We start from the raw sequence: 72,089 nt of genomic DNA, 5'->3' as shown, positions 1-72,089 counted from the left end.
GCATTCGTAATAAGGTGGATGAATTGAAAGTGCAGATTGTTATTAATGATTATGATATAGTTGGGATCACAGAGACATGGCTCCAGGGTGACCAGGGATGGGAGCTCAACGTTCGGGGATATTCAATATTCAGGAGGGATAGACACGAAGGAAGGGGAGGTGGGGTGACGTTGCTGGTTAAAAAAGAGATTAACGCAATAGAAAGGAAGGACATAAGCCGGGAAGATGTGGAATCGATATGGGTAGAGCTGCGTAACACTAAGGGGCAGAAGACGCTGGTGGGAGTTGTGTACAGGCCACCTAACAGTAGTAGTGAGGTCGGAGATGGTATTAAACAGGAAATTAGAAATGTGTGCAATAAAGGAACAGCAGTTATAATGGGTGACTTCAATCTACATGTAGACTGGGTGAACCAAATTGGTAAAGGTGCTGAGGAAGAGGATTTCTTGGAATGTATGCGGGATGGTTTTTTGAACCAACATGTCGAGGAACCGACTAGAGAGCAGGCTATTCTGGACTGGGTTTTGAGCAATGAGGAAGGGTTAATTAGCGATCTTGTCGTGAGAGGCCCCTTGGGTAAGAGTGACCATAATATGGTGGAATTCTTCATTAACATGGAGAGTGACGTAGTTAATTCAGAAACAAAGGTTCTGAACTTAAAGAGGGGTAACTTTGAAGGTATGAGACATGAATTAGCTAAGATAGACTGGCAAATGACACTTCAAGGATTGACGGTGGATATGCAATGGCAGGCATTTAAAGGTTGCATGGATGAACTACAACAATTGTTCATCCCAGTTTGGCAAAAGAATAAATCAAGGAAGGTAGTGCACCCGTGGCTGACAAGAGAAATTAGGGATAGTATCAATTCCAAAGAAGTAGCATACAAATTAGCCAGAGAAAGTGGCTCACCTGAGGACTGGGAGAAATTCAGAGTTCAGCAGAGGAGGACAAAGGGCTTAATTAGGAAGGGGAAAAAAGATTATGAGAGAAAACTGGCAGAGAACATAAAAACGGACTGTAAAAGCTTTTATAGATATGTAAAAAGGAAAAGACTGATAAAGACAAATGTAGGTCCCCTGCAAACAGAAACAGGTGAATTGATTATGGGGAGCAAGGACATGGCAGACCAATTGAATAATTACTTTGGTTCTGTCTTCACTAAGGAGGACATAAATAATCTTCCAGAAATAGTAAGGGACAGAGGGTCCAGTGAGATGGAGGAACTGAGCGAAATACATGTTAGTAGGGAAGTGGTGTTAGGTAAATTGAAGGGATTGAAGGCAGATAAATCCCCAGGGCCAGATGGTCTGCATCCCAGAGTGCTTAAGGAAGTGGCCCAAGAAATAGTGGATGCATTAGTGATAATTTTTCAAAACTCGTTAGATTCTGGACTAGTTCCTGAGGATTGGAGGGTGGCTAATGTAACCCCACTTTTTAAAAAAGGAGGGAGAGAGAAACCGGGGAATTATAGGCCGGTTAGCCTAACGTCGGTGGTGGGGAAACTGCTGGAGTCAGTTATCAAGGATGTGATAACAGCACATTTGGAAAGCGGTGAAATGATCGGACAAAGTCAGCATGGATTTGTGAAAGGAAAATCATGTCTGACGAATCTCATAGAATTTTTTGAGGATGTAACTAGTAGAGTGGATAGGGGAGAACCAGTGGATGTGGTATATTTGGATTTTCAAAAGGCTTTTGACAAGGTCCCACATAGGAGATTAGTGTGCAAACTTAAAGCACACGGTATTGGGGGTAAGGTATTGGTGTGGGTGGAGAATTGGTTAGCAGACAGGAAGCAAAGAGTGGGAATAAACGGGACCTTTTCAGAATGGCAGGCGGTGACTAGTGGGGTACCGCAAGGCTCAGTGCTGGGACCCCAGTTGTTTACAATATATATTAATGACTTGGATGAGGGAATTAAATGCAGCATCTCCAAGTTTGCGGATGACACGAAGCTGGGTGGCAGTGTTAGCAGTGAGGAGGATGCTAAGAGGATGCAGGGTGACTTGGATAGGTTGGGTGAGTGGGCAAACTCATGGCAGATGCAATTTAATGTGGATAAATGTGAAGTTATCCACTTTGGTGGCAAAAATAGGAAAACAGATTATTATCTGAATGGTGGCCGATTAGGAAAAGGGGAGGTGCAACGAGACCTGGGTGTCATTATACACCAGTCATTGAAAGTGGGCATGCAGGTACAGCAGGCGGTGAAAAAGGCGAACGGTATGCTGGCATTTATAGCGAGAGGATTCGAGTACAGGAGCAGGGAGGTACTACTGCAGTTGTACAAGGCCTTGGTGAGACCACACCTGGAGTATTGTGTGCAGTTTTGGTCCCCTAATCTGAGGAAAGACATCTTTGCCATAGAGGGAGTACAAAGAAGGTTCACCAGATTGATTCCTGGGATGGCAGGTCTTTCATATGAAGAAAGACTGGATGAACTGGGCTTGTACTCGTTGGAATTTAGAAGATTGAGGGGGGATCTGATTGAAACGTATAAGATCCTAAAGGGATTGGACAGGCTAGATGCGGGAAGATTGTTCCCGATGTTGGGGAGGTCTAGAACGAGGGGTCACAGTTTGAGGATAGAGGGGAAGCCTTTTAGGACCGAGGTTAGGAAAAACTTCTTCACACAGAGAGTGGTGAATCTGTGGAATTCTCTGCCACAGCAAACTGTTGAGGCCAGTTCATTAGCTATGTTTAAAAGGAAGTTAGATATGGCCCTTGTGGCTACAGGGGTCAGGGGGTATGGAGGGAAGGCTGGGTTCTGAGTTGGATGATCAGCCATGATCATAATAAATGGCGGTGCAGGCTCGAAGGGCCGAATGGCCTACTCCTGCACCTATTTTCTATGTTTCTATGTTTCTATGTTTCTATTACTGCTCAGACCAAGCACTGGAATAGGTGTAGGATCAAGACAGATAACAAGGGACAGCCATCCACCAGTGTTTTAGTTGCTCAGTCCAAGTCAGCCAATGTTCGTCTGTAACTTCACTGGTGGGCAGACCATGCCTTGTGGAATGATACTTACAGGGAAGCAATATGGGACACAGGTTCACAGATGAGCAATGGAAAACTAGGCACTTACCTGGAGTTAAACCAAGGGACGGTTCAGAAGCAGTAGAGACACCCAAGGCAATACAGCTGGTGGCAGCTAATGGTGCAATAACCCCATATGTAGGGTGGGTTGAGGTCACTTTCAAGTTGGCTTCACCTGGTGCGAAAGAATTGATCGTACTGGTTCTGCTTCTGAAAGGCAAACCCCTATCTCATCCCATCACTGGATTCAACATGATTGAACAGGTTATAAAGGAAAGTGACAAAAGAAGTCTTAAAGACAAGAAGGGAAGACCTTTATATGAAACAATAAGAGCTGCATTCCCTTGCCTTAAGAGAAGCAAAATCAAGGCATTAATCAATCTGATTAGCATTGAGAATTGAGTGAGTATTGAATAAAGGTAACAAAGGAGAGAGTTAACATACCAAAAACACACAACAAAGCAAGTTCAATGCTATGTCCATCAGGGGTGGCACTAAGGTGGTGCTCGCTGGTGCTATAGCCCCAGCAGAAACTGCAATAGCACCAGCATAGCACCACCAAGAAATTAACTGAAATTTCACATACAAATTGCAGCTGCTTTGCTTTCTCCGTATAGTTTTGAATACAGCTTGTTTCTCCAGTTGATCTAGTGAAACAGTGCCCCCAATTACCATAGCACCCACGCAGCAATAATGTTACAAACTCTGTCAGATCCATTGACCTCGTTCGTTGTCAATGTCTTGCCATTGCTGTCCTCAGATCAGTTAAGCTGATCTAAGATCATTTAAGGTGGTGATGTCACTCGCGCGACAGATTGATAGTATACATCCAGGTGCAGATCCATGGTCTCGCGAGACTGACAGATGCCACACACACACACACACACACACACACACACACACGCAGTGTGCTTTTACAAGCTAGCGTGGGCCTGGTATGTGCATTATTTTGGCAGCGTGAAAAATTGATCGATTTTTAGTGAGAAAACGACCTCATCCAGAGGAATCAGTGGTGTCTCAGCCTGAGCCTGTCTTAATTGAAAGTGACATGCAGAAAGAAGTAAGTGGGGCTGAGGACGACAGCAGTTCATCGAAGGAGTGTGAGGGTGAAGTAGAGGAACAAGAAATGGAGCAGGATTCGGAAGAGTGCGTGGATGAAGCTGCTCTTAGTACTGGTGGGAATACTGTCAGTAATGTTAGCCAGCAGCCTGAGGAAGGAACCTGTCGGCCAGCATTGAGAAAGTACCCTTCACTGCTTGCAACAGTTCGGCAATCAGCAAAGGAATTTTATTCGTGGCTGGTTTGACTGACTGGAATATTCGATCACGAAAGATACTACGTTCTGCTTCGCATGCAGGCATTTATATGTGGAGGACATGGGTTCCATTCTGAGTCTACCTTCACTGTTGCTGGTTACCACAACTGGCGGAAAGCTACAACAGCTTTCAAAATCCACCATGTAAGTGCAGCTCATAAGTTTGCTATGGAGGCATGGGCCGAATTCAGATTGAGAAAACAAGATGGTTCAAGATTGGGAAATATGCTTGACAAAGGACATGCAAAGATTGTCCAAGAAAAGCGTGAGTATATGAGAGCAGTGGTTGAGTCTCTAGAAAGGACAGACAGTGAATGACACAGTGGAATTTCTAGCTCCAATGAGACCCTACCGCAATACATTTATAGATTTATACAAACTAATCTGCATATCACTGACTCTACCTGTGACTTCTGCCTCAAGTCCTTATGTTTCCTGCAAATCCTAAACTATTACATTTACTGCTATTAAGCCCATTGGTTTTGCTTTAGGCTTCCAAGCGGTGATTCTGTTGATTTTTGTTTTAAATTCAGTATCCGAATTAATTGAGGTATTGCATGGTCAGAGTACGATATGTCCAACTCCTGGTAAAGCCTTGCATCTGTTGTTTGCCTTTTTTGACTTTAATAACGGTGTATCTTTTGGCATTTTCTGTCTATGTCATGCGAATAGCAGTGGCCATTGTGAGTTAGTGTTGTGTTTTTCAGTTGAAAAGCAGGCATTTGACGCTGATTGCGGGATTGGTGCTCTGTTGGTTTGCTTGTTTATGCTCTGTGTAGCCCAGGTCATCTCCAATGCTGTTGACACTGTCACAGTTCACTTCTATATTATATTTATCAATTGCCGTTGCTTGTGAATCAACAGAGGCATTTATAGTAGGCACATAATGCCTGAAACTGTCTTCTGAATTCCACGCGTCTGGCCTTGCGAATACATATTACCATAGGGTACCCCCTCAGCACCATCACTGAATAATTCAGCCCTACTATAGCACCAGCAAGAAAAAATCTCTGGTGCCACTACTGATGTTCATTTGTGAGGGAAGACAAAATCATACTCTTTGAGAAGTGAAACCACAGTAGGCAGAAGGCCTTGAACTGTGTGGAACACTCATAACACTCCAGAGGGGTGCATGTCCATACATTGCTATTGATGTGCACAACAGAACAGACCATGACATCGTACTTGCTGAGAAGACGGTGCTCGGGATGTTAAAACCAGTTACGTCCATGTTCCCTGTCACTGTGCAAGAAGGTGTCGTATGCGACCCAACCACTCAGCACCAAATAGAGGATGATATGAGTGAACTCGACTCTAATTTATCAGATCTTTCAGTCGATGTGAGCCACCTAAATATAGAACAGCAGCAGATCATGAAGCAGATGCTACGAGAAGAATGTCACTCTTTTTCAAAATCAGACAATGACATCGAATGTATCAAAGGATTGCAGCTGAGCATCTCTCTCAAAGATGATGAACCAGTTACCCACTCTTATATTTCAGTTCCAAAACCCCTCTACAAAGAAGTGAAGAAATACTTGCATGACTTAATCGTCCAAGGGTGGATCGAGAAATTTAACTTGCCTTACACCTCGCCAATCGTGTGAGTCAGAAAGAAAGATTGACTGTAGGGACCTAAACAGGAAAAGTATTCCTGACCACCAGCTCATTCCATGAGTACAAGACATTATGGACAGCTTAAGGAGTAGTGCTTAGTTCTTGTTACTTGACCAGGGGAAAGCATACTACCAAGGATTCAAGATGAAGGAAGGCAGGCCACTAACAGCCTTCATATGATTAGGTTCGAATTCCCTTAGGACTCATGAATGAACCCACCAATGTTTCATGGAGGAGTGCCTTGAGGGATTAAGAGAAAAAGTCTGTGTACCATACCTGGATGACACGCTGGTGTTCACTAAGACCTTCGATGAGCATGTTGATGCGATGAGAGGAGTGCTACGGCAAATGCAGGCACATGGAGTGAATCTTAAACCCAGCACGTGTGAGTTCTTTCAGGCTAAGGTTTGCTACCTGGGGAGAACTTTCAGCAGAGGAAAATTGGATGGATCCTGCTGGCACAGTGGCAGTAACAGCACTGGAAGAGAAGGGGCCAGGCACAGTGGGAGAGCTGAGGAAGGTTCTGGGTCTATTAAGGTACTATCGGCAGTACATTAAAAATTTCTCTAGAATTGTGAACCCGCGCCCCCCCCCCCCCCATGATCTGGTAAAAAGCAGAGATGATAGTGACCAAAATCAGCTTAGTAGCGGTAGCATCAGAAAGACAAATAAGAAGAGGAACTGTGTGCCTTCTTGAAAACCAATCACTTGGACAGAGATGCATCCAAGTATCCAAGACATCTTCAAGATCTACCATCCAATTTCTAAATGGAAATTGAACCTGTGAACACTACCCCACTTTTATTATTTCTGTTTCTGCACTATTTTTAATTTAACTATTTAATACATGTATATACACTTACTTATTTATATTTATTTATTTGATTTGTTTATATATATTTTTCCTATATTATCATGTATTGCATTGTACAGCTGCTATTAAGTTAACAAATTTCACAACACATGCCGGTATTAAACCTAATTCTGAATTAAGAAACTTTGGAGAAGTTGATTGACTGCCTAGTAGAGCCACCTGTGCTGGGATTCCCAGACTCTGTACAACCATTCGTTCTCCACTTGTTGCCTCCATTCAGGGGCTGGAAGCAGTCCTGTATCAAAAGCAAGATGGCAAACTGAGAGTCATAGCCCATGGTTCACGAACATTGGTGAATGCAGAAAAAACTACCACCTACACAGTGGGAAATTGGAATCCCTTATCTTGAAGTGGGCAGTTGCTGAAAATTTTTAGGGATTGTGTGTACTATCCCCCAACATTCGCAGTTTACAGTGACAACTAGCCCCTCACGTATGTTCTGTCTTCAGTAAAGTTGGATGCAACTGGATATGGATTGGTTGGGGAACTTTCCGATTTCTACTTCATTATCTGTTATCACCTGGGAAAAGAAAATGTTGATGCTGACTCTTTGTCTCTAATACTGGTAACCATGGAAATGCCTGAGAGTGGGAGTGCAGAGAAATGTGATCCAATTCAGTGGGAGCCACAGTCCAGGACATTGAAGTGCAGCAAAGTGCAAACATACCCTGGTCCATGGCAGTGACTGTACAGTTAGATGCAGTAGAAGTCAATTTGGTGATCACGTCAGTTCCACCACTGTCCGGAAGACAGTTCCAGCAAGACAGGAAGAGGATGGAGATATCAAAATGGTAATTGACTTTGTATGCTCATGTTCGAAGACTACTTTTTAATAAATAAGCGAGCCAGGTGCTTTCTGCGAGAACGGGATAAATGAGTGTTGGATGAGGATGGCATCCTTCATTGGAAGACTACCCAACGAACACAACTGGTGCTACCTGAGAAGTTCCAATGTGCAGTCCTGAGAGAGCTACATGATAAAATGGGGCACCAAGGCATTAGAACCATAGAACCATAGAACCATAGAAACTACAGCACAGAAACAGGCCCTTTGGCCCTTCTTGGCTGTGCCGAACGATTTTCTGCCTAGTCTCACTGACCTGCACACGGACCATATCCCTCCATACACCTCCCATCCATGTATCTGTCCAAGTTATTCTTAAATGTTAAAAAAGAACCCGCATTTACCACCTCGTCTGGCAGCTCATTCCATACTCCCACCACTCTCTGTGTGAAGAAGCCCCCACTAATGTTCCCTTTAAACTTTTCCCCCCTCACCCTTAACCCATGTCCTCTGGTTTTTTTTCTCCCCTTGCCTCAGTGGAAAAAGCCTGCTTGCATTCACTCTATCTATACCCATCATAATTTTATATACCTCTATCAAATCTCCCCTCATTCTTCTACGCTCCAGAGAATAAAGTCCTAACCTATTCAACCTTTCTCAGTAACTGAGTTTCTCAAGTCCCAGCAACATCCTTGTAAACCTTCTCTGCACTCTTTCAACCTTATTTATATCCTTCCTGTAATTTGGTGAATTTGGTGACCAAAACTGAACACAATACTCCAGATTCGGCCTCACCAATGCTTTATACAACCTCATCATAACATTCCAGCTCTTATACTCAATACTTCGATTAATAAAGGCCAATGTACCAAAAGCTCTCTTTACAACCCGATCTACCTGTGACGACACTTTTAGGGAATTTTGTATCTGTATTCCCAGGTCCCTCTGTTCCACTGCACTCCTCAGTGCCTTACCATTAACCCTGTATGTTCTACGTTGGTTTGTCCTTCCAATGTGCAATACCTCACACTTGTCAGTATTAAACTCCATCTGCCATTTTTCCGCCCATTTTTCCAGCCGGTCCAACTCTCTCTTCAGGCTCTGAAAACCTTCCTCACTGATTTGATCGCATTGATAGCACAACAGCTCTGGTAAGAGAGTGAGTTTTCTGGCCTCACATGCAGAGGGACTTTGAGCACCATTTTGTTAATGACCTGGATGTGGGGGTAGAAGGGTAGTTTGGCAAGATTGCAGATGCCACAAAGGTTGGTGGTGTTGTAGATAGTGTAGAGGATTGTCGAAGATTGAAGAGAGACATTGATAGGATGCAGAAATGGGCTGAGCAGTGGCAGATGGAGTTCAACCTGGAGCAGTGTGAGGTGGTACACTTTGGAAGGATAAACTCCAAGGCAGAGTACAAAGTAAATGGCAGGATACTTGGTAGTGTGGAGGAGCAGAGAGATCTCGGGGTACATGTCCATAGATCCCTGAAAATTGCCTCACAGGTGGATAGGGTAGTTAAGAAAGCTTATGGGGTGTTAGCTTTCAGAAGTCGAGGGATAGAGTTTAAGAGTCGCGATGTAATGATGCCGCTCTATAAAACTCTGGTTAGGCCACACTTGGTGTACTGTGTCCAATAGATAGAGTGGATAGCCAGCGCCTCTTCCCCAGGGCACCACTGCTCAATACAAGAGGACGTGGCTTTAAGATAAGGGGTGGGAAGTTCAAGGGGGATATTAGAGGAAGGTTTTTTACTCAGAGAGTGGTTGGTGTATGGAATGCACTGCCTGAGTCAGTGGTGGAGGCAGATACACTAGTGAAGTTTAAGAGATGACTAGACAGGTATATGGAGGAATTTATGGTGGGGGGTTATATGGGATGCAGGGTTTGAGGGTCGACACAACATTGTGGGCCGAAGGGTCTGTACTGTGCTGTACTATTCTATAAGAGTCTGTACCTGTCTCAAGCAAAAGAAGCCATGTTGGGAAACAATGGCACCACTCAAGAGCATTGTGACAATGCAACTATTTGCACATGTGTCAGTTGACTTTCTTCGCTATACCAGTGCAAGGATGGATACAAATACATTCTGGTGATGGTTGACCATTTTACACCATTTGGTCAGGTATACACCATAACCTCGAAGTCGGGAAAAACTGTTGCTGACCATCTTTTCGATGACTTTGCCCTGAAGTTTGGGTTCCCATCACAAATACACCATGACCAAAGGGCCAAATTTAAAAACCAACTCTTCACACAACTGAGAAAACATAGCAGTGCAACTGGATCAAGAACTACACCGTACCACCTCCAGGGAAATGGACGAGAACTACACCGTACCACCTCCAGGGAAATGGACGAGAACTACACCGTACCACCCCCAGGGAAATGGATGAGAACTACACCGTAGGGAAATGGACGAGAACTACACCATAACACTCCCAGGGAAATGGACGAGAACTACACTGTACCACCCCCAGGGAAATGGACGAGAACTGCAGTGTAACACCCCCAGGGAAATGGACGAGAACTACAGTGTAACGCTCCCAGTGAAATGGACGAGAACTACACCATAACGCCCCCAGGGAAATGGACGAGAACTACACCATAACACCCCCAGGGAAATGGACAAGAACTACACCGTACCACCCCCAGGGAAATGGACAAGAACTACACCGTACCACCCCCAGGGAAATGGACGAGAACTACACCATAACACCCCCAGGGAAATGGACGAGAACTACACAGGGGAAATGGATGAGAACTACACCGTACCACCCCCCAGGGAAATGGACAAGAACTACACTGTACCACCCCCAGGGAAATGGACGAGAACTACAGTGTAACACTCCCAGGGAAATGGACGAGAACTACACCATAACACTCCCAGGGAAATTGACAAAAACTATATCATAATGCCCCCAGGGAAATGGACGAGAACTACAGTGTAACACTCCCAGGGAAATGGACAAGAACTACGCCGTACCACCCCCAGGGAAATGGATAAATTAAGAGGTTCTGCAAATGTTGAAAACACTAACAGAAAGACAAATGAAAATTGGAAAGAGTCATGGTTTATATTTATAACTGTCAAGGTCAGAAGTAACACCCAGTTCCACCTTCTCTTTGATAGATCACTGAGGTTGCCAATAGATACATTCTTCGGCCAGAACACTGACAAAAGCCCTGCAACCTACAATGAATACTTGGAAAGGTGGAAAAGAGGCGTGCAAGTAGCTCATTAGATTGCCAAGGAGTACATGCAAAAGGTCTCAGGGAGAAATAAGAGAAACTATGACAACAGAGTGAGATTTACAGAGTTACGACCTGGGAATCATGTCCTTGTAAAGAATCCGACGCTCCGCAGAGGCCTGGGAAAGCTTCAGAGTTATTGGGAGGACTATATCTGTGCTGTTGTATGGAAAGTTAGGGAGGATGTGCCAATCTATGAAGTAAAACCCGAACAAGGAAAGGGAAAATCCAAAGTACTACATCACAATCTTCCCATGCCATGTGAACATCTGTCTTTGGATGTTGAACCACGAGGATACCACAACAAAGCAAGGTATCTGCCGAAATGGAGCAGCAGGGCTCATCCACCTAAAGAAAGTGGAGAGAGTGAGCCAGCCAGCGACGGTGAGGATGAATATTACTACCAAGCTGAATATTTCCAACCTCATAGTAACAAGGACAGCAATAATTTTGAAGTAGAGCCTATACAACCTGCTGAGCAGCAAATGAGGGTTGAGGATTCACAATACTTCCCGCAACAGACGGGAAACATTCCAAATGTTAAAAGGCCTGAACAAATTAGATATGGCAAAGTTATTTCCCATGGTAGGGGAATCTATGACAAGAGGGCACGACTTCAGGATTGAAGGACGTTCATTTAGAACTGAGATGCGGAGAAATTATTTTAGTCAGAGGGTGGTAAATCTATGGAATTTGTTGCCACGAGTGGCTGTGGAGGCCAAGTCATTAGGTGTATTTAAGGCAGAGATAGACAGGCTCTTGATTAGCCAGGGCATCAAAGGGTGTGGGGTGAAGGCAGGGGAGTGGGAATGACTGGAAGAATTGGATCAGCTATGATTGAATGACTCAATGGGCTGAATGGCCTACTTCTGTTCCTATATTTTATGGTCTTATGGAATGTTTTGTGCAAGGAAAGTAATGTAGGGACTGTTGATTGAGAGGACGTTCTATGCCCTAAACTAGTGAATCATACCATAAAGCAACCAGCAAGATGGCATAAGGAAATGCTCATGGACTGCTGTTACACCCTCTTGTGATTGACAGGTATGCTCCAGGTACTCAAATACTGTTGCTGTCAAAGAGCACTTTAGAGAGAAAACTGTATAAACCTTTTTCTCATTGGAGCCCAGAAATACCCTGGTAATCACAAACCCTTGTTAGAAACCAGGACGTGGCAGCCATGGTCCATTTAAGTGCACTTGTGATTGTCATCTGCTTTCATCGTCAAGCAATTTTTAGCATTGAATGACTGTGATTCATAGCTAAATATAGGGGAAGAAGTGCCTGTAAACAACTTCTCTGTCCAAGTTTCTACAGTGTGATAGCCTTGAGATTGAAATAAGAAAAGTAACACCGGAAGATGTCAGGACAACATCTAAATTTGAGGGGGAGAGGATGGAAAGGTTAAAATCTGTTCAATTTAGTTATAAATGATTGTTCTAATAATTTTAAAAAGAGTTAAAATCATTTATTTAATGTGAATATCAATTCATGATGAGAAAAAAGGGATATTACTTTTAAAACATGCAGATGTGTTTAGTTGAAAATTCTGAGAATCTGTGTGCAAGGTATTCTTCTATAGCATTGCCATTGACTTGTAAAGTCTTGCATTCAATCTCCAGTACACGACTGATTGCTCATGCCTGCCAGAGTGCCTGGTGTTGAAGGGTGAGGGGGTGGTTATACTGTATTCCTCATTCACCATAAAGGTACTGACAAGCAAACAGAACAGTGTGTATGTTTCATTCATTTCTCCCTCTTTCAGGTAGGCAAAGAAATACAGAAGATAATTGGAATTTTAAGTGAATTAGCACATTTTTGTTCTCAGAAAAATGTTGTGGAGTACTTTTCTCCAAAATTTTGCATAATTCATATATGTTTGCTTGAAGCCGTGTGAAAAATGCTGTTTTCACCCACATGGCTTGAACGATTGAGGTGTTAAAGCTGCATGGAGACAGCGCCATAAGCACTCAGTGTAACTGTTTGGATGCGAAGAATTGCTGTTAACGGGAGATAATAGTTCATTGGAGTATTTTCATATCTTATGTTACATTTTTTGATAATTTGGAATCAAAGTGATATATCGCCGTGGAATAACAGAAATTATAGTTAAACCAAAAAGGCCTGAATATCAAATGAGTGACATTATAAACAGGAAAAGAATTGAACCTGATTTAATGCATATCTCATTGCCTATTGTTATAGTTAACTGGGTGTGTTGTAATTTATTTTCATTTACCATAAAATTACAGAAGAGTAAACAATACAGTGTGTATGTTTCATTCATACCTCTCTTTTTAGGGGTACTATACAAGCAGGCTTTTTGCACTGAGGTTAGGTGAGACTTGAACTAGGGGTCATAGGTGAAGGATGAAAGGTGAAATATCTTAGGGGCACCTGAGGAAGAACTTCACTCACAGGGTGGTACTAGTGTTGAACAAGCTGTCAGTGGAAGTAGTGAATGCAGGTTCAAATGCAACTCTTGAGAGAAGTTTAGGTAAGTACATGGATGGGAGGGTTATGGAGGACTTTGGTTCGAGTGTGGGTTAGTGGAAATAGGCAAAATAACAGCTTACCATGGACTAGATGGACCAAAGGGTATGTTTTGGTGCTGTAATGCTCTAAGACTCTATAACTTATATTTGAATCTGTCCATGTGCCAAACTACCTAACCTCATTTAGAACAAAGATGCTAAAATTTGCTTAGCATCTCATTGTCAGTTTATCAGTAGCTATGCACATTTGACTGTTTTAATTATAATGGGCCCTTGTATTTTTTTATTTTTTCTTTATTAACTGTTTGATTAAATGACATTCATAAACACACCTTTATTATAATTGTATCAGTGTACAATCTGTTATTTCTTGCTGACAGGTAATTGCTAGTGGACAGCATTTACACAGCATTCACTCAGATTGGGGTGCAAGTGGTCAAAACATCCTGGCTCTCACGCTCTGCTAGGACCCACGTCATATCGACCCTAGATGTACTGGGTTCGAGTAAGGTGGTTTTCTCACTGCTAAGGCCATTGGATTGTTAGCAAGGGGCTAACCAGCTGTGTTTCTTGAGGCGCCCAGCATTGCACTTCAGGAACCCTCAGCCCTGTTGACACTGAGGCCTATTCCCATCTTTCTGATTTGGCCAAGCTTGCTGGAGGGAAGGGAACTGAAACAAAGCCATTAGCGTTTTACAGTGAACTTTTGATGGTCTGATAATTCCTTCTCTCAGATAGACTGGGATTACATTGGTTGTGGATTTCCTGCTGGAAAAACAGTACTGCTGACTCCTTCCAAATACTTGGATGCCTAGCTAAATGTGGCAACATACTCTAGACTGGAAGCTTGAAATGTACATATAGTTGCCAAGCCTTGCCAATATTGCTCCCTAGAATGATATTAGAGGGGCAGTGGTGCAGCTGGATCAGTCACTGCCTCTGACTCCTGGAGTCAAGTTCAATCAGAACCGCTGTTACTGTAGAGTTTGCATGTTCTCCTTGTGACCACCTGGGTTTCCTCCAGGTGCTGCAGCTTCTTCCCATATTGTAAAGATATGAGAGTTGTGCATTGAACATAGAACAGCAAAGCATAGGTACAACACTTAGAATGGTACAGCCCTTCAGTCAACTATAACTACACAGTCTGTGATGCCAATCTAATCTAATCCCATCTGCCTGCACATGGTCCATAACCCTCTGTACACTGCCTGTTCACGTGTCTCTGTAAATGCCTCTTAAACATTGCTATCGTTTCTGCTTTCCCCACCTTCCCTGACTGCACGTTTCGGGTACCTGTGTGTAAAAGAAAATCTTTATACTTCATACTTCATTGTCGCCAAACAATTGGTACTAGAACATACAATCATCACAGCGATATTTGATTCCGCGCTTCACACTCCCTGGATTACAAATATTAAATATTAAAAATAGTTAAAATTAGCAAATATTAAAAATTTAAATTATAAATCATAAATAGAAAGTAGAAAAATGGGAAGTAAGGTAGTGCAAAAAAACTGAGAGTCAGGTCCGGATATTTGGAGGGTACGGCCCAGATCCGGGTCAGGATCCGTTCAGCAGTCTTATCACAGTTGGAAAGAAGCTGTTCCCAAATCTGGCCAAACGAGACTTCAAGCTCCTGAACTTTCTCCTGGAGGGAAGCGGGGCAAAAATTGTGTTGGCTGGGTGGGTCATGTCCTTGATTATCCTGGCAGCACTGCTCCAACAGCGTGCGGTGTAAAGTGAGTCCACGGACGGAAGATTGGTTTGTGTGATGTGCTGTGATGTGCTGCGCCGTGTTCACGATCTTACCCCACAAATCTCTTGTAAAGCTACACTCCGAATTTATACTTATGCCTTCTAATATTCAACCTTTTCACTCTACCCTGTCTACGCCTCTCATAATGCCCCTTTTATCCTCTGCCCCTCATCCTCTGCTATCCCGGAGAAACAATACAAAGTTAACCAACTTCTCCTTGTAGCTAACACACTCCTATCCAGGCAAGATCCTTGTGACAAACAAGAGAAAATCTGCAGATGCTGGAAATCCAAGCCACACATACAAAATCGAGGAACTCAACAGGCCAGACAGCATCTATAGAAAAGAGTACAGTCAACGTTTCAGGCCAACGGGTCTTGGCTTAAAATGCCGACTGTACTCTTTTCCAGAGATGCTGCCTGGCCTGCTAAGATCCTGAAGAACCTCTGCTGCACCCTCTTCAAAGCCTCTGCATCCTTCCTGCAAGGCAGTGACTAGAACTGCATCAAATTTGGCCTAACCAATGTTTCATACAGCTACAACATGCCTTCCCAACTTTTATACTCAGTACCCTGACCGATGAAGCCGTACGCCTTCTTTACTGACCTGTCTGTCTGGGTTTCTATTTTTGGGGATCTATGGACTTGCATCTTTAATTCTTAGGGTGCTGCAATTTATTGTCCTCTTGCAGTGGATCTCCCAAAATGCAATATCTCACACTTATCCAGGATGAGCCCCATGTGCCATTGTCCACCCATGTTTCCAACAGATCTACATACTACCATATCCTTCCTCACTATCCACAACTCTACCCATTTTTGTCTCATCTGCAGACTTATTAATCAGTAAGTGGTAGGTTAATTCACCGCTTTAAATTGTTCATGCAGGGAATTAAAGTGGAAATGGAGAGAATAAAATAGGTGAGGGTAACATTGGTGTAGATGGATGTACTTGCTGGGGCAAAAGGCTTGTTTTGTGTTATATGATTCTATGAGATATTATACACCATAGATCTTTCCATCCACAAAGTCTCCCAAATGACTGCTTGGTCTCCTGGAAACTTCTAAGGCAGGACAGAGACTGAAACTGCGATTCAGAACAAATATTTCTCAACAGCTTTAAGCTTAGACTGGACCTTTAGTTAAATTGAATTGAATTTATTTAAATCTTACATCCACCCCACAATGTGAGGGAGTAAAGATCTTCAGTGTTCCAACCACATGAAATAAAAACAGCTGAGCTTTTCAACTTTCACAAATATAAGCTTGAATGCTATGAATATTCATAATTGTAGATAATCACCAGAACTTCTCATCTCACAGATCGACCTCCTGTCATAAATGGTGATACTTTAACTAAATGTTCCCAAGTGCTAACTTATTTGGAATACAACAGTGACACCAAATGGCTGCTTAAAAGATTTCCCTGACAAGATGGAGCTGAAAAACTCAGAAGTTTGGAAACATTGACTGAAACTAAGGACAATTATTTATTTGGAGGTAATTCTCTGAAAGATGTTCAAGATGGCGCCAATAAGTGGTGAATCTTTGACTGCAGCTCAGATGGGAATTACTAATTATTCCTGTTGAGGACTACTACAACTGAAATCCACAGTCACAGCCATGGGTAATTCAGTAGGCAACATCACTGTAAGATGTTTAAAAAGTCTATTGATACTCAAATCTAGTGATATTGGACAGCAGACTCGGGTTGCAAGTGCAGTTCCCCTTGAAGAAACAGAAGCAGGGACGGTGCGCCGGTCTACAGGTACAATTGAAATCCAAAGGCATTAGACTCCCCCTTCTGACTATCCTGCTAGCAAATGTACAGTCTCTGGAAAACAAAATCGAAGACCTCAGAATAAGGTTGCAGTACCAAAGGAACATCACGGACTGCTTCACAGAAACCTGCCTCACTTCCACCATTTTCAGTGCAGCGCTGCAGCCTCATGGCTTCACCATTCACCATAAAGACAGGAACGCTGAGTCTTCTCAAAGTTGAGAAGGTGGAGCATGTTTTATGATTATCATGATGCACAGGTGTGGCAGTCTGTCTCAATCTTGCTCACCCGACCTGGAATACTTAGTGATCAAATGCCCATTTTACCTGCCTAGGGAGATTCCTGCCATTATCCTGGTAGCGCTGTACATTCAACCTCAGGCCAATATAAGGCAGGCACTGGAAGAGCAAAGCACCATAATCAGCAGTCACAATGACTTCTCTATCATTCTGGGGGATTTCAATCAGGTCAGTGTTACAAGAATCACTCCTTGTAATAACGATCAGAGAGGCACAGAAAGGACCGTATTTACTGACCTTTATTGTCTAAGTTCACAAGTACATGAATTGATACACTAAATATATTGTATGCACACCAACTAAGTTTTCCTGACTTTCCATGAACAGTCAAAGAATAGAAAAGATATTACCAGTTAAAAGGGAGTTTCCACTGCTGGCCACATGTTCCTCGTAGTGCCATTTGGAATCTCTGTTTCTTTAGGGCACCTCACATCTGCCATAGTTGTTTTCAAACCCAGTTACCGCCACCAGCACACTTGAAATGTCAGCTTTTAATATTCATTCCTTATCAATTCAAATATTGGACTCCAGCGTCATTGGATGTAGGTCATGTGTCTGACGTGGAACACCTTTTTATTGGCTCTGTTCCAGGTCAACATCCATTTATTGTCCTCTTCCCAGTAAGTAACAATTGGTGGATATTTGTTCCCAATCACCTTGAACCATACAGACCAGACACAGACCAACATTCACAAACCTGCATGCTGTATCCAACTAAAGGACAATACACAAACAACTCCTTATTTGGAAATGATCCCTAGTTCAGCAGATTACCTGAGGCATCATTGTGTCAACTTTAAAACACTGACTCACAAAATGGCAGCCTCCATCTCATCCCTCATGGCAAGAAAAAAGGCAATTGGTCCATTTGCTTCCACTGTCCTTGATTCATAGAAACATAGAAACATAAAAAACCTACAGCACAATAAAGGCCCTTCAGCCCACAAAGTTGTGCCAAACATGAAATTACTAGTCTTACCCATAGCCCTCTATTTTTCTAAGCTGCATGTACCTATCCAGAAGTCTCTTAAAAGACCCTATCATATCCACCTCCACATCATTGCCGGCAGCCCATTCCACACACTCACCACTCTCTGCATAAAAAACGTATCCCTGACATCTTCTCTGTATCTACTCCCAAGCGCCTTAAACCTGTGCCCTCTTGTGGCAGTCATTTCAGCCCTGGGAAAAAGCCTCAGACTATCCACAAGATCAATGCCTCTCAACATCTTATACACCTCTATCAGGTCACCTCTCATCCTCCGTTGCTCCAAGGAGAAAAGGCCAAATCCACTCAACCTGTCTTCATAAGGCATGCTCCCCAATCCAGGCAACATCCTTGTAAATCTGCTCTGCACCCTTTCTATGACTTCCACATCCTTCCTGTAGTGAGGCGACCAGAACTGAGCACAGTACTCCAAGTCGGGTCTGACCAGGGTCCTATATAGCTGCAACATTACCTCTCGAATGCACTGATTTGGAGACTGTAGTTCTTCCTGGGCAACTCCAGCTTGAAGAATTCTCTGAACGACTACCACCAACATATCACCAATGGAACTAAAGGAGCCAAGAACACTGACCATGCGATCCCTTGCACCCACTTTGGAAAGTCCAATCATCTGGCTGTAAAGAACCTATAAGATCAAGGGAGGAAGAGGAGCACTTACAGGACTGCTTTAAGTCAGTAATTGGACAGTATTCAGGGACTCATCTACAAATCTGAATGAGATGCCACTGTTGTCACTGACTTCATCAAGACCTATGCAGATGAATGTGTGCCTTCGAGAACATACTGGACATACCCAAAGCATAAGTCATGGCTGAACCAGGTGATTTACAGTTTGCTGAGGGCTAGACCTATGTCATTCAAGACTGGTGATCCAGCAATATACAAGGAGTCCAGGTACAACTTGCGGAAAGCTGCTTTATGAGATTTAAAAAAGACAATTTCGATTGAAGTTAGAGGTGGAATCAGATGCACGTCAGTTCTGGCAGGGTTTGCAGACCATTACTTCCCACAAGGCAAGACCTAACATCCTAACAATGAGTAGCTGTGATGCTCAACACCTTCCATGCACACTTTGAAAGGGAGAATTAAACTACAGTTGTGCAAATCCCTGCAGCCATGGGTGATCCTGTGATCTCTGTCTCAGAGGCTGACGTCAGAACATCTTTCAAGACCCCATCTCAAGCCGTCAAGCATTGATGGTGTACCTGGTAGGTCATTGGAAACCCATGCTAACCAACTGGTGGGAGTATTCAAGGACATCTTCAATCTCTCACTGCTACTGTTAGAGGCTCTCTCTACTTCAAAAGGGCGACTATCATCCCAGTGCCCAAGAAGAGCAAGGTGAGCACAGTTGCCCTCACATCTACTGTGATGAAGTGCTTTGGGAGGTTGGTCATGGCCAGAATCGACTCCTAACTACCTGGACCTGCTGCACTTTGTCTATCATTACAATAGGTCTACAGTGGATTCAACCTCACTGGCTCTCCACTTGGTCTTTGATCACCCGGACAATAGTTATACTTAAGTCAAGCTGCAGTTTATTGATTACAGCTCAGCATTCAATGCAATCAAAACCTCAGTTCTAATCAACAAACTCCTTCCTCACTGGGAGACCACAAGTGATTGTTGTTGAAATAATCATGTACTCAACATCAGTAAAACCAAGGAATTGATTGTGGACATCAGGAAGGGGAAGTAGAGGGAACACACACCAGTCCTCATTGAGGGTTCTGCAATGGGAAGGCTCGGTAGTTTGAAATTCCTGGGTATCAACATCTCTGAAGAGCTATTCTGGGTAAAAGAAGGCATGGCAGCTGCTGTATTTCATCTGGAGTTTGAGGAGACTGGGTATGTCACAAAAAAAAAATCTCTTGCAAATTTCTACAGGTACTATGGAGAATACTTGAACTGGTTGCATCACTAGTTGATGCCTCAAGGCAGTGGCATCCATCATTAAAGAGCCCCATTACTCAGGACATGCCCTTGTCCCATTGCTACCATCAAGGAGGTACAGGAGCCTGAAGACACACACTCAAAATTGTATGAGCAGCTTCCCCTCCGCCATCATATTTATAAATGGACAATGAACCCACATACACTAACTTACTATTTGTTTTCTTTTTTTTTTGCTTTCTTTTTGCATTGCTTACTTAATATATATGACCAGCAAATTTTGGCCTAATTAAGCAGCTATCTTAATTAGCCAAAGTTTCATGGAAATAGTTAAAAAGGTATCAAAAGACAAACTACCAGTTAACTGAGTAACAGATTATGCATTTAAATGAAATGCAGAACAAATTAGAACACTGTCAATACCACTACAGTACGATGGAACTGTATATTAGTTCCTAATTATTATTAATGGAGGAACTCATCCAGTGTACCTGTACGCTGTTGTAGTCTTTTGATTGTCTGTAAATGGAAAAAAATCTGCACAGATACCTAGTGTAGATAATGGGCTGCCTTCATACAATGTTGTTGACTATTGCATCCTCCAGATTTTAACTTTCAAGCTGATTGTTGATACCTTCAAACTCTTTGTAGTTTCTTACTTGGTGAAGTGTGAAATTATTTCATTGTCACTCCCAGCCATCTCTGGTTTCTAGAAACCTGAGTGCTTGAAACTGCAGTGAGCAACACAGTTCTGAATTGTCTTACTGCCTATTTCTTGCCAAATACCAGTGAGAAAAAGGACTGCTTTTTGAACAAGTGCACACAACCATTTATTTAAAACAGTTTGCTCGATGTATGGTGTAATGCCTAATGGCCACATGTGCCTGACGTTAATTAGAAACTGTCCAGTAGGTTTCATGCCCCTGAAAAGCAGCAGAATATCCCAAATAAATGAAGGAAATCCAGCTATTTTCTTGATTAATTTTTGTTCTTTAAGAGTTGTCACAAATAACCAGCTGCCCCTATTAACGGATTGCCCAATTAACTGGAACATACTATATATAGTATATATCTTATTGTAATTTATAGCTCTTTTTTATTACTATTGTAATGCACTGCTGCTCCAAAACAACAAATTTCACAACATATGCCTGTGACCTGATCTACCTCTATCATCCCCCTATGCTTCCCTCTAATCACTTCAAAAGTATACCCTCTTGTATTAAGCATTGCCACCCTAGGAAAAAGGTGCTGGCTGCCCACACTACTTTTCATAATCTTTTACATTTATATCAAGTTACGTCTCATCCTCCTTCACTCCAAAGGAAAAACCCCTGAACTCACTCAACCTTTCCTCATAAGGCATACTCTCTAGTCCAGGCAGCGTCCTGGTAAATCTCCTTGGCACTCACTCTGAATCTTCCACATCCTTCCTATAATGAGGTGACCAGAACTGAATACAATACTCCAAGTGTGGCTTAGCTGCAGCATTACCTCATGGCTTTTGAACCCACCATATACCTTCTTAATCATGCTAGCAACTTTGAGGGATCTATAGACTTACACCCTAAGATCCTTGTGTTCCTCCATACTGCTATCAATCCTGCCATTAACTTTGTACACTGCTAAACTGTATCACTTCACATCTTTCCCAGATTAAACTCCATCTGCCACTTTGCCACCAAGCTCTGCATCCTGTCAGTGTATTGTTGTAACCAACAACCTTCTACTCTATCCACACCACTGACCTTTGTGTCATCTGTAAACTTTCTAACCCATTCTTCCACTTCCTTATATGTTAATTATAAAAATCACAAAGAGCAGCGATCCTGATGCCTGCAGTCTATTCGTCACAGACCAGCAGGCGGACCCTTTGATTTTCTACCACCCTCTGCCTTCTGTGGTCATGTCTCCTAGATCTCATTATGTTCTCACTGAGCCTACCACAGGCAAGGCAGTTTTTTTAAAAAGATATATATAAAGAGATGGAATATAACCATATAACAATGTAACAATTACAGCACAGAAACAGGCCATCTCGGCCCTTCTGGTCCATGCCGAATGCTTACTCTCACCTAGTCCCACTGACCTGCACTCAGCCCATAACCCTCCATTTCTTTCCTGTCCATAAAGCTATCCAATTTAACTTTAAATTGCAATATCCACCCTGCCTCAACCACTTCTGCTGGAAGCTCGTTCCACACAGCTACCACTCTCTGAGTAAAGAAGTTCCCCCTCATGTTACCCCTAAACTTTTGCCCTTTAACTCTCAACTCATGTCCTCTTGTTTGAATCTCCCCCATTCTCAATGGGAAAAGCATATCCACGTCAACTCTATCAATCCCCCTCATAATTTTAAATACCTCTACCAAGTCCCCCCTCAACTTTCTGCGCTCCAAAGAATAAAGACCCAACTCGTTCAACCTTTCTCTGTAACTTAAGTGATGAAACCCAGGTAACAGTCTAGTAAATCTCCTCTGTACTCTCTCTATTTTGTTGATATCTTTCCTATAATTCGGTAACCAGAACTGTATACAATACTCCAAATTTGGCCTCACCAATGCATTGTACAATTTCAACATTACATCCCAACTCCTATACTCAATGCTCTGATTTATAAAGGCCAGCATACCAAAAGCTTTCTTCACTACCCTATCCACATGAGATTCCACCTTCAGGGAATTATGCACCATTATTGCGAGATCCCTCTGTTCTACTGCATTCTTCAATGCCCTACCATTTACCATGTATGTCCTGTTTTGATTAGTCCTACCAAAATGTAGCACCTCACATTTATCAGCATTAAACTCCATCTGCCATCTTTCAGCCCACTCTTCTAACTGGCCTAAATCTCTCTGCAAGCTTTGAAAACCTACTTCATTATCCAGAACGCCACCTATCTTAGTATCATCTGCATACTTACTAATCCAATTTACCACCCATCATCCAGATCATTAATATATATGACAAACAACATTGGACCCAGTACAGATCCCTGAAGCACACCACTAGTCACCAGCCTCCAATTTGACAAACAGTTATCCACCACTACGCTCTGGCATCTCCCATCCAGCCACTGCTGAACCCATTTTACTACTTCAATATTAATACTTAACGATTGAACCTTCCTAACTAACCTTCCGTGTGGAACCTTGTCAAAGGCCTTACTGAAGTCCATATAGACAACATTCACCGCTTTATCCTCGTCAACTTTCCTAGTAAACGTTTCAAAAAATTCAATAAAGTTTGTCAAACATGACCTTCCACACACAAATCCATGTTGACTGTTCCTAATCAGACCCTGTCTATCCAGATAATGATATTCCATCTCTAAGAATAGTTTCCATCAATTTACCCACCACTGATGTCAAACTCACAGGTCGATAATTGCTAGGTTTACTCTTAGAACCCTTTTTAAACAATGGAACAACATGAGCAATTTGCCAATCCTCCAGCACCATCCGCGTTTCTAATGACATTTGAAATATTTCTGTCAGAGCCCCTGCTATTTCCACCCTAACTTCCCTCAAGGTCCTGGGGAATATCCTCTCAGGACCCGGAGAACTATCCACTTTTATATTCCTTAAAAGCACCAGTACTTCCTCTTCTTTAATCATTATAGTTTCCATAACTTCCCTACCTGTTTCCCTTATCTTATACAATTCAGTATCTTTCTCTTTAGTGAATACCGAAGAATAGAAATTGTTCAAAATCTCCCCCATCTCTTTTGGCTCCACACATAGCTGTCCACTCAGATTCTCTAAGGGACCAATTTTATCCCTCACTATCCTTTCGCTATTAATATAACTGTAGAAACCCTTTGGATTTATTTTCACCTTACTTGCCAAAGCAACCTCATGTCTTCTTTTAGCTTTTCTAATTTCTTTCTTAAGATTCTTTTTACATTCTTTATATTCCTCGAGCAGCTCACTTACTCCATGCTGCCTATATTTATTGTAGATATCTCTCTTTTTTCCGAATCAAGTTTCCTATATCCCTTGAAATCCATGGCTCTCTCAAACTTTTAACCTTTCCTTTCAACCTAACAGGAACCATTCTGTACCCTCAAAATTTCACCTTTAAATGACTTCCATTTCTCTATTACATCCTTCCCATAAAACAAATTGTCCCAATCCACTCCTTCCAAATCCTTTCACATCACCTTAGCCTCTCTCCAATCAAAAATCTCAACCATGGGTCCAGACCTATCCTTCTCCATAATTATATTGAAACTAATAGCATTGTGATCACTGGACCCGAAGTGCTCCCCAACACAAACCTCCGTCACCCGACCTACTCATTCCCTAACAGGAAATCCAACACTGCCATCGGAATATGCTGTCAGAACTGATAAAAGCAAATTGGAGAGCATAGATTTCATGTCAGAGGGGCACATTCCTAGAATATCATCTATGTCACTATTTTCCATATTGCAACTTCATATTTCCCATTGAATCTCATGATAGCATTGGAAATATGTTTCTGCAAAATGGTTTTCTTTTAACTCTGAATAAAACAGCTGCTGGTTCATCACAGGCTTTCACTTAGCACATTTGCTTTGGAAACTGCTAAGGCAATCTCTTAAATGAGTCCTGGTGAAGGGTCTTGGCCTGAAACATCAACTGTATTCTTTTCCATAGATGCTGCCTGGCCTGCTGCGTTCCTCCAGTATTTTGTGTGCGTTGCTTGGATTTCCAGCATCTGCAGATTTTCGTGAAGGCAATCATTTAAATGGACAGCAGCTGTGTTTGGAGAGATAAACCACTACAGATGCTTTCACCATCCATCCTTCAGTGTGAATGGAGCTATTACCCTATTTGATATGAATTTAAATGTGTAAGCTGATTTAATGATGTAACTCACAATGGACAAGTGGCTGTCTAGGTTTACAACTCGGTGACTGGGCAAATAATATGGAAAATTCTGGGGAAAAGATCTGACAACAAACAGAACCTTCTGAAAGAAAGAAAATAGTTTATTATCAGTGCATGTGTAAGGAAATGTTAAAATGACAAAATTTGATTGTTTTGTATTTAATTCAATCCCTCACAGCCACTCCCCCACCACCTCAAAATTCCTTAAGTGAATTTTATTCCATATCTTCGATTTTTGGGTTTTGATTTGTGAATTCTGTGAGGCCAAATTTCTCTAACCAAACAACCACAATGCAGAGACGGGATTAGCTCTAAGGAGAAGTTGGAGAAGGTTGGATTATTTTCTCCGGAGTGGCAACTGAGGGATAACCTAATAAAATTATGACAGGAATAGAATGAAAATGCCAAGTAGAGGGCATAGGTTTAAGGTGAGAGATAAACTTTAAAGGGGATAGAAACGTAGAAAACCTACAGCACAATATAGGCTCTTCCGCCCACAATGCTGGGCCAAACATGTAACTTTAGAAATTACCTAGGGTTACCTATAGCCCTCTATTTTTCTAAGCTCCATCTACCTATTCAAGAATCTCTTAAAAGACCCTATTGTATCCACCTCCACCACCGTCGCTGGCAGTGTATTCCATGCATTCACCACTCTCTGAGTAAAAAAAACTTACCCATGACATCTCCTCTGTAGCTCTCCACACAATCAATGCCTCTAATCATCTTATACACCTCTACCAGGTCACCACTCATCCTCCGTCACTCCAAGGAGAAAAGGCCAAGTTCAATCAAACTATTCTCATAAGGCATGCTCCCCAATCCAGGCAACATCCTTGTAAATCTCCTCTGCATCTTTTCTATTGTTTCCACATCCTTCCTGTAGTGAAATGACCAAAACTAAGTACAGTACTCCAAGTGGGGGCTGTAACATTACCTCTCAGCCTTGAACTCAATCCCACGGTTGATAAAGGCCAATATGCTTTCTTAACCAGAGTCAACCTGCGCAGCAGCTTTGAGTGTCCAATGGACTCAGACCCCAAAATCCCTGATCCTCCACACTGCCAAGAGTCTTACCATTAATAATATATTCTGCCATCATATTTGACCTACCAAAATGAATCACCTCACATATATCTGGGTTGAACTCCACCTGCCACTTCTCAGCCCAGTTTTGCATCCTATCGCTGTCTCGCAGTAACCTCTGACAGCCATCCACACTACCCATAACACCCCCAACCTTTGTGTCATCAGCATATTTACTAACCATTCCCTCCACTTCTTCATCCAGGTCATTTATAAAAATCACGAAGCGTAGGGGTCCCAGAACAGATCCCTGAGACACACCACTGGTTACCAACCTCTATGCAAAATATGACACATCTACAACCACTCTTTGCCTTCTGTGGGCAAGCTAACTCTGGATCCACAAAGCAAGGTCCCCATGGAACCTATGCCTCCTTGCCTTCTCAATAAGCCCAGCATAGGGACCTTATCAAATGCCTTGCTGAAATCCATATACACTACATCTACTGCTCTACCTTCATCAGTGTGTTTAGACACATCCTCAAAAAATTCAATCAGGCTTGTAAGGCACAACCTGCCTTTGACAAAGCTATGCTGACAATTCCTAATCATATTATGCCTCTCCAAATGTTCATAAATCCTGCCTCTCAGGATCTTCTCCATTAACTTACCAACCACTGAAGTAAGACTCACTGGTCTATAATTTCCTGGACTATCTCTACTCCCTTTCTTGAATAAGGGAACAACATCTGCAACCCTCCAATCCTCCGGAACCTCTCTTGTCCCCATTGGTGATGCAAAGATGTACAAGGCAAGGTTTTTAAAAAAAAAATTAGTGCACTGCTGGGACAACTGGTAGAAGCAGCTATGATTGTTAAGAAGCAATGAGAGAGGCACATGCATACACAGGGTGTAGAGGGATACATACCATGTGCAGGCAGTTAGAAAGTTACAGTGAGCCAGAGGGGCAGTTCTGCTATGCTTGCACAACATTAAAACATCTGTGAATCCACACTCAGTGGCCACTTTGTTAGGTACACCTGCTCCTTAATAAATATCTGGTCAGCCAATCATGTGGCAGCAACTCAATGCATTGAAGCAGGTAGACATGGTCAAGAGGTTCAGTTCTTGTTCAGACCAAACATCAGAATGGGGAAGAAATGTGATTTAAGTGACTTTGACAGTAGAATGATTGAAAATCTTCTTGGATTTTCAAGCGCAGCAGCCTCTGTAGTTTACAGAATAGTGCAAAAAAAAAAAAATCCAGTAATGGCAGTTCTGTGGGCAAAAATGCCTTGTTAATGAGGTCAGTGGATAATGGCCAGAATGGTTCAAGCTGACAAGAATAAATAAAGTCACTTGATTTGCCAAGTGTTTCCAGATCTGTATGATCCTTTTATTGCATATTTTGCCATTCTACATACAAAACTCAACACTCTTCCATTTTACTACTCCTAAAAAAAAGGTCACATTTCAAAAGGTAGAGGAAGCAAGTTTTCTATAAATGAAAAACCTGCTATCAAATATTATTTGGTGAATTTAACCAGCACACTAAAGTTGGGATCCAGTGCATGTTCCGTAGGCTTTTCAACATCAACAGTGATCCCCTCCACCTGGCTTCACCCATCACCTTATAAGCTTGTGCTCCTCCTATTCTACCACCTGCTTAATTCTGGCTTCTTCCCCTTTCAAGTCTTGATGAAGGATCTCGACCCAAAATGTCAATTATCGATTCCTCGCCATAGATGCTGCCAGATGTGCTGAGTTCTTTCATATCCCTTTTGCCAATCACCTGTCCAGCTCTTGGCTCCATCCCTCCCCCTCCTGTCTTCTCCTATCATTTTGGATCTCCCCCTCTCCCTCCCACTTTCAAATCTCTTACTAACTCTTCCTTCAGTTAGTCCTGACGAAGGGTCTCGGCCTGAAACGTCGACTGTACCTCTTCCTAGAGATGCTGCCTGGCCTGCTGCGTTCACCAGCAACTTTGATGTGTGTTGCTGAGTTCTTTTGTGTGTCTTGCTCTGGATATCCAGCATCTGAAAGTTCTTGTGTTTAGTCTGCTTAAGTTGCCAGTTTCAATACTTCTACAAGTTCCCACCCCAGAGCAAACAGTATGCTCCTACTCCAGTAGTAAATCATGGGCTTCAAGCTTGTTTTTCAGTGATTCGGTCGATCTCTTCATAGGTGTGGGAATGGAAATGGAACACTATTCAACTGATCTTATCTCCATCCATCCCACCCCAAACTTTGAAATGGCAAATGAAACTTTTTCTTCAGACACTGACCTTGTTAGGCTATGAGACACACAAACTAAAAAATAGCTCTAGGCAAATGGTTGACTTTGTTCAGGAAACAACCTGGTAAACGTTAAGCACCAGCTCCATTCCTGAGTCTTCTAGCAAAAGTTTTATCTTTGCAAAGTCACCCATAATCTAAAAATCATTGAACCTGTAAGAACTAAAGAGGCTGTAAGGTACAATCTCAGAAATGAAGAACCTATTGGTTAAAAACAACTCACTCACAGCATATATATTCAAATATCTAGGACTATCCAGAGAATAATGAATTCATTATCTCCCACCTCCTTGCTTAAGATTCAATTTGAGACACTGGATTATAAATTGTTTTATTGAATTGACTTGTTTCTGCTGAAAATCTACTGTCGAGAGGTAAATAAAAAATTTCATTAGCCAACCAATGTGTGACCCATTTCCTCATCTTTCCAGTTATCTTCCTTTAAAACTCTACTTTTGACCAAATTTCTGGAAATTTTATTGCATTTTATGTGAAATCTATAAATCAATTTGGAGCATACCATGGCAAAGTGACATGAGTAATCTAGAGATAACATACCGGAAAAAAAAACAAATACTTAATAGCAGAATGCATTAGGGTATAAATCGAGCAGAGGAACAGATTTCTTGAGATTGCTTTTGTAAAAGTGAGATATATGAGGAAATAGTTTAATGGAACTAACATGCTGTAAAAAGAGACAGAAGTGTATTCAATTCAACCAGCACAAAGCAGAGAAATAAACACTGGTGGAAAACTTGAATCTCACACAAAATGCTGGAGAAACTCAGCAAGTCAGGCAGCATCTACAGAGGGGAATAAACAGATGACATTTCAGGCCAAGACCCTTCATCAGGACTGAAAAGGGTGCAGAAGCAAGAATGAGATGGGGGAGGGGAATGAGTACAAGCTACTAGGTAATAGGTGAGGACAGAGGGGAATGTAGAAAGAAGCTGAGATGGGCTAGGTGGAAGAGGCAAGGAGCTGAATGAGGAGGAATTTAACAGCAGTGAACAGTCACCTCAACTGAAAGGACTAATTGGGGCTCTGTATTGTGGTGAGGGAGCTGGTATATGGCTAGATGCAGCACTTGTCAAACTTGCAGAGGTAAGTGCCAGGAAGGAGATCAATGGGAAGGACAAGTGGACAAGGGAAACATACAGAACAAACCTTACGGTAAGCAAAAGGCATGGGAAGGGAAGTTGTGCTTAACTGTAGGATCCCGTTGGAGATTGCTGAAGTTTTGGTGAATGATGTGCAGGATATGGAAGCTTGTTGAGTGATAAGAACAAGGGGAACCCCATTACTGTTGTGGCAAAAGGGAGAATGGGGCAAGGGCAGATGTGCAAGAAATAGATGAGATGCAGGTGAGGTCAGTATAGATGGCAATGAAGTGGAAGGGGAACCCTGTTCTTTGGCCGGGGGGGGGGGGGGAGAAGAGAGAAAATAATACATTTCAGACATTGAAATGGGCAGCCTCATCCTGAGGACAGATGGAGGATTTGAGAGGACTGGTTGGGAAGAGGTAGTCAAGATAACTGAAAATTAGTGAGTTTGCAAGAGGTCGATGGATAGCCTTGTCCCTAGAGATGGAGACAGACTGATTGATAAAAAGCAGAGACATGCCAAAGATGGACTAAGTAAAGTTGAGGGCAGGGTGGATGTTGGAGGCAAAGTTTGTGAAATTGACGAGCTCAGTATGGGTGCAGGACATAGCAGATAACTGTTCCACACAGCTGATGAAAAAACAGGTATAACTAGCCTCCATGATGAGTGCCCATGGCTGTATCTTTGGTTTGAAGAAAGTGGGTGGATCCAAAAGATAAATTTTTTGAGGGTATGAACCAGTTCCACCAGACTGAGGGTGGTGGTGAAAGGTTAGGTTTGCTACCCAGAAAGAAGTGGAGAGCCTTAAGGCCTTTTGGACCAGGGAAATGAAAGTGACTTAAAGGGTGGATGCAAATAGGAAGAGACTGAACCAAGAGGGAGAAAATGGAGTTAGTATATGTAGACACAATTTCAATGGGGCAGCAGGCAGAAACAATAGGCCTACAGGGAGTCAGATTTGTGGATCCTGAAATACATCTTGCAAAGCAGAAATATGCCCGCAGAAAAAATGAAAACATCAAATACACAAATCAATGAAATGAGACAATTTGATCTTTTAACTTTTAATTATACATGAAACAGCAATTCAAAATTTGTGAACGAGAAAGTGACCGATGGTGCATGGGAAGATAAAGTATAACTTGTGGGTTATCAGCGCAGGCATAAAACAGTAATTACTTTTATTTTAAATAAAATAGAACAATAAGCATTTCATTGAGATGCATATAAAGGTATGGGAATATTATTGGCTATGAGAAAGAATAGAATTTTAAAGTTTATGATTGCATTATTCTATTTCTTGGATAACTATCTGAATAACAAAAGTTCAGTTTTACAAAGCCATTCCAAAATAACCTTTACTAAACAGGTTATATTAGCGGTGTATTAGAATGAGAGTTCCCTTTAGGACTTCGAATTTCATAACTTGACACTTCTACAATGTCAGAGATAAAAATTGAACTTCCTCAATCAAAGACTTGTGCTATTGCATTTATGCAATATTTTCACTTCCTTTAATACATACGCTGTTGTACATATTCTTTTAATCCATCTCTAATTTTAAGTGTTCTTCTTTCACTAACCCAGAATTAAAAGAAATTAAACACATGACTTTCTGATCGTGTACATTCAATTAATTTTGAAATATGGGAAGAAACCGTATTATTAAACTTCCCATCTGTACTGATAGTTCCGTTGTAAAGGTCTGCACAAGATTATGATTTCATACAACATACTGAACCAGAGACAAAAATGCATGCAAGGTTTGTGGATATTAAGGCTACAGATCTAATCTTAAAATTTTCTCAATGAATGGAGTTAGGAATTTACATATAATATCATACTTTTACCCATTATAGGTGCCGAATGTTATTTGGGAAAACATATAAACAGCATACAAAGATTAAATCAAAGGAAAATTAAGAGCAATTTAGAAAGTAAGTCAGAAGACCAAGAAATGGCTTCAAAAGTCTGCGAAGCTTAGCATTTTTGCATTCTTATTTCTCCAATTACTGCACCAACTTATGTCAGTATAATAGTTGGATTTCAAGAAAAAAAATTACATTTGAATCATGGAACTCCATGATATAAATGCATAGAAGTTATACATATCGATGCTAATTCACACTCAAATGTCTTCATACTAGTTAATTTAATTCCAACATATGCAAAAATGAAGCGATGAAATCATATGTGATAATGACTTTGTGTACACAATGCAGTTTTAAACTACTTGGGCACTGCAAACTCTTAAGTATGCACCCCTGACAAAGCCATAGATTTTAAATGACCCAGGACATTATACATGACAACTATAGGATCACATTGGAGACTGCCAAATTTAAATACATTGAAAATAATGCACTAAAATAAATTAAATAGCCTTCAAGGGATGAACAGTGATTTAAGTACTGTGCTTATAAAAAGTCCATTTTGTTTCTATTAGGCTATTGGTACCTACTGAAAATACACATTATAAATTAAGGCAATTACATCACTGAGACCGAATATATGTGGTATATGTAAACAGGAGACAATGGGCTCAGTATCTCCTAAATCAGTTCATTCCCTGTAAAGTAGTACTCAGAAAAATGAAAATGTGAAACCACATTGCAAATTAACTCATGCCATAACACTCACTAAAGAAGTAATGGATTTATTTAGCTAATGAATCATTTAGAGGAAAAAAATCACTTCCATGATAGTTTCCTGCCAGAAGGGCATATATTCAAAGCAAGGAAGTTGTATTTAAAAGATATTACATAAGTCTAAAATTTAAAAATCAAACTGAGGTACATTTACTTAGGACAGTTTCATCAATGGTCGTATCAAACATCTAGTATCTCCTCAGACAAATGTACTTTTCTGAAGCCTATGTAATACAAAGTACAAGAAAAAAAATCATTGCATTCAAATGGTTGCACATACACTTTTAAAAATATTTCAAAACCATGAATAATTTGGGTAAGAATCTTGCATAACTTATGGTTTGTTTCACATTTGGCAAAATATTAATTGAATTTATTTGCTTTATTGTCTACAATAATTTTCACATAGGCATATCGGACTTATCTGATTGAACTAAAAATTACACAATATCCAAATTGTTTCAAAAGAGTTAGAATTAACTTAAAAATCCTACAACAGAAAATATTCTGAAGAGCCAAGCATTTTGAAATCTCAGATCATTGACCAACCTACACTCATTGTTAGTATTAGACGAATTCAAATCAAAAGTTATTGGTTTCTCACTTTCACTCAATTTCTGTAATTCATCTAAGAGGGTGAGCTCAGAAAGACAGGAATTACTGATAAAAGCTTAGGATGGCAGAAAGTGCTTGACAAAGTTATAGCGCTCAAATGTGTTTTGTGAGACAAGTGTACAAGGGCAAATGCATTAACGAGAACCAACACAGAAAGCCAATTTTGTGTTCAAGTGTTCTGTAGAGGTTGCCTTGAGCAATAAAGTTCCAATAATCATGTTCCTTGAAGATACTAGGCATTTCCAAGGTTTGTATCATTAGTGTTGTAAATGTGGTGGAGCTTCTCCATTCAGTTCCTACTTGCTTCTGTTCCGCTCCTGCAAACATCAGGAAAACATTCATGTCATAAAGATAAATATCTAGTAAGTAGCAACTTCAAACAGGTTACATCTGTAACTGTATTAGATACAATGTGTGAGGAATAGGATTCACAGCAACATGAGTTGTCATCAATGTGTACTTAACATTTGTCCTTCTAACTGACCTACTACCTTATTGATTAATTACTTTTTGCATATTGAAATTGGCAGGAAGATGAAAGAAAACAAGCATTTAAAGTACTCCCCAAGTATTTTGCACAACTGGGTAAGATCCATGTTCATCAGAAAATTGATGGCAAAAAAAAACTTCTAAGGAATTCAATATTTGCAAGTAAAGGGGAGGGGGTCAGGAGGAAGAGCAAGAATTTTTAAACAATCTGAGATTTTAGGCAATTTTGTTTCAGCTCCCATAAGAGTGTCATAAGTGGGAAAATTCTTATAACAATATGAAGAAAAAGAGTAAAGCAAAGCAAATAGTCATACAGTAATTGATTTCTTGCTCACAAGTTAAATAGCTGATCCCAAGAAAAGTAATTGTAAGATTAAGCTCAATCACCAAGTTACTTAAGAATTACTTTTTAAATCATGCACTTAAAGCAGTACTTTACTGAAAAGCATTAAAAAAAAGTTTGAAGTTGTGGGACATTCAAGCTCATCTTGCTGTTAACAACTCCTGGCCATTCGAATTTAAGTATCCAGTGTGATATGGGGGCTGACCCTATTGGTTCTGCAAGTCAGGTAGCAAGATCTCAGTGGTGATTACAATTTGGGTGCAGTGTTCAGAAAAATTGAGGTAGGGTTTCAACTCAATGCATCACCCATTCTTTTGCTGCTCCACCTGCTGAGTTCATTTGGTTTTTCGAAGAATTTGCGATAGCTTGGAATATTTCAAAGCTGGAGGTACAGGGGGTATATCTGCAGAGCCAGTGTTCTGTTCTGGGTGTCAAATCTGGGATTTCTGGGAGGCTACCAACGTCCCCAATGGCCACATTAGTACCAGGTGCATTGAGATGCAGCTCCTTAGAGACCGTGTTAGGGAACTGGAGCTGCAGCTCGATAACCTTTGGCTTGTTAGGGAAAGTGAAGAGGTGACAGAGAGGAGCTACAGGGAGGTAGTCACCCAAGGCTAGAGGAGACTGATAAATGGGTGACTGTCAGGAGAGAAAAGGGAAAACGTCAGATAGTGGAGAGCACCCCTGTGGTTGTCCCCCTCAACAATAAGTACTCCATTTTGAGTACAGTTTGTGGGGGGGGGGGGGAGAGAAAGGTGTACCTGGGGGAAGCAACAGACACCGTGCCTCTAGTACTGAGGGTGGCCCTCTGGTTCAGAAGAGTCGGGAACTGAAGAGGATGGCAGAAGTAATAAGGGACTCTATAGTTAGGGAGACAGATAAACAGGTGTATGCGGTTGAGTGGGATCTGGAATCAGCCATTATGGATAGGTGGAGAAGACTCGCTAGGCTGAATGGCCTAATTCTGCTCCTACACCCTATGGAGAGAGAGCATTTTCTATCACCGTCAATTACTTCAAAGGATGTTAAATGATTCAAACAGATTTTTGAAAACTATTAAGGTTGAAATTTATTAAAAATATTTTAAATTAATTAGAAACAAAAATTTTGGTATTATCATTAAGCCATGTATAAAAATTGAAAAATACTTACCTTCCACTTTGTCCTCTAAGCAGCAAGCCTGGAATGTACACTGAAATTAATGTTATATCAGATTTTACACAGGTATGATGTAGCATATGATCTGAGTAGGAATTCCCAGGTGAAAAATTTCAGTTCTTTACTAGACTACACTGGGAGTCATGTCAGATGTTTGACAACAAATCAAGGCAACAATCTTACTGAAATGTCAATGGCTGGAAGTTGATTTGCCTTGTTATAATAAAGGAATATATTTAAATATCTACTGAAGAGGCTGCCAATACAGCATAATACTTTTCAGTTTAATAAAAACTGAGTAGAATCTGTGGCAGGCAGGTTGGGGTCCAGGGGAGGGGGTTGCTGAAGGAATTGCCCACACTATTGAGATGCTACTGAGTGGAGAGGGAAATGAATCAGTATAAAGAGGAAGAGGGGTTAGTACAAATTTGGTGGACCAAGGAGGAGTGAAGGATAATGGGCAAATGGAGCCAAGTAGGGAAGAATGGGTGTAGTTGCGATACAGAGGCAAATGGAAGCAGTTATTATCAACTAGAATGGAGCCAGGTGGGGAAAGGGGTGGGTGAAGCTGGTGTGATGGCGGCCACTATTAAAGGAAGGGTGAAGAGCAAGAGAAACCAGATGGTAGCGAGGATGCAGTGGGTGAAATGCGTGCATTGTAGGTGAATGGAACCAGGAGCAGCACAGGTAGCCATGGAAAAGCAAACAAAAATGGGAGTACTAGAGATGATGTCAGATGTGCAATGGGGAAAATAATGGAAACACAGGAGGATACGGGTTAGCCAAAATTGGAGAAATCAATTTTACCACTGGGCCATAGACTTGCCAGGCAGAATACAAGCTTTGTACCATTAGATGTTGTGTGGGTAGGTCTCACTGTGGCAGTGAAGGCGGCCAAGGACTTATAGAGTAGTGTGGCACTGGTAAGGGGAAGATATGATAAGATCAGAGGGGATGGTTGGGGGTGGTGGGGGGAAGGGAGGGGAGTGAAGAAATGGTAGAATCCTGGCAGGAATTGGAACTAGAGTGAGGAGTGGGGTCAGATTTCAGGCAAGCAGGAAAACAAGTGGAAAAGTATGGTGGAGGATACAAGATACAAAGCCTGAAGGCGGCGAGGGCCATGGTAAGAATGGCTGCGGGGTAAGAAGAAAAAAAACTTTGGGAGCTCAGGATTAGGTGGGAGAACCCGTGGTATTAGTCCAATTCCATAAGCCTGAAATTAGACAGGAGTCCTCTTTCCCCATACCCCTCTGCAACTCCCATCATCTATTTTCATTCCTTTTCCTCCAGCTGCCTATTACCCACAAATTTCTCCCATGAGATCAACTTTCACCATCTGATTCTAACCGTCCTTTACCTCTCCCCTTATGATTTCCACTATCAAGTTCCTTACTTATCCCTACTTATTGATTTTCCAGTGTTACGTACCCCGTAACTGGGTTGCCAAACCAGCAGAAATGGATCACTCAGTTGGAGTCTGGATTACTAGAACTAAGAAAGTTTTATTAAAGAAACAAGCAACACAGTACTCTAATCAAAAGGATAATGAATGCAACAGTTCAGCAATGATAAACATGCATGTACACAGAATTCAGATAACAGGATCAATCAAGCTCTATCGTTGTCTAGGGGTAAATGACCAGTTTCAAAGTGACGCAAAGTTCAGTTCAGTTCGCAGTAATCGCTGCCGTGGGAGATGGACAGTGTGGGGGAAGGAGAGAGAGAGCAAAAACGAATGAATATTCAAGGCTTCCACACAGACCTTCGCAGTCAGCTTTCGGGCGAGTCCTTTGTGATGTCACCTGAGGTCACCAACCGTGACCCCTCCGTTTCCAGATACGATCGTTTCCCTGCGGTGAACCTGGCACCCAGGCAAGGGTGGACACACACCAGGTTCCCGCCGATCGTGCCTTTCCACCCTGTGCGTTTATGGCCCGGTACTTCCCACCGACTTGAGAGACGCACCACTTCCAGGGGTCTTGTTACCTCGGGTGTCGTGTGTGTCCTGCCTTAGCGAACCTGTCCCTTTTTATCCCCCTACTGGGGTATCGCCTGTCCATCAATTCAAATAGTTCAGGGTTCAAAGGGGGAGCCGATCTTGACAGCTCTCCTTCCTTCATTAACATCTCCAAATGCTGCTCCATTGTTTTCCTTATCTCTCTCTCTCTCTCCTGAAGACAGGTGGCAGACCAACTGCTGATTCCACTGGTGCCAGCCCAGGCTAGCTACATCTTAATCTATGTGTATTCTTGTCACACTTCCCCCCTTTAAGGATTTTTACCGGGGGTAAAAATTACAAACATGAATATATTATTTGATACACACAAATATACATCTTTATCAGCTATTTGGGTAATACAGTGAGTTTGAAGTTGTCAACAGCTTGACAGACAGTCAGCAATCACATTTCCTGTTCCTTTTATATGTGTTATTAATAATCCCTTAGACCAGGCTCCAACTTAGCAAACTTCATAGTGGCCAAAAACACTGATGAATTGCGATCAATGTAAACCTCTCATTGGGTTTCGTCCCGGACCACAATAACAAGGGTCGTCCCATTCTGACTTAGTTTTCTCTCTCAAGGGCTTAGTAGGAGGGGGAGGGGTAGTAACCGCAGAGTTATTGCAAAACTTCCTACAGTACCCCACCATCTCCAATAGCCTTCTGAGGGCCCTCTTGTCTGTCGGGGTTGGGATGTCAGAGATAACCCGCACCTTAGCCTGCATCGCTGCCAGCTGCCCCTGTGTCACCACAATTCCCAGGTAAGTGACCTTCCTGTGGCCGAACTCATTTTTTTCAAGGTTCACTATCAAGCTGGCTTCAGACAGCCGTATTACATCGCCAATACACACCTCTGTGTTCATCAGCCCTTTTGTCACTGACTTACTCATTCTATAGGAATGTTGCTCGCTAGGCTAACCTGTTGTAACAAGCACCACCCAACGTCCCAGTTCTTCGCATTGCCTAGGGACAATCAAACACACATGTGCGAGTCGTTTAATTACTTCTCCTAAAGAGTCGCTTTGTTTGGGGATTAAGGGAGAGACCTTATCAGCAGAGCTGGCCAAAACAATAGCCATCTAGTCGATACCATACTCATCTTTTCAAAATGGTTTTTTTCACTTATCAGGGGCACCCTAGCTTCATTGATTTCCGCGCTAACACCAACTAGGTTTGTTAGCATATCAAAAGCCTGTGACCGTCTCAGTTCGCGTCGGCCATAATCAATAACATCCTTCCTCCTGGGCACCCGGTAAACCTCTTTCATGATTCCACCAACTGTTTCCTCCAGCACCGCAAAATGTCCACCGGGGGGTACCTTGTGGGCCAGGTTAAAAACCTCATCCCCATAACTCTTTTGCACCACCCCCCATTCCTCATCTGCGGGTACGGTACTTGGTCTCCCTTTCTTCCTTAGCACTTCCTCCTCCACCAAAACCATCAGCCCCTCATCTCGCTCCTGCGCCTGCACAAATTCTTTCCTGGCTAATGCTACGTCTGTCCCAGCTCCCTCACTACCTCTTGTCTCACTACACTCCTTCTTTTCACTTTCTACCCCCTTCTCGTACAAGGCTGGCAGAAACGTCTCAGCTAAATTTACTACCGCAGTCCTGTGATGAACCTGTGAGTCCATGGGCGGGGCCTCGATGCTGGCAGGCTGACCTGTCAATCTCACGACTGGGAACACGATTCCCCCGGCAACGTCATTACTGAGCAAGACTTCCACGCCTTTCATCGGTAATTCGGACCTCACCCCGATCGTGACTAGTCCAGAGACCAGGTTGCTTTGTAAGTGTACCTGGTGCAAAGGGACTGTCTCTGTCCCTTCTCCAATACCTTTGACCTTGACCTCCCCAGTCTGGGCCTCTGAGCTAAACTCTAATACACTCTTCAGTATTAGTGACTGACACGCTCCCGTGTCTCTCCAGATCCGCACTGGAACTGGTTTTAACCCCTCCTTCACTGACACCAATCCGGCCAAGATAAACTTCTCGCGCCCTTCCTGAACTTTGGCAGACCTGTCCGGTCCTTGCGGTTCGTTTACCAGCTCGATACAGCCAGTCAAAATCGCCGCTTTTCCTTTTCCCGTCTCCTTCTTTTGGGCAAAGCACCTGGACGCAAAGTGTCCGACTTTCCCGCAATTATAACAGACGACCCCAGGAGACTTCCTACCAGACTGCTCCTGGTCTACCTTATCCTTCTCACTAGTCCCCGGCTTACTTTCTGACTTTTCCGGCGGACTCTCCCCGCCGTCCTGACTACCCTTCTGGTAGCCTTTACTCGGGGCAAACTTTATTTTATGCGTCAACGCATACTCATCCGCTAACTTAGCGGTTGCGGCTAACGTGGCTGCCTCTTTCTCATCTAGGTAGGGTCTCATACCCTCAGGGACACCTTTAAACTGCTCAATCAGGATCAGCTGTAGCAGTCTGTCATAATCCCCCTCTACTCCCTTCGAGGCACACCAACGCTCACAATATGTCTGCATCTCACGAGCAAACTCTAAATACCTGCGGTCCCACTGCTTCCTCGCATTCCGGAACCTCTGCCGGTATGCCTCCAGGACCAACTCATAAATCCTGAGGATGGCCTCTTTCACCACCTCATACCTCTGGGCATCTTCCGCAGACAACGCTGAGTAAGCTTGTTGGGCTTTCCCTTTCAGTACACTCTGAAGTAAAACAGCCCACTTATCCCTCGGCCAGTCCTGACTTATAGCAACTTTTTCGAAATGGAGAAAGTACCGATCCACGTCGGTGTCGTCAAATGGGGGAACCAGCCTAACCTCCTGGGTCGCCCGGAACCCTCCACCTTGGTTCGGCACAGGCCCCTGCTTTGCCCTTATCCTCAACTTCTCCAGCTCGAATTCCCTTTCCCTCTCTTTCTCCAACTGCCTCTCTCTCTCTTGCCTTTCTAACTCTCTCTCCTTCTCTTCTCGCTCCAACTGTCTGTCCCTCTCTTTCTCTTCTCGCTCCAACTGCCTTACCCGGAACTCGTGCTCGAGTCTCAGTTTTTCAAGCTGCACCTGTACCGCGTCTCCAGCAGGTTTTTCAATAGACACCATCTCCAGCTCGCCTTGGTGAAACACACCTTTAGATACATAGCGCTCTACGATAGCTCTGTGTATCTCCTCTCTCCTCATTGTCGACTTCCCCTTAGCAAGATTCAACTGTTTGGCCACAGCTACCAATTCCGATTTCCTGGCATCCTCTAATGCCTCCAAGGTCGGCGCCTTTATAATTTCCTCAGCCTCCATTTCTGCTGTTTGTCTTTTCTTTCTTTCGGGAATTTTGACCCAATCAATTTACTCCGTCCCAAATTTAGCGTTCAAAATCGCGGACGAGCACCCCACTTATGTTATGTACCCCGTAACTGGGTTGCCAAACCAGCAGAAATGGATCACTCAGTTGGAGTCTGGATTACTAGAACTAAGAAAGTTTTATTAAGGAAACAAGCAACACAGTACTCTAATCAAAAGGATAATGAATGCAACAGTTCAGCAATGATAAACATACATGTACACAGAATTCAGATACCAGGATCAATCAAGCTCTATTGTTGTCTAGGGGTAAATGACCAGTTTCAAAGTGATGCAAAGTTCAGTTCAGTTCGCAGTAATCGCTGCCGTGGGAGATGGACAGTGTGGGGGGGAAGGAGAGAGAGAGCAAAAACGAATGAATATTCAAGGCTTCCACACAGACCTTCGCAGTCAGCTTTCGGGCGAGTCCTTTGTGATGTCATCTGAGGTCACCGACCGTGACCCCTCCATTTCCAGATACGATCGTTTCCCTGCGGTGAACCTGGCACCCAGGCAAGGGTGGATACACACCAGGTTCCCGCCGATCGTGCCTTTCCACCCTGTGCGTTTATGGCCCGGTACTTCCCACCGACTTGTGAGAGACGCACCGCTTCCAGGGGTCTTGTTACCTCGGGTGTCGTGTGTGTCCTGCCTTAGCGAACCTGTCCCTTTTTATCCCCCTGCTGGGGTATCGCCTGTCCATCACTTCAAACAGTTCAGGGTTCAAAGGGGGAGCCGATCTTGACAGCTCTCCGTCCTTCATTAACATCTCCAAATGCTGCTCCATTGTTTTCCTTATCTCTCTCTCCCCTGAAGACAGGTGGCAGACCAACTGCTGATTCCACTGGTGCCAGCCCAGGCCTGCTACATCTTAATCTATGTGTATTCTTGTCACACCAGCCATCTGCAGCTTCAACCTCCCCCCATCTGGCTCCATTGACCTTTTTCTTCTGCTACAACCTATCACATGCCTGTCTCCCAACTCTACTCTTCCCCTTGTGGTTCCATATGCCCATCATCTCCCAACGTTTTTCAATCCGCAAATTTCCTACTGGCTCATCTCACCCCTCTCCCCTTCTCTTTATACTTGCTATCAGGCCTCTACTATGTCTTGACTCAGGGTTTTTAAAGTAGAGTTTTTTGTCATATGCACAAGTACATATGTGCACAGGTGCAATGAAAAATTTATTTACAACAGCATTCACAAGAAAAATAAAAGTATGCACAATTTTTTTAATACACAACTAGAACAAAAAAGGTTAATTTTTACCCAAAACATCAACAATTCCTCCCCCCCCCCACAGATGCTGCTCAACTTGCTGAGTTCCTCCAGCAAAATGTTAATTGCTCCAGATTCCAGCATCTGTAATCTCACCTCCATTATCTGCTCATTTGGCATTTATGGAACTTACTAATAACGTGAGTCTGCAACAAATTTTCTCTCTGAGACTTTTTAGTTAACATACAAACTATTAAGTAGGAACGAGCCTTCAATCTATATCCAATGAATGTACTAATACTCAGAGGCAGTATCATGTGGATCAGCTGTGGAAAAGACACCAAACAACTATTTAACACAAGGTCTATATAACAGTGAGCAATACACTAGAGTTGAAAAATGTACCAAGCAACCAAGAACAGCCATCAATAGTGAGAAACAATGGATAAGTAGGCCATGAACTAATTAACTAAACATTCTAGAGTTAAGGTATTTGGCACCACTGAGCAGCACTGACCATAGCTCTTCAATTAAAATTGTATTTAAACACATTTGTGTTAATGTGCTCAGAACCATCTTTCTCTGAACAAGAACATATGAAAATAGGAGCAAGAGTAGGCCACCGGACTCCTTAGTCCTGTGCAATCATTTAGTATAACCAGGTTTAAACTCCCTTGTAGTCCTGAATTACAAAGCATTCAAAAATTAACTTCCTTTTTAAATATCTCCTATAATCTACCAAACACAAACATCTAGGACAGAGACCACCACAGAAGTAATTTCTACGTACCCCAATTGGTCACTTTGTTCACGATTTCTCCCACTCATGGAATTAATATTTACTTTGCCATGACCTCTCATGTTTCATTAAGATTAACCTCATTCTTCAAAATTCCCAAGAACACAGACCACACCCACATTACCTGCTTGTAACAAGACAATTCTGTCAACCAAGGCGTTTTGGACATCCTCCAATGTTAGTATGTCCTTTCTTAAATTGTGGCTCAAAACTGTAATTACTCCAGAATAGACCATCCATTAGATTACTGTGCACCAACCAACAATGAAAGTTCATTCGTTATGTGCCATGCCCCTGTATGAACGTAACAAACTCAAATTCACTTTTAAAAGGCCCATATTGCCTTGATTTCTTAACTACTTGCTGCACCAGGCAGCTAGCTTTATGATTCATGCACAAGAACACCTAGATCTCTACACTCAATTTCCAGTTTCTCTCCAATTAGGAAACATTCTGCCTTTTGATTCTCAATGCACTCCAAGTTTTTTCCCACTCAATCTATAATCCTGTTGCAGAGTCTAAATGTCCTTTGTAAATATGCCTTGACTCCTATCTTAATGTCATTAATATTTAGACTCAGTGTTTCAATCTGGAAAGCCATGTTTCCCACAGAAATCTCAAGGTGCACCTTTATGGAGGTCTGTAAAAGGATCTAGTGCTTTCCCGGCATATACGACGAATAAACTCTTCTTGGGTTTCCAGCCAGGTACAGGTATCTATTATAACCAATGTTTCGATGACAAATTTCAACATCTTCATTGATTGTAAACCAAGTGGGATAGCAAGAACATGATTGGTTGAGGACTAACCAATCAGGAAGGATGGATGACAGGGGTATATATACCCCTGGACTGGACGAGCCTAGGCATCGTTCCTGATGAAGATGGTGGAGTTTGTCATTGAAATGTCAGTTAAAGTTGATACTTGTACCTAACCGAAAGCCCAAGAAGAGTTTATTTGAGGTCTGCAAACGTAACCAGTACATAGGAATGGACAGGGGTTGAATTTCTAATCAATCTTTTGCACAAAATTTTGTTCTGTTATTTCTTTTCTCCCTTATTCCATTATTTTACTAATGGTGTCTTAGAAATCATAGAATGACATGATAGTGTTAAATTTGCAACAACTTAAAAAATGACAGAAAAATAGGACAGGACCCACAGACCTCCAATTTATCTGAATATTTTCACTCCGAGCTAATTTAAGTGTTTTAAAAAAACACCTGCCCGGAACGTCGTCTCCACACCCCGCTGCCCACGAGAGGACTGCAGTGAGGAGAATCAGTGACCCACCTCTTTGCACACTGTGAGTTTGCGGAGAAGGTGTGGAGGAGGATGGACGGGCTAGTGTTACACTTCATCCCCAGCAGCTGCGTAACAGAGGACTCTGATCTATGGGCTGTTCCCAGGGACACACAAAGAGACCAATATCCGGTGCTGCCGGCAGATCATTAACTCGGTGAAAGATGCACTTTGGTCAGCCTGAAACTTGATGGTCTACCAGCACATGGAGATGTCCGTGGCAGAATGCTGCTGACTGGGACATTCTTGGCTCCAGGAGTATGTGCTGAGGGACGCACTGAAACTGGTGGGGAAGGATCACGGTTCAGGGCTGTTCCCCCGCCGGAGTGGGAGGGGTCAGGTGGCGGGGAGTATACCCCTCAACAATGGTGTGTAAAGATGAAACAGAGTGCCACGTGAGTGGCTAAAAGTGTGGAAATGTATAGAATATAGTGGAAACGTCTGTAAAGGATTGAGAGTCATTGAATGGTTTATTGTACATAATTTTATCTTGGAATGAAGTATATTTTGTTAATTTAAAAAAAACACCAGTATGGAAGCCAAACTGCAACAGCAGTATGTTCTTCAAGCAATGAACTGGCAGAAATGAAAGGCTAACAATGGCTTGGCTCATTTTCCCAATACATAAAATGCTGACAGAATCCTACAAAGGTGGACGTGTATCAAACATACGTATCTACCTCATGTTTACACTATACTGTTCAACAAATTAATTTCCATGAAGTTAAGTTCCTCACATTGCTTTGAGAGAGCATCCCTTTGCCTCAGGAGGTAATTACAGCCAATCCAAATTTATCTACCAGATGGCATGGTAACACACGTGATGAGGACAAACAAATTATCAACCAAAACTGCACTATCAAATATCAGCCAGAGGTAAAAGATGCAGCTGGTGTTACAAGACCCAAGTTTAGAAAGTAAGTAAATACCCAAGTCCTCATTGGGCCTCCTGACTTTACCAGAGGGGATAACTTCCTTCACTGAAGTTTACTCGTCCAGTCACTGAACTGTTCCAACAACCTAGGACTCATCTCATGTTCTTGATATTTATTACTTATTTAGTTATTATTTTTTGTATTTGCACAATTTGTCATCTTTTGCACAGTGGCAGGATCTTTCATTGATTCCATTATAGTTATTGGATTTATTATGCCTGAAGAAAATGAATCTGAGAGTTGTATATGCTGACGTATATTTACTCCGAACTTTGACAGCCAATGTAACTTTAAGACCAAGAACAAAATGCCAGCATGCATTTAAGTAGAATCCATACCAGCCACGTCATTCCAAATCATTTTGTTCCACAGCTCCGAGTAATTAAAGAAAAATTGAGAAAATTTTCTATTACTTTCTCAAATTTTGAGTAATTTGGGAATTTTAAAAGGGTGAATTTCCATAATCCAGATGACAGCGCTGGGTAGACCATTTGTAATCAAAGTTAATTCAAAAATCTAGGCATTAAAAAAAAGCTTTGTGCACCACATAAAGTGAAATGCACCAAACATCTTATCAAGTTTCTAAGAGGTTGTACTAAACGTTTTAAAAATCAACATTATAATGCATTTATCTTGATGTAACATGGGTGTCAGAACATGAGTATCTTTAAAACACAACGCACAATATACTTATTGTCATCAATTCCTTTCCTGTGTTTCAAGGAAAAGATTTTGATCTTGATCAATTCAACCACACTTTGACATTTATGGCTGTAATTTAAGAATGTTTGTAAAAAGAACTCACAACAGCTGCGTGTTTGCAAAGATTAAAATGTTCTCTTTGCAACTCATGAAAAGCTGCTCCTTCAAAAAAAAAGACTATTGGCCCTATTGATTTGAACATTAGAATGACTGATTTTCATTGAAACAGCAAAATCTTTGTTATCAAGCTCTTTTTCAGTCCTTTCACATTTTCAAATTATAAACACTCTTTCCGCCAATCAGAAATGGCAAAGTTCACACTACAAATGTCCTACCAACTGTTTCTGTTACTTAAACCGAAATTCAGAGCCGTACTACAGATCATTAAGTCCGCAATAAATTTCCGTTCATAGACAGGGGCCAGAAAATAAAAGGTACTGGAAACAGCACAAAGTAAACTATGATGGAAACAGCTTGCTTAATTTACGGAAGTGCCCTTTTCATTAATTCACAGTACATGGACATATTTAAAGCCAGCATTTATTACCGATACTTAATTAGCCTTGAGAAGTTGTGGTGAGATTCTGTTTTGAATTGCTGCAGTCTATAAGGCCAACGTATTTCAACTCTGTTAACAGTTCGGAAATTTCATGATTTTAAACAAGTCACAACAATGAAAGAACAGCCTATTATTTACCAGCAAGGATGGCACATAATTTTGAACAAATTTAGATTTTAATGTTCGTTTGTGTTTACTGTCTTTTCCTTGGGTGGTAAAGATCCCGCAGCTGATAGATACTCCTAAACATTTTGTAGATGGCACAACCTGAAGGAATGAATGCTCACATGTTGATCAAACAGGCTGCTTTATCCTAGATCATAATCCTAATTTTTTCTGTATATATAGTCTTTGCATCATTGTGATTTTAAAAGCATCTAATCAGACCTGTTCTTGTAGACAGAGTATCAATGTACCTTATCCAATTAAGTTTCTATCTCACTACTGACCTCCAGAGATCTTGGTGGAGAATTAACTGATAACAACATGAAGGTAATGGGGGGGAAAGAGAGAGAAAGGGGGGTGACAAAACTCATAGCACTTCCAAGTGAATGGAACAAGTGCCGCAACTGCCCCTACACCTCCACCCTCACTACCACCTTCAGGGCTCCAAACAGTTCTTCCAGGTGAGGCGACACTTCACCTGTGTGTCTCTTGGGGGGGGGTCACCTACTATATCCGGTGCACCTGGTGTGGCCTCCTTTGTATCGGTGAGAACCAAGGTAGAATGGGAGACCACTTCACCAAGCACTTATGCTCCAACTACCAGAAAAGGCAGGATCTCCCAGTGACCACCCATTTCAATACCAATTCCCATTCCAACATGCCAGTCCATGACCTCATCTACTGCCACGATGAGGCCACAATCAGGTTGGAGAAGCAACACCTTATATTCCATCTGGAAGCCTCTAATCTGATGGCATGAACAGCAATTTTTCAAACTTCTAGTAATTGCGCCCCCCTCACCCTCTTCATCATTCCCATTTCCTGTTTTCCTCTCTCTCCTGATCTCCTTACCTGTCCATCACTTCCCTTTCTTCTATGGTCTCCGTCCTCTCCCATCAGATCCCCAATTCTCCAGCTCTTTACCTCTTTCACCAATCAACTTCTCAGTTCTTCACTCCTCCCCTAGTTTCACCTATCACATGCCACCTTGGACTTCTTCCTCTGACTTCCCCCCTTCCTTTCCAGCCCTGATAAAGGGTCTCGGCCCAAAACGGCAAATGTTTACTCTTTTCCATAGATGCTGTCTGGCTGCTAAATTCCTCCAGCATTTTGTGTGTTGCTTTGGACTTCCAGCATCTGCAGATTTTCTTGGGTTTGTGACACCCTTTAATTCAATCATATTTTCTTAAAAACTCTTGGTATAATGACTCTTCTGAACTTTTCTCTTAATTTTTCAGTTTGTCCCCTCTCACTGGTGCTTGGAATGCAACAATTATGGCTTTCCCTACTTTAGCACTCTTTTACATGAGTTCAGAATATCTCCAGTGACAGTGTGATCTTTGTTTTATATTGGTCCTATATTATACTGGACTGTAACATCCTGGTTGAAGGTTTCAAATCCAATAGCCTGTCCTAGTCCAATCCACAGACACCATAGCTATGAAAGCTCATCAATTCTTCTACTTCCTCAAGAGGCTAAAGAAATTTGGCATATCCCCATCAAGCTCTACCAACTTTTATCTATGCACCAAAGAATGCATCCTGCCTGGATGTATCATGGCTAGGTTTGGCAACTGCTCTGCTTATGACTACAAGAATATGCAGTGTTATGGACACAGCTCAGCATATCACAGCTGCCCTCCAAAAACTTAGTAGAGCAGTCAGCGTAATCAAGGGCAGCAAAGAAATATGGACAAAGACCCCACTAATCCCAAACATTCTTCTCCCCTCTCCCCCACTGGGCTAAAGATACAAAAGCTTGGAAGCACGTACCACCACGCTCAAGGACAGGACAATTTCTACCCCATTGTCATAAGACTACTTAACGGTAAATGGTACGATAAGACTCTCTTGAGCTCACAATATACCTCTTTATAACCTTGCACTTTATTGTGTGCCTGCACTACACTTTTTCTCTAGCTGTTACAGCATATTCTGCTATTGTTTTCCCTTGTACTACCACAATGCACTGCGCAATGAATTATCTGTACGAACAGTAAGCATGACAAGCTGTGCCTTGGTATATGTGACAATAACAAAGCAATTCCAATTGTTATAATGAAAGAAAAGGCAATCTGATTCCTTTACTGCAGTATCTTGCACCATGCCAATACAAATCGTATACATCAAATTGTCTAAAAACTCATTTAATTCATGAACTGTGCATCATTAATCAAAGTCTTAAATATTTCAAGAATCTAAGACCGACACTCAATAGCTCATCAATACAGACATACTTCATACAAATATTAAGCGGTTACCTGATTTATGGTTGTCTTCTCAACAGTAACCTGAAAAAAATAAGCAGAACCACATGGCACAAGTGGAAACCACAGGTACAATTTCTTCCATACTTACCCTACGTATGGCTTCCTCCTCTTCTTGACGCTTTTCATAATGTGCAAAATCATCAAAGATTGAAGTGGTATGCTTGTAAGTAGCAATTATTTTAAGCACTTGCTTGGCTTTTTCTAGGGGCACCTCCTGTGTGTCCCTTGAGTTGGTAACCGGTTTGTTATCATTATTTTCCAAACGAATATGCCGTAGCTGGTTATTGGGTACATCTTTTACAAAGATCCACTTCACTTCAAACTTGCCTTTCCATTTATCCTGCGACCATACTCCAGCGTAAGCATTATAGTCCACGGCCGACTTCATCTCAGCCACTCCACAAAAATGTCCACTTCCATTTACACTAAATAGTAAATAGAGTGGCCCTTTACTGTTCAAGGAACGAAAAGCAGCATCCAAACGTTTATTACCATGTTCAGTACTGCACCAAATAGAATATTTGATGGAACGGTGTATATCATCCTCAGAGTAGCTTTTAATTATAAATACTCGACCCGTCTTCAGACTCCAGTCAAAATCTTTGGGGTTGTAGTTGTGTATGCCTTTCAGTTTTTCCAATACAGGATGTACTTCTCCACTTGGCGGTGAAGTGCTTAAAGAGGCAATACCCAACACAAAACTCTCACTATTAGTACCACTGTTCTGATTGAAGCCAGCTCCCCGATTGCGAGGAGCAACCCAGCGGCTTTGCAACTGCTGCTGAACCTGAGGTTGCTGAGGCCCTACATGCTGTGGTGGGTGATGTGCTGGTTGGGTCTGAATAGCAATTGGCTGCTGTGGAAGCTGATGTTGCTGGATAACAACTTGAGGAGGCAGAACTTGCTGTGTAGGTGGGGCTTTGGGCACATTACCTTTGTCTTCCCAAGTTCCAATATTCATGTTATGTTTTATAGGTGGTGGTGGCACTGCAGACCCACCTATTCCTACGTTAGTCTTAGGCTTTAGCTTAGGCTGAGGTTTTGCAGGTTTCCTAGCGATAGCAGCCCATGACGTTGGTTTAGGCGCTGAAGTGGTTGTTGCTGGAATGCTATTAGCAACAATGCTACTGCACATACCAGTACTACTCAGAGCAGAACCTACAGTTTTAGTGACAGCTGTTGTCATATCTCCTCCAATCTTCAGTCCAGTCATGCCTTGCTCAATGCTATTTATGCCAGGCACTTTGCTCAAAGAATCACTTCCAAATCCAGCTTGTCCATCAGCTATGGCTCTTCCGAGAGAACTTGGCGGATATCCATAACTGTTGTTATATGCAGAACTTTGTGTTGACTGCCCTTGAGATCCACTTGCTCCCCATGTAGAAAAGTCTGCATTCCCAGGAAAAAAGTTAAATCCATGTTGATTCAAAAATGGTGGGGTGCTCCCCAAGGCCCCTGGTTGATTAAATACACCATCTGGTATAAAGTGATGTTCACCATTGCTCATTTGTCCATATGTTGTTAAATATGGCATTGGAGGATCTCCTCCTGTTGACCAGGGAGCTTCACCAAGTGAATATGGAAATCCAATGGAAGGAGCATAGTAACTGGGCATGTATGGGTCTGACATTGGTGGGTAGCTGTTGCTCTGCAAGAAAAACAAACAAAATTTATTCTACCAACACTGGTGAAGTACTACATTTTTGTCACACATTCTTTTAAATCTACAGTGCCACTCACTCCAAACCAGCATACATTGTTACACATATCTGCAATAAAAGCAACTGTATTTAAATTAGTGCCCCTTTAAAACCAGAAGGTGTAAATTCTTGATTGATTGAGGCCCAAGTTTCATTATGAACCCCACCCCTCCCCCAGCAAATGTAAAAGTTATACTTTAAACTAATTTTACAATTTATAACTTTCAATCACAACACACTTCCTCAATATTAATCATATCCCAAAAATATTATTCAACATGTTTAGTTGGACATTTTAATCACAGCTGGCAAATTGTTCCAAATGCTCTATGAGAATTATCTACAGAAAAATAAACAGAACTTCAAATAACTTTTTACACATAGAAAACTCAGACTTCAAAGATACATAGCAATTCGAGTAATTTAATTCTACCAAGGATGTCACTACAAATCTAACTAAAAATTTTCGTCAACCCAATGATCCAGAAAGTACAGATGAATTAACAGCAGGTCCCTTAAAAATTGAACTAGCACATTCAAAACTTCTGCACCTGCACACTATAGTGTAAAATTCAATGGGGGTCAGATGTCAGCACAAACAATGTTCTGTCGAGTCCCTGAAGCTGCCACTTAGCCTGGGCATTGTTTTTAATCTTACCCACCCAAGGACCCAGAAACACTGTGAAGAGACCCTCAACCTTATGCATCTAACATGGCCCAATGAGATCATCAAAAGCAATTTTGTTCAAATGATTTGCACCTTTTGTGTAGTAGAAAATATTTCTCAATAAATTTCCATTGCTTCCAAACACCTGCAAACAAAAATATTTAGTGACAATAGAAAATTCTTTCTGGTAGTATAAAGCATGGTGGCAAGGCTTTACAGTTGTTTAGAGCCATGCTACTACTAGGATCAGGTTGGAGGCAGATATGAAGTACAGGCCAGTCAAGACAATTTGGCCGATAGCTTCTATTAAATGTGAACTTGCACTTTCAAAACTTTGCAGTTTTTTCCATATAAAACATATCTTGTATAAAAATTTCTCTACAAGACCTTGTACATGCAAGCTTATTTGAATACCCTAGTGAACTGAGCCCCCATTAAATCAAACTGGTTTCTACAACAATAAAGGTGAGGAATAATCAAATGCCTCAGCAAATATTGTTGGTTGGAATAACAAAACTTTCTTCCTTTTCTGCTATTTGCCTAATTATAAGTAACCTCGCTAGTTCTGCCCAACAAGACCTCCCAAGTAGCAGCTTGATTTTGTGCATCAAGCAAAGGAACACAGCCAAAAATAATTTTATCAAACTCAATGATTCTGGTGGGCAAGTGGGTAGTATGCAAGGCTTGATTTTTGACTGACATAACTGTACACCATTCAATCATAATCAGCTAACTCAATATGGATAAGACACCAAACCAAAGTATTTCTTCTTCACAGGCAAGCACTCCCGCAAAATCTAATTTACAAAATTAAAATAGCTATCCTAATATTCTTGACTGCATTCTCCGTTTGATACAAAAAGCCCATGTAATGTGAAATTATCCTGTATTTAAAAGTAGCTAGAGGACCCAGAAAATATAACAAGTTTCTGGCTCAACCTCTCATCTCCACCTCCTCCCCCCACCCCATTTATTTGGTTCCAAACATTGATTTACAGAGCTGTTTCTCAGGCCTCAATTCAAAATCATTTCCTTATATCCACTGACCAAAATAAACCTTTCCAGGTAAATAACTGCAGTTGAATTCAATGACAGACATAGAATCCGTACTGTCATCACCATAAGCGCCAATGTGGTAATAAATCAACGTACAGTTCAAATAAGTAGTGCTACAAACAACACTTTAAAACAGTGCCCTAATTTAACTCTCATCTTCCTTCTCCTTTCCATAAATGCTATATATATATATTGAAAATAAAATTCCTCTTGTATATGAATTTAATTCAAACTAACTTCAAGTTGCAAGTATTCAAGCAACACTAAAGGAATTAGACCATGAGACACAGGAGAGTTAGGGCACTTGGCCCATCAAGTCAGCGCCATCATCTCATTATTGTTAATTTATTATCCCTCTCAACCCCCTGAATCTCAATCCCATGATTTTTCTTCAAGTGAGGAATTCCAAACTTTATTATATAGTTCAGAAACAGGTTATTTGGCACATCATGCTAACAAAGGTGCTTTCTTGATCTAGTCCTACTTACCTGTATTTGGCCTATCCTGAAACCCATGCAAATGTTTTTTTTTAAAATGTTACGTTCTTGCCTCTCACCTCCTCTGGCAGCTTGTTCTACATACCAACCAGCCTGCATAGAAAAACTTGTCCCTCAGGTCATTCTTCACTTTAAATCCATGCCCTCTAGTTTTAGTGCTTAAAAGGTAAAAAAAAAATGCACTTCCAAAAGTTCAAAACCCCCAAGATCATCTGCTTGAAATGTACTCAACATGCTTTAAACCACAAATCTTACTCAGATGTAAACGCCACCACTTAGGCTTTCAGGTTCTTACCCCCATCTCAGGTCACATAATACTCGGGACATTTAATAAAGGCTCAATGCCCTGAGCATGCTTTCTTAATATTGTATCACAGGAGACCATTCAGCCCATCGGATCTAAACAACTCCCACTGGAGCAACCATTCAGTCTCATTTCCCCTCTATTAGTTCACTTCCATTTCACTTTATTCTCTGGCTTACACAAGATTTTTACAAAAATATTAATCGACCAAGTTAATTTACTGTAGCAAATTGAGCTGCTTAAGTGGCACCCAGAAGAAACACAGCAAAAAAATCTGTAGATAGCACCTGAAATCAGAATTGAACATCAGTCCCTAAAGTTGTGAGGTAACAGCACTACCTGCCATATCATCCTGCTACCCAATTAATGGTACATTTTAGGCAGACGACCTCTTTCTGAACAGGTACTGAATCACTGGGAAGATGACTACTGACTGCAAAGTCTTACAACTTTAAATTGGCTTGGAACTTAGCATAACAGCATGTGGTGGCACTTCCCCAACAACCACAGTCTGTCACTTGTTCAATCTATACCAAAAGCACATTTCTTAGTTCTACTTAACGTACGGGTGCATTGCGCATTGAACATGAATTACAACACGTGGCTCAGGCTGAATGAAAGCCCCTTCAGTTTGTCTAGACTAACACTCTAGAACTTAACCAAGAGCACGTTACATGTAAGGTTTTGTGTTTTTTTTAAAAAGAGATGCTAACCAAAATTCCATCTTTTCCTTCAGAAGTGCATAGAGTTACTGAACTTCAAAAGTATAGCAGGGCAATTACTTCCATGCCTGGCAGCACCTGTCTTCCCTTTTAACTTATGTTGACTGAGCAGCGAATCTATTGCTTCACTACTAGTCACCATATTTCCTCCATGACAACGCTAACTTCAAAATAAATGTAACTGGGTATGAAGAGGATGTTCGTAGGCAGCAAAACATTATATCAACAAGTTACATCTGTTCAATATTTCAATGGTGAATGAGGATATCAAACAATGTAATTTACTTTTGTGATTAAGGTACATTGAAATATTAATATTCATAGATATAAGCTTTTCTATTTTAGGTCTATACTAAATATTTCACTTCTAAAGTGGTCAATATTTTATGTGAACAAATTCTTCAATCTTTAAATCATATTTCAAATTTAAGACCATCTATCACTAGTTCATCTTCCATATTTTCCTCCAGTAGTATCCTGCAATCCTTACAATATTGTTACCAATCCCAAATGAGGGATGCTGTACACTGAATGGCTATTACAGGTGGAAAAGAGCTTGAATTCATTCACTTTATTTCAAACAAGAATACTGCAGGTAAACACAGCAGACTTACCATGATGGTGAAACATACTTCTACTTTAAGGCAATTGGTGCATCAGCTAATAAAATGAGAAGATTTTTTTACTTGTTCTACCATTGTATTTATATTTCACTTACTTAAACACAAGTTATCCCAGAAACACACTAATCCATACGCACTTAGTGTACATTCCATCCATTCAAGGCTTTTGCTAAACTTCCTTATTATAGCTAATCCACAATATTTAAACATAAGCAAGCTTAGAATGAGTGTGAACAAGAGACAATACTGTACACGGACCCACTAAGCTTCACTTGAATTGGAGAGATTAAAATCTGTCATTTGATTTTGTCAGCCTTCACTGTTAATTGAAGTGCTGTAAATGAACGGCATAGTATGTAATTTTCTAAAAAGTGCCATTTCTTCATAATTTGAAAAAATTCCATTTGAATAGAATTATAAACTAAACCATAATTTTCGTGTGATTGCAGATAAATGGGATCAGGAGAAAAGCAATAAGGAAGGGTTGAGCCATATATCAATCCAAATTGATCAAGGTATTACCAGTGTCAATGAGAAAAACTTCAAAGTTTTATACTGTTTAGATGACCCAATGATCATATTTTTTCCCAAATTTTACTCAAAGATCTAAATGTCTAACCACTTTGACAGATTAATAATTTTGCGGTAAGTGTAAAGCATCCCTAAAAAGGACAACAAAGACTTGTAATAAGTTTAATTAAGTTTCATTAAGTTTTGGTGTAAATTGGTACTTGGTGTAAATTTCAGTGTTTATAGGTCATTTAGCTAAGCTGAGGATTTTCTAGCTATATCATTCTAATTTTACTGCCATTTCATTGTTTAATCATATTATTTGTAAATATCATTAATTAAAAGATATGCAGCTTCAGAGTAAGCAAAACACTAACATATCATTGTTGTTCAAGGTTCTCTATCCAGATTCAATTACATAAGAATAGTACCAAAAATCACAGACCCATTGAGAGGTCAGGATTTGAAATTATGAAGGAGAAGCCTAACAAGTGAAATTATTGAAATTCTAGTGTGGCCACGAAAAAAAGGCATTTACAACAACTGTCAAAGTATTCTACAGTAAAATTTAGAAATTCATGAGCATACTCAGTATATTTTTAAATATCAGGCATATTGTCACATGCAACTGATCCTTTACTTTTAATAGCAACAGCAAAGTTTAATTAGCTCAACAGAAGAAAAATCAGATGGTCCTTCAACACTTCTACTACCTTGGGAGGTAGAATGAAGTGAAAATCTCTAACACAAGAATGTCATTCAATGAGCAAGGAAATTAGTTATGAAAGTTAAACAACTAATCTTCGAGAGCAACTTAATATTTGAGGTCTAATGCTAGTAGATAATTTATAAAGCATTGTCAAGGTTGTTTTACTAAACAGAAGGAATTTTGGCATGCAAATACACAGTGACAAAAAAGTCAAAATATAGATCACAGCTTATGCACCATGGATCAATCTCCCATAGCAGCATCCTTCCTCTGCCCATGGTAATCTATGATTTTAATTATGGGTAAATTAAGGAGAATTAGAGAAAAAAAGCAGTCCCGATTTCAGTTGGATGACCCAGATAATTATCTACAGGTGCTCACAAAACACAGATGGCAAGGGCCCATACATTACTGTCCTGAAGCCATGAATGGTAACTTAGTGGCAAATGACATGTAAAAGCTCTATTTGAAACTCTCCCAACAGTTATGACTGTTTGTAAAACCCTGCAGCCAAGTATTGAGTTATTCCAATAGTTCACTTTTAGGAGAGGTCTTAAAAGAAAAGCCAGAAAGACTCAGGAAATAAATTCTTGTCTTGGTCTGGTTGACAAAAGGCACCGCCAAAGATGGCTTGAAAAGAATCAAGTCATGCAGAAGATCAGAGTTGAAGCAAAACAAAGATATCAACAGAAAGAATGTCTGATTCACCAGCAAGGCCAGCATTTATTGCACATCTCCCATTCTCCTTCTGGAAGGTGGCAATGAAGTGTTGTCCTTTTGGATTACCACAGTTGTGTGACAAAAATAGTGAAAGTCCCATTAGGCAAGTAGGAAATTCCAAGTTTTCAGGAACTGTAGTGCTTTTGATACATCACTTCATGTGCATATGGAGATTATTCAAAAACATTCATTGTAGATGGTGTGAAAGCTTATGTCAGGATATAAAACAATCATTGCAGTATATCCAGCATCTGAACAACTTCTATAGCTGAATTATATGACTGATCTAGGCAAGCTTTTGGCCCATAGCGTAGTGATACTCAGACTACTGATGGTGGGAGTATTCATAGAAACATAGAAACATAGAAAATAGGTGCAGGAGTAGGCCATTCGGCCCTTCGAGCCTGCACCGCCATTTATTATGATCATGGCTGATCATCCAACTCAGAACCCAGCCTTCCCTCCATACCCCCTGACCCCTGTAGCCACAAGGGCCATATCTAACTTCCTTTTAAACATAGCTAATGAACTGGCCTCAACAGTTTGCTGTGGCAGAGAATTCCACAGATTCACCATTCTCTGTGTGAAGAAGTTTTTCCTAATCTCGGTCCTAAAAGGCTTCCCCTCTATCCTCAAACTGTGACCCCTCGTTCTGGACCTCCCCAACATCGGGAACAATCTTCCCGCATCTAGCCTGTCCAATCCCTTTAGGATCTTATACGTTTCAATCAGATCCCCCCTCAATCTTCTAAATTCCAACGAGTACAAGCCCAGTTCATCCAGTCTTTCTTCATATGAAAGACCTGCCATCCCAGGAATCAATCTGGTGAACCTTCTTTGTACTCCCTCTATGGCAAAGATCTCTTTCCTCAGATTAGGGGACCAAAACTGCACACAATACTCCAGGTGTGGTCTCACCAAGGCCTTGTACAACTGCAGTAGTACCTCCCTGCTCCTGTACTCGAATCCTCTCGTTATAAATGCCAGCATACCGTTCGCCTTTTTCACCGCCTGCTGTACCTGCATGCCCACTTTCAATGACTGGTGTATAATGACACCCAGGTCTCGTTGCACCTCCCCTTTTCCTAATCGGCCACCATTCAGATAATAATCTGTTTTCCTATTTTTGCCACCAAAGTGGATAACTTCACATTTATCCACATTAAATTGCATCTGCCATGAGTTTGCCCACTCACCCAACCTATCCAAGTCACCCTGCATCCTCTTAGCATCCTCCTCACTGCTAACACTGCCACCCAGCTTCGTGTCATCCGCAAACTTGGAGATGCTGCATTTAATTCCCTCATCCAAGTCATTAATATATATTGTAAACAACTGGGGTCCCAGCACTGAGCCTTGCGGTACCCCACTATTCAACGGTATTACACATAAATTACAGCATTAGGTAGTTAGACTTCTCCTTACTGAAGAATGCGGCTGATGTGTCACTATTTTACATTTTCCCAAGCTGAAAATTTTCCAGGTCTTCGACATGCTTTCCTAGTAAGTTGCAAAGAATACTAAATAAAGTGCAATGCCATAGATAAACACGTTATGAAGGGAAGGTCATCGATGAAGCAGCTGAAGATAGTTGGAAATAGGCAACTTCCCTAGGGCCCCATGCAAGATAATTTGTTTAAAACTATCATAATCACTTTCTTTTGTACCAGGTTAATACCAGATAAATTACTCTAATACTATCCCAGGCTCCTATCTTGCACCACATGCAAATATAGGCTCACCCAAAACTCTACAATATGTACTTGAGCTCACACAAAGTATCACTATTCCATCATCCCTGCACCCAACTGTCTCTAACTTTAATTTTACTCAGACTCCTCAATATCAAAGTCAAATGATGCCCCGATTGAGATCGCATGCCTTTGATTCAATACGAGAGGTTCAATTATTAATGACCCATCACACAAGAGTAGTGATGTGATCATCTGCAGTTGTGTTCTTTTTCATCCACAAACCATGTTCACTACATTTTAGTGTCTTCAGTAGTGGAAGGGGTTAAGAGATGGAATTGGGGGAAAAAAAAAAATCGCAGCTTATGCCCTCAGGTCAAGAATAGAATTCTTGCTTCTGAGATGCGAAGATAACGAAATTCTTAATTTATTTTTTAAGATTATATTTCTTTAGCCCTTTTAAGATGCCTGAACTCTGACTTCGCCCCCTCAAATAATGCTTGTAAGCTTAACGTTGATTTATACTGAAGAGCAAATGCTATATCACAGAAGGTATAGCTGTGTACAGGGACTGTCAAATATTTCTACAATGACATTTTAGAAATATTTCTCATTTTAATGAAAGCACTGTTACAACTTTGTAATCTTTGATGCATTAAGCTGTGACCCGAAACCATCTAAGACCGCACTAGAAATGCATGTTGCTTGTGGTGATGCAATTTAAAGTTATTTGATTATTTGAGTATTTCCGTTGGACCACCTCTGTCGACTGGATCTTGCAATGTAATATTCTCACATATCATTTTACTCCGTTCAGTGTGGATCAGCATATGCAATTTCCCCTACCTGTTCTTTCTCCCGGTCTGTCAGACAGACCAGGAGCAGAAATGAACTGCAAAGCTCGAGTACCCACCTGCCGCCTTGGTCATTCACAGAGTCGAGAATTCCCTTTGGCTGAGCAACGGACTGGGCAATGCAAACACACGCGATTCCATAAACACGAGCCAGGCACCTTCACTTTGAAAAGGCCGACGGTGACTCGCTCCTTCATTTCAAATAAAGGACAGAGAAGGACCTCATGGAATTTGTAGAGGCACCACAAGCAGGGACAAAGCAATCTGGAAAAGAAAGTCCAAATCCCAAAGTGCAAACTCTACTTCCCTAAGATTTTTCTCACAAGTTACTCGCAGCAGATTCCTGTAGGTAATTTTCAACTCTTGAAGACTCCTGCCAATACAGCAGGGATGGAAATGCTACTTCTATTACAGCATAACCAATCTGCCCTAATGCAGGACACACATGTATGGACATCCAGCAAGAATCATTGGACAGCAATTAACAATGGGCACTGTGGGCAAGTACACACCTATGCTAGCTAAAATTAAAGGAACAATTCAGTGATTGGTAAAATGACTAAACAGATCAAAGCTTTTATTTTCAAAATTCTACTTCACTACACATGTAGAGTGAACAAAATCCTTCAAAATCATGCTATACTGATAATTAATTTCCTCTCAAAAATTGTTCAAGAATAAAGAACAATTTTTTGATATTATTGAACAGGACTTTGAAAATTCTGCTTTCTTAGAAGTGGTAGTATTTTGAACTCTAGGGTTGGTCCACAGTAAGAAAATACAAAGTGGGTTGGAAGAATTCTTCAAGTATCCTGCTCGTTTATTCATATAATTGGGGCAATATTTTATATTCCAACTAATTAGACATGCAGCAAATCACAGCATCCAATTTGATTGAGGAAAACCACAGGATTTAAGGAATAAATCAATGAATTTTAAAGAATAATTAATAAAGTTGAAAAACTAAATTGCACAAACCTATCTTAAGAGTTTTCCTGTAAATCCTCTTTCTTTAGACCAGCATTTTCCAGACCATGCCTGGCCTGCAGACCACCATCTCGTCCAAGAATTTCTCTCATTAAAGCATCAATGATAAGCATACAATGGGAAAAAAATCATCTATGCTTTGGGAATTATTGATTAGTGTGGATCAAAACAGCCAAATCTTTCAGCATTAGACCAATTTCATTGCCAACCGTATTAAGTGCCTATAATGCTGTTGCGTTTATCTGACAGCACTGCTGCCATCAACAGCCCTGAATTCAAAGACTGCAGAGAAATCTTAAGTAAGGCAATACAGAGTTGTTCAAGATATCATGCAGGCAACAGAGCTTATGCGGCAACATCATAATGCTGATACTAACAATGGTTAGGATTGGGAACTGATCCCTTTGGGTTTAAGACCTATTGACCTAACTTAAACATATCCATGATGTTTGCCATAAGGTGTTTTCCTCCCTCATCAAACATCAATGTTGCACCATCCATACAACTTATTTTGCTTCACTAATTTATTTGCCTATTTTTGACCTAAAGACAGGAATATTTTACCAAGTTCAATCAACTTTTACTGCTCTATAACTTACTACAGTAATTGTATCAGTGATTAGCAATATAAAACATGACAAAGAAAATTGAAAGCAATATCCTTCCACTGTGTAAATCTGCTTATGAAACAGCAGTGTATACAATGTTCTTCAATACTCAGTGAAAACACTTTGATAATTAAGGTACTTACCTGATTTGCCTGGGTTGTTAAATAAGGTTCAAAATCATCATCGTTCACTGTGTCTTTTTGATGCATCGAACCGTTCTGAACTGAAATTAAAAATATTCTATTAGTAACTCCTACTAACCAATGCAGCCACTTTTTAAAATACAATTTTCTGGAGTTTGTCTTACGTAAGCTAGTTTAACAATGAGCACAACATAACATTATAAATTCAATGACGAAAAAGACAGGTGCCCCAAGAAATGCTAATGAAATTATAAGCAGTTTCAGGTCATCCTGTATGAAGGTATATAGTACATCAAACTGAAAATTATGTAGTTTCTGAGCTGCAGGTTTTTTTTTAAAGTTGCATTCCCACAATACTCAGAGATTTAGGACAATTAAGAATAATACGAATGCACAACACAGCCAGGCCAATATATTGTAACATGACCAATATCTGCAGGGCATGTAAACAAAAACCACCATAGAAACCATAGAAAATATGCCACATTCCAGTAAAAATTGAAACTAAGAAATCACTCTGAAAACAGATTTGTAATGATCTGAGCATTTAATTTTGTAATACACATCATTTTGAAGGCAAGGGGCAACTTAACGCCAAAATAAGACTCAGTACAATTAAAGAGACCTCGTCCAAACTTCAACTAACTACTTGGTCAACAATGTGCACCAGAATGTTTAAAAGTATTTGCATATTACCTGTGTGTGCAATAGTCTATTACAAACATTTATCCTTTTTAATCTATTACTCAGTTGAAGCATAACTTACATTAAATACTGATGCAGATTGTAGTCTTCTCAGTTTCTTTTCATAATCAAATATGCTCAGCACTAATGATTTTCTTACATTTTTCCCTCTCCAAAAGAAATTATGGTTTTACAGCCGTAGTAAGACTGATCCATACACAGCTGCATGTTATTTTGAATAAAAATTTAATAAGTCTTGTTTGGAAATGTTAATAGCAAGATACACTATTTACTAAAACAACAGAGATATTGTAGCGCAAGCCACTATTCAAGTACAGATGTACTTACAAAGAACATTTATTATTAATTGCTTGGCAAGTCCATACCATGGTGAGTTCACCTTTTCTTAAAACAATACCATGTGACAATTGAATTTTCACTGGAGAGAAGTGTTACCAAATTTTTAACAACCCTAAATTGAGATATGCTACAAGAAGTAAAGCAAATCATGAAATGTATGTTGTATTACTTTAATAATAAATTCTTGCTCATCTGAATTGCACTTTAGAATTGGTACTAAACACTGAACTGTCCTAAATCAATTCAGAAGCTACTACTGATAAATTACATGAAAACTGCTGCAGCTGGGTTCTGATGACTGTTCAATTCCACATATTTCTTTGAAAGGGAACATGCTTATGGCCAGCTTGGAAAGCAGATCCAATTAATTTACTTCTAACTAGCAAATAAAGAGTGGGCATCCAAGCTCACTATTTACAGCCAAATTGTTGAAGTATGTCTACTGTAACACTTTGGTGATTAGATAGTAAGAATGAAAAGCAAACAGTACAAGTATTTGTTTGATGGTTGATTATGTCACTACTTGTTTGGTTAGTGTGACATAATTGCATGTAGAAGTTTCACTCGAATTGCAAAACCAATTCATGATGTGAAAATAGCATCATATCCATACCTCTATCTGCAATACACAAGGAAAATGCAAAAGATTTCTAAATGGACTCACTATTCCTCTCACACTATTTACCGATTTATTTCATTTCTTTGTCTTGCACTACACTGCTGCCACAAAACAGATTTCACAACATATATCAGAATCAGATTTAATATCACGGGCATATGTCATCAAATTTGTCAACTTTACGACAGCAGTACAAAGAAATACATTATAAATAGAGGGGAAAAAATCAGTTACAGTGTGAGTGTATATATATATATATCTATGTATATATAAAATAAGTTTATTAAATATTTAATTTAAAATTAGTGCAAACAAAAACAAATAAAAAAGTAGTGAGGTAGAGTTCTTGGGTTCAATGTCAACTTAGGAACTGGGTGGCAGAGGGGGAAGAAGCTGTTCCTTCAGGTACCTGCACCTCTTTCCCGACGGTAACAATGAGAAGAGGGCACGTCCTGGGTGGTGTACATCCCGATTCTGAAATGATGCCTGAAATATCTGATTGCCATGTTGTACTATGGGAGGCCAGCTAATTTCCTTTCTCTTGGGTAAAGATTTAATTCCGTTTTTGATCCAACGTCAAACATTGGTGCATGTGACATATACAAAGTTCAAGAACAAAGTTACTGAACTTTAATGAAATCCACAGTAGTCTGCTTATATTGAATGGCAATGCAGAGTTCAAATATTCTCTCAAAAGATATAGTAAAATTATATCCTGCTTTCCATTCTTTGCTATTACATATTCCCCTCAATGTAGAGAGAAAAAAATAGAACTGTCTTAAATCCAGGTACAATGCGTAGAAGGCCACTGTGAGAGTGAAATGAGAATTCCATGTGAAGCTAGACACCTAACCGGATGCACAACAGTTGTGGCAGGGTTTCCACGCTCTTACTTCCTAAAAGGTGAAACCAAACAGTGATACTTCACTCCTGGATGAGCTCAATGCCTTTTAAGCACAACACCAGTATGAATCATCACAGCATCTGGCAATACTGTGATCTTGTCTCAGAGGCTGATGCCCAAACATCTTTCAAGAAAGTGAACCTGCTGCAATTTGCTTACCACCACAACAGGTCCACAGCAGATGCAATCTCACTGGTTCTTCAGTCTGCTTTCAAGCAATTCGACAACAACAAAACACATGTCATGCTACTATTGTGATTACAGCTTGGCATTCAATATCATTAGCTCAGTTAAGCAACTTTCAAAACCTGCACCTCCGCACCTCCTACAACTGAACCCTCAACCTCCTGGGAGACCACAGTCAGTGCAGATTGGTAACAACTTCTCTTCATTGGCCATCAACATAGACACACCTCAAGGATGTGCAATTAGCCCACTGCTCCGCCTTCTACATTCATAACAGTATACCAAAGCATCCATAAGTATGCCAATGACACCACTCCAGTTGGTGGTATCTCAGATGCTGTTGAAAAAATTTACAGGAGTAAGATAGGTAGGCTGATTAAGTAGTATCACTACAACAACCTTGCACTCAACATCAGTAAGACTAAGGAACTGATTATTGGCTTCAAGAAGGGGAGGCTGATAGCACCACCAGTGATTGAAAGAGTGAGCAGCTTTAAGTTCCTAGACATCAACATCTCAGATCTATCCTGGGCCAAACACATTGGTGCAATCAAGAAGGCATGCCAGAGGCTCTACCTTGTTAGGAGTTTGAGGACATTTAGAATTACCAAAGACGACTGCAAATTTCTATAGATGCACAGCAGAGAGCATTCTGACCGTTTGCATCACAGCTTGGTAATCACAAGAGATTACAGAGGGTTGTAGACCCAGCCGGCACCATCATGCAGGACCGCCATCACCTGAGATACGCCCTATGTCAGTGAAAATAAATCTGATTTTCCTGATTTTGTTCCTTCAACATAACTCAATGGTCATTTGCAAATCAAACAATGTAAGTTTTCCTCCATGCAAGTTATCAAACATGGCAGTTCAAATAGCAATAAATTTAAGATTTTTTATGGCTAAAATGAATGTTTTCAGATCTCTGCAGATTGGAATCAGTCCATCAACCCATCCAAATGTCAACAACTCAAACAATTTAAGATCCAATCAGCAGTAAACAATGCACACAATTAACTGGGCTCAGGCAAATGGGTATAAACAGGAAATGAATTCAAAGCTTGGTACATTCTTAAACACTTAGTTAATTTTATGGAACAATAATGCATCTTCCATGTACTGAAATTCTCAATTTTTCCTGAAAAATTGTGATATTTCACAGTTCTAATATTCAGTTGCATACAAAATGACCAAAACTTTTTAAAAAAATATCTCAAGAACAATGGAGCATTCTGCTATTACAGTAAAAGGGTACAGCAACTTCAACTGAGGGGCAAAATTTAATTTAAGCTCTGACATCCAAATGCTGCTGGCTGGTTTATGCCATTTCACCTTAGCTTAGCAAAACTCCACTTCCTGTCTTCCAGCACAAAACTGCAGCACTTGCAACAAAGCTTTTCACAGTTATTCAGTATGGAATCTCAGCACATCAAGTTTTTATTGCTGCTTAAGAGAAATTGAATTTAAAGTACACTTTAAAAAATACTTAATTTTTCCCATCAGTAATCTAGTGTTTGTTTCCTTCTGCTTTCTGTACGTGATTTCAACTATTCTAATATTCTTCCTTCCCAATCATTTCACTGCTAATTGCACAATACCTCAAATTTCATTAATAAATAACCAGATTGACTGCTAGATTCCAGATGTTTTTTTATCACCCTCATCACACTGGTCAAGTTGCCCTCAAACCAGAGATAAAATTAAAAACTTGGAGCAAGTCTTAGTAATGGCAAAAGGTGAGAAATACCATGCCAAAATAAATTATGATCCTAATTGCAAATAACTGAAGATACTGTAAACAATTGAACTGAAGACTGCAATGAGATTTACAAGCTGTTAGCTCGTCTCCACATTGTTGGTGTTGAGTATGTTACAAAAATACAGTATTTGTAAAATTAGAACGAGCAATGTTAATTTTAATGAGCATTATAGTATCAAGGCATAGTTTGGGAGTCACTTGGGAAATTACTGATTATGACTAGCAAGTTGGAAAGTGAAGTTGAGACCCAGAACATATCAGCCTTGATTTCATTTAATGAAAGAGCTGCACTACTGCTGTTTGAAGGTTTCAAATGCATGTACACCAGCTGCTGATTAAATTAGATTACTGTACGAAATTTGCCAAGGCAAATTTCATATTTTTAAAAAGCAGTGTTATTTTCAGAAGTAAAAGTTTTGGGTTACAAATGTTGCCAATGTAAATCCATATTGTTGTGAACACACACAAAACAGCAGAAATACTCAAAGAGATCAGACTGCATCTGCGAATAAAGAAACAACTTTAATGTTTCAGGTCAATGGCTCTTCAGAGATGGGTCTAATAAAGAGTCACTGAGCTAAGAAGATTACTTCATTTCTTTCAAGGTACTGCCTGACTTACTCAGTATTTTCACCATATTCTGTTTCAGATTTCCAGCATCTGCAGGTCTTTTCTTCAATTACATCTTAATCTCATTTTCAGAGTTTGAATCAAAATAAAATACTTATTTTGAAAAAAGCCAGAAGCAAAAGTTCAGACAAATGAAATGAAACACTAAAGCCACTTAAGCATCAACTTCAGACTGAATAATCGTAAGACATGTGCCCTGGCTGAACGTAATCTACATCTGTCAATTTAATTAACTCTGCTGGAGAAATTACCCTAAATCAGAAAAAAATGTCCTCCAATATGAACATTAAACATATCCTCAAATTATGTAAAAGGGAAAAAATAGTTTCCAAATAGAGACGAGCTCCGAAATTTTTTTTAAAAAAGTGATATTAGGAAAAGCTTCGGGTTAAAAAAAAATTGCTTTAGAAACAAACATAAAAAAAAGCAAAAACAGTCAATCTGTGAAACTAACAATGAGTTACGGACCAACTCACCTTTACTTCCCTGTCCTTTCGGTCTCTGATGTAGTATCGTGTTTAATAGAAAGCAAAAATGCAAAAAGAAAAAAAACAAAAAAAGAAAACACCCGTCAGTACCTCATGGAAATTCGAAATTCAATATTAAAATTAGCTAATATTTAAACTAATAAATCAACCTTGTTACTAGAGTGCAAGCGACAGGAAATATGTAAGGGAGGGAGGGAAGGAGCTGTGGCCTGCGAGGAGGCGGCAGCGGGCCGGACTCGAGTACTCGCTTGCCCGCCAGCCAGCAGCCAGCGCATTACCTGCTCCACGCTGGTCGCAGACATTCTTCATTAAACAACAGCGGGCAGGGTCTCGGCCGCGGCCTCAGGCTCCGCCGACTCTTTTTATATTAAAAAAAAACGAGCTCCCAGTGGATCGCGCAACGGCCCAGGCCAATGGTGGTAAATCCCAGGAGGAGGCGGTGGAGCGGGCAGCTGTCTGTGTTGCGAGCAGGTCGCGGTCTCCCTTCGGGCCGGGTGGCGGTGACTAACTGTGTGTACGTGTCTGTAGATGTACGGTTACTACTCCTCTCGCACACAATGGCGGAGCGCTCCTGCACCCACTTCCGCTCGGAGCCTCTGACCTTCCGGCATCTGACGTCAATGCGAGAAGGACAACCGGAGGAACGGCAGAGAACTGGGCATCAGGTGCGACGCGGGTCCTCCAAGGAGGGGGCGCAGTACACGAATCCGCCGCTCCTTACCCCAAACACTGCCACCTGTTGGAACCGACCTGCACCGCACCGAGAATGGAGTTCCGTCCGCCGCTTGTACTAATGTGGACTAAATTCGTATTCGCAAAATGCTGTGGTCAAAGCAACACTCACAACACGCTAGAGAACTCAGCAGGCCGGGCAGCATCCGTGGAAACGATGAGTCGACGTTTCAGGCCGGAACCCTTCGTCAGGACTGAAGGGAGAAGGGGCAGAGGCCCTATAAAGAAGGTGGGGGGAGGGTGGGAAGGAGAAGGCTGGTAGGTTCCAGGTGAAAAACCAGTAAGGGGAAAGATAAAGGGGTGGGGGAGACGAAGCAGGGAGAGGGTAGGCAGGAAAGGTGAAGAAAGAATAGGGGAAAACACAATAGGTAGTAGAAGGAGGCGGAACCATGAGGGAGGTGATAGGCAGCTGGGGGAGGGGCAGAGTGAAACTGGGATGGGAGAAGGGAGGGGGAGGGAATTACCTAAATTTGGAGAATTCTATGTTCATACCAAGGGGCTGGAGACTACCCAGACGGTATGTGAGGTGTTGCTCCTCCAACCTGTGTTTAGCCTCATCATGGCAGTAGAGGAGCCCATGTATGGACATATCTGAATGGGAATGCGAAGCAATTTCTCCCTCTGAATGCACTGCCCTCCATTCTCTCCGCACTAATCTCAACCTCACCATCAAACCCACAGACAAAGGTGGTGCCATAGTAGTTTGGTGGACAGACCTCTACCTTACTGAGGCCAAATGGCAGCTCTGTGACACCTCCTCTTACTTACCCCTGGAACAGGACCCCACCAAAAAACATCAAACCATTGTCTCCCGTACCATCACCGCCCTTATCAACTCTGGAGACCTTCCATCCTCAGCCACTAAACTCATAATTCCCACACCTCATACCGCTCGGTTTTACCTCCTCCCCAAGATCCAGAAGCCTGACTATCCCGGTAGACCCATAGTTTCTGCCTGCTCCTGTCCCACCGAACTTGTATCTGCCTACCTGGACTCCGTTTTGTCACCCATAGTTCAGTCTCTCCCCACCTACATCCGGGATACATCCCATGACCTCCACCTCTTCAATAACTTCCAGTCACCAATCCCGACCACTTCATTTTCACTATGGATGCCCAATCCTTATACACCTCCATTCCCCATCAAGAAGACCTCAAAGCCCTCCGCTACTTTCTGGACAATAGACCTCACCAGTTCCCCACCTCCTCCGGTTGGCGGAATTGGTACTCACACTTAATAACTTCTCTTTTGGCTCTTCCCACTTTCTTCAGACCAAGGGTATAGCTATGGGCACTCGCATGGGTCCTGGCTATGCCTGCCTCTTCGTTGGTTATGTGGAACAGTCTGTGCTCCAAATCTGTTCTGGTACTGCTCCCCAACCTTTCCTTCGCTACATTGACGACTACATTGGTGCTGCTTCCTGCACCCATGCTGAGCTCGTCAATTTCATCAAATTTACTTCAAACTTCCACCCAGCCCTCAAATTCACTTCGTCTATGTTAAATCTCAAATCAATCAGATTTATAACCAAAATGATCGATTGATATTGGATCATGTGGGGATTAATCAAACCTTTTGTGATTTTTATTCTTCTTTATATCAATCAGAGTCTCCTCGAGATTCTAAATATATGAATGATTTTTTAGATAAGTTAGACTTTCCTCAGATTTCACAGGATATGTCTTCTTTATTAGATACTTCCATTACAATGGATGAGATTAAGAATGTTATTTTTTCTATGAATCTGGGGAAAGCTCCTGGCCCTGATGGGTTTACCGTTGAATTTTATAAATGTTTTGCTTCTTTATTGATTCCTTGGCTCTATAAGGTTTTTGAGGCTTCTTTGAAACTTGGTAAACTTCCGGAATCTTTTAATAGAGCATCAATTTCTTTAATACTAAAGAAGGATAAAGACCCTGCTCAATGTGCATCTTATAGACCAATATCTTTATTAAATGTTGATTCTAAAGTTTTTTCTAAGTTATTAGCAAATAGACTAGAAAAAGTACTTCCTTCTATTATTTCGGAAGACCAAACGGGTTTTATTAAAGGTCGTTACTCTTTTTATAATATTCGTACATTGTTAAATATCGTTTATACTCCCTCACAAAATGTTCCTGAGTGTGTTATTTCTTTAGATGCCGAGAAAGCTTTTGATAGAGTAGAATGGCCTTATTTATTTAAGGTGCTTGAAATGTTTAATTTTAGCCTGAAATTTATATCCTGGATTAAACTGTTATATCACTCCCCTGTAGCCTCGGTTCGTACTAACTCTTTAAACTCACCTTTTTTTCCTCTCTTTCGTGGTACTCGACAAGGCTGTCCTCTTAGTCCCCTATTATTTGATATTGCATTAGAACCTCTTGCAATTGCTATTCGAGAATCTTCAAATATTACTGGGATAACTCGGGGATTAAAGTCCCATAAATTATCACTCTATGCTGATGATTTACTTTTATATATTTCTAATCCTGAGAGATCTATTCCTGCTGTTTTAGAGTTATTAGCACAATTTGGTCTTTTCTCAGGTTATAAATTAAATCTTAGTAAGAGTGAACTTTTTCCGATTAATAAACATCTTCCCTTATATTATAAATTTCCATTTAAATTGATTAATAATTACCTTTCATATCTTGGGATTAAAATTACTTGTAAACATAAAGATTTATTTAAGACTAACTTTTTACCATTAATAGACCATATTACTCAACTTTCATCTAAATGGTTTCCTTTATATTTAACTTTGATTGGTCGTATTAATGCAGTTAAGATGTTTTTTTTGCCAAAATTTTTATATGTGTTTCAGGCATTACCAATTTTCGTTCCTAAATCTTTTTTTGATAAAGTCGACTCTAAAATTTCTTCATTTATTTGGCAGAATAAGAATCCGAGACTGGGTAAAATACATTTACAGAAAGCTAAGAGAGATGGAGGTTTAGCATTACCTAACTTTAGATTTTATTATTGGGCTATTAATATTCGACATATGAAATTTTGGTTACTTGACCGGGATATACTATCTATTCCTAAATGGGTAGCATTGGAATTATAATCTGTTCAGGGTTATACACTTGGTTCTATTTTAGGTTCATCTCTTCCTTTTGATTCGAAACGCCTTAAGCAGGTCTCTAACCCGATCGTTAAATATGCTTTGCGTATTTGGTTTCAATTCAGAAAATTTTTTGATCTTAATCAATTCGGGTTAGCGATTCCTATTTTAGGTAACATATTTTTTCCTCCCTCTTTTACGGATCGCGCTTTTCAAACTTGGAAGACTAAGGGTATTTTACGGTTTTTGGATTTATTTTTAGATGGTTCCCTTATGTCTTTTGAACAATTATCTAATAAATATAACCTATCAAGAATACATTTTTTTAGATATTTACAAGTTAGAAATTTTCTAAGTACTATACTTCCTTCCTTTCCAATGCTTCCTCCTATATATATTTTAGATTCGATAATTAACCTTAATCCATGTCAGAAAGGTGCATCGGCTATGATTTATAATATTATTATGAAACTCAGGAAAGCTCCATTTGATAAGATTAGGGTAGATTGGGAACAGGAATTGGGGCTTACCATTTCTGTGGATGATTGGGGGCAGATTTTACAATTAGTTAATACTTCCTCTATTTGTGCTAAACATTCCCTAATTCAATTTAAAGTGGTGCATAGAGCACATATGTCCAAAGATAAGTTAGCGCGTTTTTACTCGCATATTAATCCTTTCTGTGATAGATGTTCGGGGCAGATAGCCTCTTTAACTCATATGTTTTGGTCTTGCCCTACTTTGGAAACTTTTTGGAGAGATATTTTCCATATTATTTCTAAGGTATTAAATATAGATATCTCTCCTCACCCTATTACTGCTATCTTTGGACTACCTAAAATTTCTAGTAATCTTTCCCCTTCAGCCCGTAGAATGATTGCATTTCTTACTTTAATGGCGAAAAGATGTATTTTACAACATTGGAAAGAGCTTAATGCTCCAACTACCTTTTTTTGGTTTTCTCAGACGATTTTATGTTTGAATCTGGAGAAAATTAGAAGTAACCTTTATGATTCTTCATTTAAATTTGAACAGATTTGGGGACCTTTTATTCGATATTTTCATTTAATGTAATATTTACCCTTCTTGTTTTTTTTCACTGTTTTAATGGAGGTCGGGATTGAGGACGTGATTTTAAGTTTAACTCTGTTTGGTTTCAAGTTAGCCCATTGCTTTGCTTTGCTTTTAGTTAGTTGCACGGTGGGGTTTTTTTTGGGGTTTTTTTTTTCTTTTTTTCCGTTGATATATATAAAATCTAGTATACTATTATGTTATCTTGGTTTCTTATGCTTAAATTACATTGTTTGTAGTATTTTCTTTTTGGTATTGTTATCTTTTGGAATTTTATTATACTTTAACATTGTATTAATGTTTATATGGCTTACCTTTTTTGTATACTTACTCAATAAAAAGATTTAAAAAGAAAGAAATTCACTTCGTCTATCTTGGACATTTCTCTCCCCTTTCTCCATCTCTTGGTCTCCATCTCTGTAGACAGACTGTTCACTGACATCTTCTACAAGCCCACTGACTCTCATAACTACCTCGGCTATACCTCTTCCCACCCTGCCACATGCAAAAATGCCATTCCCTATTCCCAGTTCCTCCGATCCACCGCATCTGCTCCCAGGATGAGGTTTTCCATTTCGGGACATCTCAAATGTCCTCTTCCTTTAAGGATCATGGTTTCCCTTCTGCCGTCATCTCTGATGCCCTCACCAGCATCTCCTCCATTTCCCGCACTTCGGCCCTCACCCCATCCTCCCGCAACCACAACAGGGACAGAGTTCCCCTTGTCCTTACCTATCACCCCACCAGCCTCCGGATCCAGCACATTATCCTCCGCAACTTTCGCCACCTTCAACAGGACCCTACCACTAAGCACATCTTTCCCTCTCCACCCCTCTCCGCTTTCCACAGGGATCGTTCCCTCCGTGACTCCCTGGTCCGCACGTTCCTCCCCACAGATCTCCCACCCGGCACTTATCCCTGTAAGCGTAAGTGCTACACCTGTCCCTACACCTCCTCCTTTGCCACCATTTAGGGCCCCAAACAGTCCTTCCAGGTGAGGCAACACTTCACTTGTGAGTCTGTTGGGGTCACCTATTGCATACAGTGCTCCCGGTGTGGCCTCCTCTACATCAGTGAAACCCGACGCAGATTGGGGGACCGCTTTGTCGAGCACCTCCGCTCCATCCGCCACAACAGACAGGATCTCCCGGTTGCCACCCACTTCAACTCTGCTTCACATTCCCATTTGGATATGTCCATACATGGCCTCCTCTACTGCCATGATGAGGCTAAACTCAGGTTGGAGGAGCAACACCTCATGTACCGTCTAGGTAGTCTCCAGCCCCTTAGTATGAACATTGAATCTCCAGCTTCTGGTAATCCCCTCACCCTCCCTTCCCAGTTTCATTCTGCCCCTTGCCCCAGCTGCCTATCACCTCCCTCATGGTTCCACCTCCTTCTACCATCCATTGTGTTTTCCCCTATTCCTTCTTCACCTTTCCTGCCTATCCTCTCCCTGCCTCCCCTCCCCCACACCTTTATCTTTCCCCTTACTGGTTTTTCACCTGGAACCTACCAGCCTTCTCCTTCCCACCCTCCCACCACCTTCTTTATAGGGCCTCTGCCCCTTCCCTCTTCAGTCCTGATGAAGGGTTCCAGCCCAAAACGTTGACTGATCGTTTCCACGGATGCTGCCCGACCTGCTGAGTTCCTCCAGCGTGTTGTGAGTGTTGCTAATTTTGTACGAACGTCTTATTTTTAAATCAGAATCAGAATCAGGTTTATTATCACTGGCACGTGACGTGAAATTTGTTAACAGCAGCAGCAGTTCAATGCAATACATAATCTAGCAGAGAGAGAGAGAAAAATAATAATAAATTAACAAGTAAATCAATTACATATATTGAATAGATTATGGAAAAAATGTGCAAAAACAGAAATACTGTATATTAAAAAAG

The 72,089-nt window shown here is 41.0% G+C and overlaps 1 protein-coding gene across 5 annotated transcripts; it reads right to left on the bottom strand.

The window, feature by feature from the left end:
- Window positions 1-30,458: 30,458 nt before the first annotated feature.
- ythdf3 (YTH N6-methyladenosine RNA binding protein F3) lies at window positions 30,459-66,450 on the bottom strand. 5 transcript variants are annotated; one of them, XM_063064275.1, is made up of 5 exons: window positions 66,183-66,450; window positions 65,327-65,351; window positions 59,709-59,788; window positions 48,006-49,565; window positions 30,459-32,995 (listed from the first exon to the last, which is right to left on the bottom strand). In XM_063064275.1, the coding sequence occupies exons 3-5, from the start codon at window positions 59,772-59,774 to the stop codon at window positions 32,975-32,977; spliced, it is 1,647 nt and encodes a 548-aa protein (XP_062920345.1). In that variant the 5' UTR covers window positions 59,775-59,788; window positions 65,327-65,351; window positions 66,183-66,450; the 3' UTR covers window positions 30,459-32,974. The 5 variants fall into 5 exon arrangements, with proteins under 5 accessions (XP_062920345.1, XP_062920318.1, XP_062920328.1 ...); XM_063064248.1 differs by lacking the exon at window positions 66,183-66,450 and adding an exon at window positions 65,617-65,934; XM_063064258.1 differs by lacking the exon at window positions 65,327-65,351.
- Window positions 66,451-72,089: the final 5,639 nt, after the last annotated feature.

Source organism: Mobula hypostoma, chromosome 1 (assembly GCF_963921235.1).
Source record: "Mobula hypostoma chromosome 1, sMobHyp1.1, whole genome shotgun sequence".
NCBI classification, from domain to species: domain Eukaryota; kingdom Metazoa; phylum Chordata; class Chondrichthyes; order Myliobatiformes; family Myliobatidae; genus Mobula; species Mobula hypostoma.
This window is presented reverse-complemented; position numbering and strand designations above follow the sequence as displayed.

Coding starts and splice junctions, on each gene's coding strand:
- ythdf3 (XM_063064248.1), bottom strand. CDS start 65,640: ATGTCTGCGACCAGCGTGGAGCAG. Junction 49,566..59,708: donor TAACAACCCAGGCAAATCAG/GTAAGTACCTTA, acceptor TTTTTCTTGCAG/AGCAACAGCTACCCACCAAT. Junction 32,996..48,005: donor AGGAGGAAGCCATACGTAGG/GTAAGTATGGAA, acceptor TGATGTTTGCAG/GAGCGGAACAGAAGCAAGTA.